General features: G+C 43.6%; 1 protein-coding gene across 4 annotated transcripts; it reads left to right on the forward strand.

Moving 5' to 3' along the window:
* The first annotated feature begins 469 nt into the window (after window positions 1-469).
* On the forward strand, window positions 470-46,662 carry LOC148013744 (rhamnogalacturonan I rhamnosyltransferase 1-like). Of its 4 annotated transcripts, XM_087668608.1 has the most exons (9): window positions 475-1,447; window positions 1,570-1,652; window positions 2,221-2,288; window positions 2,413-2,501; window positions 5,236-5,401; window positions 5,492-5,781; window positions 5,860-6,067; window positions 45,376-45,533; window positions 45,620-46,660. In XM_087668608.1, exons 1-9 carry the CDS (start codon window positions 1,401-1,403, stop codon window positions 45,864-45,866), a joined length of 1,356 nt encoding a protein of 451 aa, XP_087524734.1. In that variant the 5' UTR covers window positions 475-1,400; the 3' UTR covers window positions 45,867-46,660. The 4 variants fall into 4 exon arrangements, with proteins under 4 accessions (XP_087524733.1, XP_087524731.1, XP_087524734.1 ...); XM_087668605.1 differs by having other exon boundaries at window positions 474-1,652; window positions 45,620-46,662; XM_087668606.1 differs by having other exon boundaries at window positions 476-1,652; window positions 5,863-6,067; window positions 45,620-46,655.
* The last annotated feature ends 25,427 nt before the right edge of the window (window positions 46,663-72,089 follow it).

Below are 72,089 nucleotides of genomic sequence, written 5' to 3' on the forward strand. Positions count from 1 at the left end.
CCAATTTAAAGTAGCACTAAAGGGCCTAAACTATGGTAGCGGAGTATGCCTTTGTGGTTAGCTTGACAAGGTTGGAGCCTTCTAATTAGCTGATGCAAGTTAAGACCTTGCCAATCTACTGGCTCCTTGCTATGTTTTTTGCAATGCTCATCGCTGTCACGCAATGGAAGCATTTACGACGGAACATTTTCTTGTTTTTACTTCAATAGCTCGTACGAGGGGGTCTATTCGCCTTGGTTGAGTGCAAAAAACTTGCATCTCATCTTCCGTAGTGGAAGGGAGTTTCACCTCTCGATAGGTGGCAATGTATAGGCCCATCAACTTCCTTATGCACGACTTGGGGACCATGGCTTTAGCTATTGGATATCACCAAGTCAACCAGGGTGCTGCAAAAATTCGGGACTCCTCCCCAGAAAATTCGATCCACGTCATCCCAAAACACAACCCCCAAACCCTTCTCATTCTCTCTCCCCCCTCCCCCCCACCCCTCTCTCTCACCTCCGCCCTCTTTCTGTGATCGAGGCAGATCTTCCGGCGACGCACGAACGCCGGCAGGCGGGGGCAAGAAGAAGCTCAGGCCAGGCAAAGAAAGAAAAAACATTCAGACGAAAATGTAACACGTTCCGCAATCCGCAACAAATCTGGAGCACGCCCGCCATTGCAACAAACCAACAGAAGAGGCTCTACCTTCTTCTTCTTCTTTTCAGACGAGAGTGCTTTTGTCATCTTCTCCCTTCCGCCCTCCCTCCTCCTTCCCTCGCTCTTCTACGCGTCGCAGAAAGAACTAGATTGTGTCCATTTCTTTTCAGACATGCGTTTTCTCCCTTCCTTTCCCTTCCCTTCACTCTCTGAATCTGCCGAAATGGCATAATTGATTTAGGTTCCCTGTCAGCATTATGTGTTATTAATGGATGGCCCGGGCCGTATTTCGCCTGCATTGACATCCGCTTGTCGTGGACATGTCCTTGGTATTTTCCCGATCAAAGCGTTCGAGGAGCATCGCTCATTCTCCTGAGAGAGAGAGAGAGAGAGAGAGAGAGAGATGTAGGCGAGCCTATTGTTCACATAGCAAGATGTAGATTGTTTGCCTGCCATTGTGTTGTCCTTTGATTCTTTGTACATAGAAGAGAGAGAAAAAAGAGTTACAGGATCCCCCTATCCTTCTAGGTCCTCTTGCTATTGACACATTCTTTCCGTACACCTTGCACTCTTTGAATTGGCCAGTCCAGCATCATTTATTCTGAGTCTGCACTATTGTTGTTGTCTCTCACACAATCTCTCTCACTCTCTCTCCAAGGTCGCCCTCTGCAATATGATCCAGATTAAGCAACAGGATCCTCTCACACAACATACAGGCAAAACATCGTCTTGGGAATGGTTTCAGGAGTCAGGTTTGAAACATGCCTTGGAAAATGTCAGAGCAAGCCCCCGCCGATCACGTGTGCAAGTATGGCTTCTCAGACTGAGCACCAGCATTTTGCTATGGACCTGTCTTATCCAGATTATGGCGCTTGGCCAACTCTGGCAGCCACATCTTTTGAAGGGGTGGCCACCTTGTTTTGATCGCAGTGATTTTGCAGCGCTCATCTCTCCTTCGTCCAAATTATCATCCGTCCCTGGCGATTACAAATATGCGTATCCCCTTCTTCCAAGTAAGTTATCTCTTTGCGCTCGTGTGGGTTTCAATGTGAGCTACCAGAATTTACGGTCCTCCCGCAAAAAAAAAAAAAAGAAGAAGAAGAAGAACCAAAGGGTTATTCAACTTGTAGCAATGGCTTCTGTCCAGGGCTCACACCTCAAATTAAAAATTACGGCTTTCCAAACCACAAATACAGAAATGTGAGACTTGTAACACATTCGCCTAATTGGTTGACTGATGTTTGTTTCTTAGTTTGTCCTTGCATGATATTGTTGTTGGGATTTCTGTGGACTGTTAAGTTTTTGCAGACTGTTCCTTTTGATAGTCACTTCTTTCTTGCATTCTTGTGAGTCACTTCTTTCTTGCATTCTTGTGAGCTTCAATCTGAAGCACTAAAACGATGAGCTTCCAACAAATTAATAAAAAGTTATGTATTTTGGAGAATTTGACTTCTGTCTGGTGCAGCATAAAATTTGGTTAGTTATGGCTTGCATGCTTATATGACCAGAGTTTTACTTGCTAAACTGCAGATTATTGAGTGTAGATACTGCTATTTTGCATTAAAGCTTGTTTGGATGCAGGGTTGTACAAGAATAATGGTTATCTACTGGTCTCCTGCAATGGTGGGCTCAATCAGATGCGAGCTGCTGTATGTTGTTTTGGACCCCAAGCATGAAAACCATCTCTCATCTGTCTAAACACCTTTGGCCTGAACTGTGGCGTCATTTTTCTAAACACCCTTTGGCCCGAATTGTTTTGTCTTGCATGGGCAGATTTGTGATATGGTGGCTATAGCAAGGCAATTAAACTTAACTATGGTGATACCTGAGCTTGACAAAACATCATTTTGGGCAGATCCAAGGTAATTAGTAGAGAGAAGTATATGACTTTCATTTCTGAATGTGCTGCTTTAGGTTTTTATGGAGAATGGGAGAACGCTTCCTTTCAACTTGGCACTCTTTTTGAGTGCATCCACCATAATGTGGTTGAATTGGTCACCGGCATAGGTCAAAGGATATGGGCATCAGGTCAGAAGATGTGAAGCATGCATTTTGACCAAGTTTTGGGTCCAGGGCTTTCTCATCATGCTAATGGTTGACTACTTAGTTAAAGGCTCTATTAGGCTTAGTGTTTACCTCGTGGTACACTAACCGTATTAGTGAATAATAAAGCTGGCCCTATGTGTCTTTTGTTTTGATTATGAAGCCAAGAACATCATTAATAAGCATAAAATTTGCTATGCCAAAAATTATTTTGCAAGGACTGGCCTCCGGTGGCATTCAGTCAGAACTAAGATATTGAGGATGTGCTAAAGAACTTTCATTTTCAACAAGTTTTAATTCAGGGCTTTCTCGCCATGTCTTTAGGTCTTATGATGCAAGAGGTATGGTGTTTTGGAGTTGCATAATGATATACTCTTCTGCAGTAAATTTAAGGATTGAATTGATCATTTCACAAAAGATATTTGATTTGTAGAATAGAGATATTTTGTATGTGAAGAAATCTTGTAAGATCACACTGTGTAGAAGATAGAATTTGAAAGGATTTTGTAAACAAAGATGCCATTTTGAAAGCACATACAAATCTCAAAAGCCTAATCTTTTTAGGTTTCAACGCAAACATTCTCAAAATTATGCTAAAAGCAGTGTTTTGGTAATGGTTAGTCTAAATGCAAACGAGAGAGCATTTACTTGGGTGAAGTCTACGAGTGGAGTTTGAAAAGCACAAGGTAGCTAATGTTGTAACTCCAATGTTACAAAATTGTAGATCTTAATCAGCCATTTGTTGTTAATAATGTGGCAGTAGGTGCAGTGTTGTAGAATGGTTGATTGGATCGTGCTTGTGAGAAAGGTTTGCATGCCAAAAGTGGAGTCAATACCTTTTTGGTGCTAAGTTCCAAATAGTTTTTAGCATGAGAATATTAAGTGGTCGATGAATTTATCAAAGTTATGTGGTAGGATAGTTCACTGGCAGAATTTTTGTAAGGTTGTTTTTTGCGCTGACATGAAATAGGAAAGTGCAATGTTGTGCGAGTACCTATAACATTTGGATCTATTTTCATGAGAGTGAATGGTGAATTAGAGTTAAGGTGGCACTTGTGAGTGTGGAGGTTCACTAGGGTTTGCAAAAGATAACATAGAGTATATGACCGTGATTGAAACACAATGGAAGTCAAGACTAATGTAAAAATGCAAAAATGCAAAATGAAGATAATTGAATAGTGAATGGATATATGAATGGAAATGCATAGAATGTTTAAGGGGAGAGCTGTCCAACAGCTGGTGGTTCTCGTGAGAGCAGGTTGAGGGAGGTGGCGATGTATGTTGTCCATTGGAGATGGATCCCAAGTGTAGTAACCACCAGTTAGAGCAAAGGTTGATGAAGAAAAGTGCTGAAAACACAAAAATGAAGAGTTGGAGATGGACATGGCAGAAAATTCAAGGCTGATGTTGTCCTCCCTTTGTCTTAGTTGCGAAGGCTGCAAGAACAACATCATCCAAGAAATCTGCCAATACAGCAAAAGCATTTTGCCCATTAGTATCCATGTCCAAGGTAGATGATTGATCCACATTCTCAGTGTTTTGGCGTTGATATCTTCTAAACTCGAGGAGTAATCACTGTCTTGTATTTGTCAAAGGCAACACATTACCCTGTGTCTAACAGTGATGGCAGAGGCATTGAAAGATGTCTGCATGGAATAATGAGGAGAGCAAAGGATGCTATCAGCCCCTGCATGAGGGGTGTGTGCACTGGTAGTGAGGAGGTTGATGATGATGAATTGGAGATATGGATGGCTGCATGGCTCAAGAGGCAAGATGTGATCATGGGTGGAAGATAGGCATCTATATATAGAAAACAAGACACACTTTGGACACCCCAAAAATCATATAGCTAAATGGAACTAAAATGGTTCACTACATGATATAAGGGCCTAGTTGACAGAGTTCCTAACGTCTTCCACCAAATCCACTTCAGTGATGAAATTCACAAGGAAGAGATGACTTTGTTGCCACCATGGAGGCTTGTTTGGGGGTACCATGTAATTTTGTTGGACTGCTATCACTTGATCTCTCAGTCTCTTAGACTCTTGCTCTTGATTCAGTCTTCTGTCTGTTGTGTCATGTCTGCCTCTGCCATTTCTTCCTGGCCACCTGGCAGTGTGCTAATCTCCTCCAAGTCAATAGTGGTCATAAACCGACACTTGGGTACTTGGTCCTCTGCTGTGTGCTTTTCCCTGTCATCCTGGCTACCTGGAAGTGGTTTGGTGTCTTCTAAGTATATGCTGGTCAAACAACCATGGGATGGCATAGGTGTCCCAATCCATTGCACCATGGGGCTTGAGCTGGGTCAATAGCTCACTAGTCCTGGAAGGTTTTTGGATGATATTGGCTTTTGACTTATGTTGGCACTATAGTCCACAATCTCTGTCGAGTATAGTCTTTTTTGAACTCTAGATATTGTGTTCTATAAAGAGAAGACTATTTTCACTTAAAAGGCAGTCCTTCATGAACTTTGATCTTATTTGTAAATCATTGTCTTAACTGTTCTTGCACGAGCACAGATTCTAAGTGGTGATTGGTTTTCTGAACTTACAGCGAATTCAAAGACATCTTTGATGTCAAGCACTTCATAGCTTTGCTACGTGATGAAGTACGTATCATAAAGGCAGTGCCTACGAAGTACCATGAAAAGGTTAGGAAAGGCGAAATTCTGTCCATGCCTCCAGTGAGCTGGTCCAATGAATCCTATTATGTGAATCAGGTCAGTGACTTCTGAAGCAGATTTTGTGTGAGCTTCATTCATGTGTTTTGTCAGTTTGATTGTAGACTCTAAAGGTTTTGGATTTGACAGATACTTCCATTATTCAAAATGCATAAAGTGCTTCACTTCAGTAAAACAGATACAAGATTAGCAAACAATGGTCTGCCTTTAGAGATGCAAAAGCTTCGTTGTCGTGTCAACTATGCAGCACTAAGATTTACTCCTCGCCTTCAAGAAATGGGTAAAAAATTGGTGAAGATTCTTCAAGCTAAGGGCCCCTTCTTAGTTCTTCATTTGAGATATGAAATGGATATGTTGGCATTTTCTGGCTGCACACATGGCTGCACGGTGACAGAAGCACAGCAACTGACACAGATGAGGTCAGCTGTTTTCCATAAGTTTGATATGATAACCAATGCTCAAATATTGTTTTGGGCCTGACTCAAGTGAGCCTTCAGCAGATATGCTTATCCATGGTGGAAAGAGAAGAACATTGACTCAGCTCAAAAAAGATTGGACGGCCTTTGTCCACTTACTCCAGAGGAAACTGTTTTGGTTTTGAAAGCATTAGGGTTCACTAAGGACACCCAGATTTATATTGCAGCAGGAGAGATTTACGGTGCTGAGAGGAGAATGGCTCCTTTGCATTCCGCTTTTCCAAATATTGTAAGTCTGTCTGTCTGTCTGTCTCTGTCCGTCTAAACATATGTATTTGCAAAGCTTGATATCTCTTATGCGAAAAGTGATCTAACAAGTCAGATAGACATTCCTGAGCAAGTTCTTTATTCAAGTATAACATGTCAAATATCATTTTACCATCCAGGAAGCGTTTTGTGTGCAAGTCCTTTCTGATGTTATTAATATTTTCCTGCACTAGTCTCTTCATGCATGAGATTTTTGAACACTTGAGACCAATAAACATTGCACCTGAAAAGAATATGAAGAGATCTTGACTATTAAAAGGGCGGAAGGGCCATAAGAATGTCCCTATGAAGGCAGCTCCTTTGTTGGCCGTTCTAATATAGTATGGAAGGATGCAAGAAATGCAAGAGACCTCCTTGCACATTCGTGGTTTGGAAGCATCTTCTAGAGAGGAAGAAATTTTGGGTGCCTCTATAACCACAAATGTGCAAGGAGGTCTCTTGCATTTCTCACATCCTTTGTAAGTATGTCGTAGCTTTCTTACATGGTCACTTGAAAAACAAACGGTATCCAACCGCAGTCTATTATTCAGATCTTTCCCTCCTATGGTGTTTGTTGTTCAACGTACAACTGCATTTAGCAACCATAGTAGGATTGCAAGGATTGACTCCTTTAGGATCCTTTTTAGAGTTAAATTTTAAGGGCTTGTCCAAGGCTTTTATTATAAAGGGATCTGAAATTTGTAGATCCTGTCCTAAAAGTTATTACAGGTATACGAGAAACGTCTTTACAAATACTTTACCAAGAAGCATTAAATCTCAAATCAAGACTTCTATTGCAAGTTACATATAACTTAAACAATCAGTTTATAACATGCATGATCATGGTATCTTATTTAGTATAATTGTTTGTGTTTTGGATTTAACCACGACAAAGTTCAACTTTGTCAATCTTTGCTATGGGAAAGCATGACCCTGGTATGTTTCAGTGTTGAGGGGTCCAGTAGAGATACTAATGTCTAGAGAATTATTGGAACATCCAGTGGCTAGGCCTTTGTTAGATTGAATAGAATGGCAATGTGGATTGCGGATGCTTGGAGTGGCAGATGAGTTTGGTATATTTGTAGTTAGTTAGGTACACTAGACATTATCCATCAAGCTTGAAAACATATTGCTAGAGATTTTTAAAAGGCTCAAAACCATTAGAATAGCTGTATAGATCTCATATCCTAGATTGTCTTGCACAGTGTAAGTGTTGGATCTTATACAGGGAGATGGGAATGCAGAAGTAGGACCCTCATCAAACAGTCTTACTAACTCAGGAAAAGGTATAAATAAGGTGCATTTTCTAGATTGCCTTGCATGGTTAAGTGTTTGATTTTCCTAAATTAATCTCACTTCCTATATGGTCTGTCAGGTGTTGATCTCGTAAAGGAAGATAAGAACATAGAAGTAGGACTCTCATTAAACTGTCTTACTAACTCAGGTAAAAGGTGAAAATAAGGTGTATCTTCTGGGATTGCAGCTATCAAGGTGGATGATAAACCTCCAAAATGACTTGGCTGCTCCAATAGGATGCAAAATGTAAGGGTATATATTTAGGGGGGGGGGGAGGAAATCTGGCAATGTCAGTTGTGAAAACTTAGACTCATGGATGATTTAGGGGGGAAAAAGAGAGATCAGTAATGTCAGTTGTGAAAACACAATGCTGCAGCTTTCTAGGTGAATGATATGCCTTCAATATGACTTGGCTGCTCCAACAGGATGCAAAGTTTAACGGTATTGATTTAGGGGGGAGGGGGGAAAGAAACTAGCAATCTCAGTGATGAAAACACAATACGGATAGTAGCAAACGACAGTGTTCCTCTCTAAAAAAAATGCAACTGCAGGCAGTCTCTCTTTTCTTTGGTGGAGTTTGTTTGTTTGGTATTGAAGCAGTAAAATGTGAAAGGTTGTGTGGTAGTTGCTTAGGATCCTGGTGAGCAATGGAATGCTCATGTATGCCTTGCTTGATGAGGTAAAGGGAATCATTATACACAATGCATTGGTTTTGACCTTGGAGTTTAGAGTTGGAAGAAAATCTTCCATTTGGGTATTCGAAATATTCATGTACTTGATCTTGGAGATGGCTCCTAAGCTGACCAAATGGTGTAGGTGAGCTCAAAACTCAAGTGAGGGAGATGGCTCCAAGGCCCTTCAAGTATCACGAAGTTCGCAGTCTAGCATGAAAATAAAAAACTATGCTTGTAACCCAATTGCTATAAAGATATACTTGTCTACATATAGTAAACACAATTGTACGACAAAGCATGGATAGATAAAGAACACAATTGGGGTTAGGGTAACTCAGAGACCATGAACAGTGAAGAACATAATGAATGGATAATGAATGTTGAGTATATTCAATGCTTAATGCAGCAAAGATGCCATGCAAGGGTGAAATATTGACCCTTGAACTCTTGTGTCTCAAAGACCAGGGTGGAGAGTATGAGTTGGAGAGTGTGTTATACTTAGATGGATCTGGAAACGTAGTAGACAGTCTTTGTGAATGTTGGGCAGCAGCAAACACAGCTCAAGTGTGGCCGGATCTGTGAACAGATGAGTAGATAGAGGCAAGAACAGCAAAGCACAGCTTGTTTTGATACATGTAGGATCCTTTAGCTAGTTAGGCTACCATCCTTTAAGCTAAGTTAGGCTTATCTTTTTAAGCCAATGGAGCCGGATCTTTATGTCAGAGTGCAGTGATGCGGAAGTGTAGGACAAAGACTGAGGGAGAGTGAACACAGATAGGAGAGAGAGTGAACACAGAGAGAAGAGAGAGAGAGAGGAGACAGTGAAATGCAGAAAATCTGCTGTGTAGTATGCTGTATAGGAGTGCAGAAATATACATGAGTGCAGAGAAAATATTTGCGTGTGTCTCCGCCTTGAGGACCTCGATCTCTGTCAGCCCGGGTGCTGTCCGTTTTTGCAGTTTGTCTCTGTCAGATGCCAGATCAGAATAGGTGAGAGAGTGCCACCAACTGACTATAAATAGCCGGAAAAGAATAGTGCCCAGCACCAGGTCGGCTGCAGTAAATGCAACTGACTGCATAAAATAATAATAAAAAACTGTCCGACTGCAGGCTGCCACGTGGCACCTATGCAGACTGCTGATGTGGCTCTTGCTGTCCGTACTACTGATGTGGCCGAGGAATGACTCTCTAATATCCCCTCTTAGATCATGGACAGGGCAAAAGACTGAGGGATTTGGAATGTTGCCGAAGAGGAGCCTGGGGAAGCGCCTTCGTGAACAAATCTGCAAGATTATCCTCCGGCTTGCAATACTCCACATCAATGGTCCCATCCAAAAGCTTCTCCCAAATGAAGTGATACTAGATCTCAATGTGCTTCGTCCGGGCATGCAATACATGATTCCATACCAAGGCAATGTAACTCTCATTGTCGCACGGCAGAAGAGTAGGACGAGGTTCGGGGCAGCCAAGCTCCTCCAACAATCTCCGAAGCCACACAACCTCACATGTGGTAGAAGACGCAACCCAATACTCCGCCTCAGTAGAAGAAAGGGCTACAATGGGCTGTTTCTTGCTACTCCAATAGATGACACCTGTACCCAAGGCAAAGCAGTAGCTTGTAGTAGATTGCTGGTGGGCCACATTGCCAACCCAATCCGAGTCGCTCCAACCTGCAAGAACACGATTGGAAGCATCTGTACTTGCTGGATAAGAAATCCCGAAGTCAGAGGTCCCCCTTAAATACTGAAGAATCCTTAGGGCAGCCTGCCAATGCACCTGTTTGGGTTCACTCATGAACCTTGCCAAAAGACCCACAACAAAACAAAGATCAACACGAGCGTTGACTAGCCAAATTAAGGATCCAATCAATTGACGGTAGCGGGAAGCATTCGTCAATGGAGAATTTGAGTGTGAAGTGGCCTTCCAGTTTGGATCCATAGGAGTAGAAATGGTCCGACAAGTCTCCATCTCAAAAGTCACCAAGAGCTCCTGAATGTACCTTTGGTGAGAGATGAAGATCCCCCTCTGAGATTGATAAATCTTGTGACCCAAGAAGAAACGAAGAAGCCCCAAATCCGTCATCTCGAATGTTTGATGTAAAGCTGTCTTGGTCTCTTGGACCTTCTGTGCATGATCCCTCGTTAGAATCAAATCATCAACATACAATACAAACAACACACGATCAACCTTGGAAGTGTGCACATAAAGATGCGGATTGGTCTTGGAGCTCCGATATCCCAACTTCGACTGAAGAAACGAGTTAATCTTCTCGTTCCATGTACGCGGAGCTTGCTTGAGGCCATACAAGGCCTTCTTCAACCTGTAAACTTTCCCATCCGAGGATCCAAAACCAGGAGGCTGCTCAGCATAGATCTTCTCTTGCAAGTCACCATTGAGAAAGGCCGACTTCACATCCAACTGATAGACATGCCATCTCCTATGGCCAGCCAAGGTAAGAATAGCTCGAATAGTTGCTATATGAGCAATGGGAAAAAAAGTATCATGGAAGTCAATGCCTGGGCGCTGAGAAAAATCTTTAGCAACAAGGCGAGCCTTGTGCTTGTCCAAAGAACCATTGCTAAGATACTTGGTCTTGAAGACCCACTTGATGCCAATCATCTTTTTGTGAGAGGGACAAGGCACAAGAGACCAAGTGCCATTCCTCTCAATAGCCTCCAACTTGGCTTCCACAGCCTTCTGCCAATGATTAGAGACTGCAAAGCTTTCTTTACGGAAGTGGGCTCTCGATCCTGCATAACACGGGTCATCAAATAATAGCATAACACGGGTCATTAAATAATAGTTAGAGCAAACAAGCTCCATAGAATGTGCTTGGTGTCTCCGTGACCTCCGCGGTCCATCCTGCAGTTCCCACTCCTCAGGGACCCCCTCGATCCATGAATCTCGGAGTGTGTCACGGGCCCAACAAGGAGGCCGGACCTCTCTTCGTCTCTCTCCATTTGTTGAAGACTCAGGTACATTCACCGGCGGAACCTCCACTGGGGTGGCCAGTGGAAGAGAAGACTTTGAATCAGAAGAAGAGTCTCCATAAAGAGGCTCTGGCTCCAAAGGAATTGTCTTGGGAGCCTTACTTTTCCTTGGATCTCCAAGGACGGGGTGGTTCTCACCCCCCTTTGTAGCCGGAACTTCCACGAACCACACATCTCGACTTGTGTAGACATCTCGCTTAACGGGATCAAACAGATGATAGCCTTGGGACTGGGAGCTGTAGCCAACAAAAACTTGTCATCGAGAAGCCGCCTCGAACTTGTCACGCTGTGTCTTCGGGATGTGTATATAGGCGTCACACCCAAAGATCCAGAAATAAGAGACATCAGGCTTAGTCCCAAAGTAAGCCTCAAAAGGGGTCATCCTGTCAACGGCCGAAGTGGGTGATGGATTGAGGATGTGAACTGTAGTAGCCACTACCTTGGCCCACAGAAATTGAGGTATCTGTCGGTGCTCCATTATGGTGCGCGCCATCTTGATCACACTTCTCTTCTTTCGCTCCAAAATGCCATTCTCTTGGGCAGTGTCGGTGTTAGCAAACTCTTGGTGAAGGCCCCTATCTGCTAAAAAACGAGCAAACTCATTAGACATAAATTCACCACCCTTGTCTGAGTGCAAGGTCTTTAGGCGCTGGCCAGATCGGTTCTTCTCAAAGAGATGCCAATCCTTGAAGTGAGAGAAAGCCTCCGACTTCAATGTCAAGAAATAGGCCCATGTCATCCTGCTGCAGTCATCTACGATCAACATGAAGTACAAGCTCCCCTTCAGGGACTTGGTCCTCATCGGGCCACACAGATATGTAGATACAAGCTCCAAAGTTGAAGTAGACCGCCTTGAAGCTTTATTGGGAATCGCACCCTAATGCAATTTCCCACAAATGCAGGAGACACATGACTGATGGCTCACCACTATGTCCGGCAAACCTCAGACAAACGATCCTCGCGACCCCTTTCAAACCTCAGACAAACCTCAGACAAATGATCCTCGCGACGCCTTTTAAAGGTACTCATAGTTCAGGTGGCCAAACCGAGCATGCTATAGCTCGAACTATGTCTGAGAGGTAAGAAGAAGAGAGGTAAGAGCTGTAGAAGACTTCAATTTGTAGATGCCATTCTCCTCATACCGTGCAGAGAGAACCTTCCTTGATCCACGATCAAGGACTCGAGCAATATCACTGTCAAACTCCACCAGGAGGCCAAGAGCACAAATCTTATGGACCGAAAGCAAATGATACCCCAAGCTTGGCACATGCAATACCTCAGAAGTGTGGGTACCACCACATCCATACCACATCCATTAGGAATTAGCTGCATCTCACCCCGTGCAACAATAGACACAGAAGAGCTGTTGCCAATGAGAATCTGTACATGTGGGCAACACCAACAGGAGGAGGAGTCATGTGTCGCGAGGCACCACTGTCCACAATCCACTCTCGAGCTTGGGGAGCTGTCATCGCAACATCAGAAGTCTTCGGTGTAGAGTCCTCAATGACTGCTAAGTGTAGAAAAGCAGCTGATGAGGGTGCAACCACTGCTCTAGAATCCTTCGTGTCCTTCTTCTTGGTGTCCTTGTCTTTGTCGGAGCAGTCCTTCCAATGACCGGTCTTACCACAAATATGGCAAGTTGATTCCTTCCCTTGTCATTCTTGGATTTGTTGTCCTCTTTCTTTTTCTTTTGGTCCTTCCCCTTCTTCTGAGAGGCTTGACCAACCAAAGCCTTCGATTTGGAAGCATCCTGTGCCTTCAATTGTTCCTCTTGGTCAAAGACCATAGGAACCAACTCTTCCCACCGAAGAGTCGACTCCCGCCCTGATGCAATAAGAGTGGAATAGGTACCGAATCATGACGGTAACTAGGAGAACAAAGTGATTGCCATGTCTTTGGAGGAAATAGGCTTCCTTCATTTTGAACTTGCATCTGAAGCTGCCAAAGGTGGTTGATGTGTTCCCAAAGCGAAGAAGACTTATTTATGGACAAGGTCCGCATCCGCACCTCCAAAGAAACCCTCTTCATCAGGGTCATCCGGTTATACATTTGGTCGAGAGGGTGCACTCTTGCTAGTGTATGCTTTTAGGAATACAATCTCTTAAGCTATAAAGATGCAAGGATGACAGAAATCTCATACACTTGTACCTTTACAGGAAATCTCATACAACATTACCTTTATCTTTCTACCTCCACAAATTTACACCAAGTTCTTTCAACATCCCTTTTAAACTTTGCCCAACCCACATGCACTTTCACATGCGCACTAAGTCCTTTCAAGCAAGAGGACGATCGACTGGTGCTACAACCTCTCGGGGACCGGCGCAATGCCAACAACAATCTTCCCCCACCTATTTTCAGGTAGTACAGGCGCTACCATGCATATGGGTCGGCAGTCTGCTCCTTCGAGAGATGTAAAGCTGTAAGGGTGCCAAGCTTGTGCGAGGGTGCACTCTTGCTAGTGTATGCTTTCAAGAATGCAATATCTAAAGCTCTAAGGATGCAAGGATAGCGAAAGGATAATGTGAGGGTGCAATCTTGCTAGGTATGCAAGCGTATGCTTTTAGGAATAGAAGGTGCAAATCTGTAGAGATGCAAGGATTATGTCAGTAGTATTTACTGTTTTCAAGCGTAAAGCTGTAAAGGTATAAGGCTTATGTTAGGGTATGCAAGAAATCTCCGAGCTCCAGCCATATCTCTTGAGCTATCGTCAAGTGCTCAATGTGAGCTATCTTAGCTGTAGTGTAGGACAGAAAAAGAAAAGAAAGAATCCTGGCATTCAGTTTGTCCCAATGAGACTGGGCCTTGGTTAACTCTGCACGACCATTGGAAGAGAGTGTGGACTCATCTCATACGGAGGGCTTGTTAATCTCCTCCATCACAAGCTCCGCCAAACCAAAAGACTCTAGAATGGTCAACATCATCACCCGCCAGATGCGGTAATTGTCACCATCCAGCTTTTGATTTGATGGAAGAGCCGGTAGGACAGGCATCTTCTTGTCCATGATCGCCTAGAACTCCAAATCAGTCTCTGTAGACATGTTTACTTGCAATGCTTGCACAAATGCAAAATCAGCCCCCTGTGACTGTGTAAACGCAGCCTGCTAGGGCTCTTTCCTCCGCTTCTAGAACCTTCTTCAGCAGTCGGAGGTGATGAAAAGGGAAAATCTGCAATGAAAGGCCTAAAATACAGCCTTCCTCCCCTTCGGACAGCAATAACTTGCAGAAAATTCACCAGTTGGACACTTTTCCCGCACGCCCACACTCGCTTTAGCCTTGTTTCAATGCGCAGCCCTCCCGCTCACCCTCGAATGCTGAAAATGCAGCCTTGTGTCGCACTGAAATCTCCTCTTCAGGTAGGTTCTTCAATCTGTCCGTCTGATTTCACCACTCTGATACCATGTTAGAGTGCAGCGATGCGAAAGCGTAGTATGCTTTATAGGAGTGTGGAAATATACAGACAGAGTGAACACAGAGAGAAGAGAGAGAGAGAGAGGAGATAGTGAAATGCAGAGTGATAAGGGATGGTCAGACCCAAGACCTTCACAAAATAAGTAGACTATGCCTACCATTACTAAGTGTCAATGAACAAGGAAACTGGCTAAGATGTGGATGACACAAATATAGCAAATATGGGAAGCAAGCAAGACAAGCAAGCAAGCTAGGGAGAACTGCCTTGGAGATTGCCATGTGCAATGCAACGAATATGGTGGTTCCAGAGTCAACCATTCCAAAAGACCGAAAAGGGATAAATGCACATAGATGCATGTTTACATGAAGAAAATACCAATGCATGGGGTAATGCAAAGGGAGATGCAAAATGTTATGCTCACGCAAAATGCAATGCAACTGTGCCACTTGGACAATGCCCTCGCAGGAAAATTGTTCACTTGCTCAAGTGCCCTTTTACAATCGTGTCATCCTAACAATGCAGATAAAGTTACAAATACCCAAAGAATAAATGAATGAATGAATGTCTAAAAACTGTAAGCATCATCACAGTCACTATTAAGAGAAGTAGCCGCCCCCTCTTAAATTGGAAGGGAAAGCAAGAGGGAAGCACCCTCTCCCCATCAATTTGAAGAAGTAGGGGAGGGTGTATCCAAGCCGATCGTGGGTAAAAGATATTGAACAACCAGCTGGTTGACCGCTTTGGTCAAAATGTCTGCAAAATTGTTTGATGAAGGCACAAACTCTAGGCGGATAGTGCCTAGCTCAATGTGCTCTTTGGAAAAGTGGAAGTGGACTCCAAATGTAGTGCTCATGGTATGATGCTCAGATTGTTTGCAAGGGCAGTGACACTTTGGTTGTCTTGCAGTAGACAACAGTGGGAGAGTCCCAAGGAAAGTGAAGCGCCGGGAGTAAGCTCCTTAGGTAGATGGCCTTGTTTTGCTCAAAATGTCTGCAAAATTGTTTGATGAAGGCACAAAATTCTAGTCGCCTAGCTCAACCTGCTCTCTGTAAAAGCGAAAGTGGACTTCCACATGTCATGCCTGTGGTATGATGATCGGATTGTCTGTAAGGGCAATGGCACTCCGGTTGTCTTGCAGTAGACAACAGTGGGAGAGTCACAAGGGAAGTGAAGCGCTGTGAGTAAGCTCCTCAGGTAGATGGCCTCGGTGGTGCCATCAAAGAGAGCCTTATACTCAGCCTCAACTGTGGAAGCCGTCATCGTCTCTTGCTTATGGCTGGACCAAGAAATGGGAGCTGTGCCCAAGGTGACGAGAGAGCCGCCATGGGAATGTCGGATGTCAGGATCTCCTACCCAATTAGAATTAGTGTACCCTTGCAAACATTAGCTTGAACCATTAGTGACACCATAAGAATAAGTACATTGTAAATAACGCAATATACGAAGACATGCAATCTAATGTGACATCCTAGGTGTTGTGAAATATTGATTGAGAATACTGACTGAGTAAGCTAAGTTTGGCCTAGTATGAATTAACCAAAGAAGTTTCCCTATTTTATCATCAAGCATGTACGACACCCGAAGACTCTGAAGTGGGATATGACAGGTTGAGAGCCAAAGAATGCCTCGTATGGGGTCTTCAGAGGAAGAGCTGAGTCAGGCATCGTTTGAGGATGTGTATCGCAGTGTTAGCAACCTCAACCCAAAGGCGCTCAGGGAGCTCTGCTGCGAATAGCATAGAGCGTGCCATTTCCATGACTATCTGGTTCCAATGCTCTATGACTCCATTCAGAGAGGGGGAGTTGGTAGAGGTGAGTTGGTGAGAGATGCCATGGTGTTATAGAAACTCGAAAAACTCGTGGGAGATGAACTCACCATTGCTATCACACATGCAAGCAACACGATGACCCGTCTGGTTATGAACCAACATCACCCAAGTAGAGAAATATGTGAAAGCATTGAACTTATGCTTGAGGAAGTACACCCACATGTATCTCGAATGATCATCCACTATCAAAAAGAAGTACAACGCACTGTTCAAAGCAGTAGTGGATATGGGCCCACAAAGATTAACGTGAATCAATCTAAGAGGCGTCTTAGCTCTATGTGTAGACTGCTGAGAAAATGGGGTATGGTGCTACTTCCCAAGGTGACATGCTCTACAGACATCTTGAGTTAGCTTTAGGCGAGGAAGGTCCTCAATCATCTCACGGCAAGACAACCCATAAAGAGAGTCATAGCCAAGATGCCCTAGGTGAAAATGCCAAAGATGCTCATTGTTCACAGGCTCTCGAGATGAGGCTAATACTCGGAAGCTGTGGAACACGGAGCCCTTGATTGTCGGCTCAGTAAGAAAATGGGTTATGTGGGAACACGGAGCCCTTGATTGTCGGCTCAGTAAGAAAATGGGTTATGTGGTATAGGCCATTAGGCTGTGGCTCATAGTGAGCAATCACTAAATCATTCTGAGAGTCAAGGACCTTGATTGTGGTCGTTGTAAAGAAAATTGCTTGCTCCAACCAACAAAGCTGCTGAACAGATAACAAGTTTACTCCCCGTTGAGGGACATAGTATACATTGTCTAGCAAAGCTAGATCCAAATCCTTGTTAGTGGCAAAACTAATGCAACCTTAAGCTTGGATCTTGACAGAGGAGTTGTTTCCTACGCGGATCCACCGTCCAGTTGCAGGGGCTTAGGTACGAAAGATGTCCGCTATAGGAGTCATGTGATGTGTAGCTTCATTGTCCATAATCCAAACAGGTAGTGATGTGCTTGATTGTGATGAGTGGGTCTCTGCGGTAACCTCGTCGGAAAGCAACTCACAGATGTGGTCTCTGTGGATTGAGATGGCTGACCAGTGGCAGTGTGGGTTTGACGTTTTCATTGCCCCTTGCCATTACCCCGTCTCCCTTGATGGGGGTTGCTTGATTGAGGGGCAGGGGTTTGTGACTTGGGGTTTTGGTGCTGTGCCTCTTGCCTTTGATCGACACTTCTCGTCAAAATGGCCAGCATTTTGACAATGTTGACAATACCTATTCTTCTTAGGTACATTCTGCCACCCGAGTTTGAGTTGAGACTAGGAGTTTCCTTATGATTCCCTTGCTTGAGTTTGATTTTAATTTTGATTTTGATTTGAAGTTTGATTTGGTTTACCTTCTCTTGTTGACCTTTTTGAGAATGAGCAACAAAAGCTCCCTCTGAGAGATTATTTCTATGAAACTGATCAAAGAGTTGTGCATAATACAATAGCTACCATTCAAATTTATAGAATGTGGGTAAATTGGGCAGAGAAACCACTTGCTGCACAAAATTGAAGTATTTACGCGGCAGTTTGTTAAGAAACAATGTGACCTGATTGTTAGAGGACAGGAATATGGATGTTTCCATAAGGTGCCAGTAGAGGTGGAGGCATTGGGACACATAAGCCCTGTCCAAATGTTGGCCGGGACACATCATAATGACTAGAGGGTTCACTAGGTAATGCCATGGATGCAAATTGTGTTACCAAAACTGATCCACACTTGGGAGAGAATGGGGGGAATACCCAGGCTGCAATGATCCCGAAAGATGTGAGGAAAATGTGGAACACCACGCGGATGAGGAAGAGATGAGGTCCTAACGGTTGTGCCTAAGTTTGAAGAACCCCCCGGTGTGGTGGATGAAAACACATGTGATCCTACATGAGAGGCAACATGCAGTGCACTTAATGGAGGCTGAAAGGATGTGGGAGTGGAATAAGATGGTGGGATGGGAGGGAGATTGAATGGATTTGTGATAGGTGTATGTGGGTTTCTTTTGTCCATTAATTGCATTAAATTAAAATAATGATAATGAAGATGCACCTGCTTCATTTTGACCTTTGAAAACAAAATTATTTAAAGGAAAAGAAAGGGAAGGAGTACTCACAGTTTCTTGTTTCAATTGCTTACCTAGTCTTCAGTTCATAAAGAAATATCTGTCTTCCTCATTACTCATAAACCAGAAATTGTTTTGCATACGTCCTTCATCATGAAAATCATCCATACCAATAGGAGAAGGGGAATCATTGTTAACAAAATTTGAAATGGTAGACATATCTGGCACTGGAGAGAATAAGTATGAAGGCAATGGAGTGTACTCTATGTCAGTTTTCACTTGCTGATGGCCAATCCTAAGTGGAGATTCTGCCCTTCCTGCATGGCCACTAGATTGGTGCACTGAATCTTAAGGGTGAAATTTAGACTTACATTCTATCTGCTGCTGGGCCTTATGTATCAAAATGAGATTGTACTTAGCTGTAGTGATCTCGTAAGGTCGTGGAACTCCATGGTAGTCCAATGCCTATTCAGCCATGTCAGGAGCTTGTGAAGCAAGTTGTGAGGCCCACTCCGACTCGTTCCTCGATGGATTTAGCTCGAATGTGAGAAGTGGTGCGGAAGTAGTGTTCGAAGTCATCTGCCCTTCTATTGTTCTTACTTCTTGTGTAGAGCTTTAAGATCAAGGCCTAGGTTTCTCTCAGAGAACTCGGCTCTGATACCATGTGAAGAAATGCCCTAACACAGAAACACAAATAACACCGCATGATAAAGCACAGACTGATAGGACACAGTTAGGGTTAGGGTAACTCAAAGACAAGGAACATAGAGAATGAATGAAGTAATATGTCTATTGAATATGCAATGCTCATGCAGCAAACACACTATGTAGAGAATGAATATTGTACCTCGAACTCCTGTATCTCAAGGATTAGGGTAGGGGTAATGAGTTGGGGAGTATGTCGTACTTCGAACAGATCCTGAATCGCAGTAGGGCAGCCTCCGAATGTCGAACACCAGCAAACGCAGCCAAGGAAGGTTGGATCTGATGTAGATAGTAATGTAGGAGAGAGAAATATTAAAAATGCAACTGAGGAGAGAGAAAGACTAAAAACGCTGGTTGCAGGAGAGAGAAAACAGCAAATACAGGCTGTAGGAAAGGGAGAAACTAAAAACGCAAGAAAAATCAGCGGCAGCAATCAGCATGCTGAAATCAGCTTCGAACAACATGTGGTAGACTAGAAATAGGCACCATACTGTTGTAGACAACAATGGCCAGCTTGGACCGCGATGTGCTCCGCATCTGGGGTGTGGGAAGCTGAAATACTTGAAATCCGCAAAAACGAGATGAAGGCTGAATAGAGGGCAACATACCTATTTATTGAAAGTTTGGGCCCTCCCAAGTGGGTTTGTGCTTATGGGGTACAGACACTCTCTAGGAACACATTTCTTTTTAAATAAACAAGGTTTCTTCCTTAATTAAGTGTGTTTTGGGGCTGTTTAAGTGTAGCTAATGCATTTTTAGCTCAACAGCTACCCACCACTCAGCCCAATCCCATTTTTGCAGTTTGGGGCTGTTTAAGTGTAGCTAATGCATTTTTAGCTCAACAGCTGCCCACCACTCAGCCCAATCCCATTTTTGCAGTTTGCAGGTGCCATATATTTGCTGTCCACACCCCGTTTCAGTAGAAAGTCATGGGTGTATGTACTTAAAAGCAAAAAGAAAGTGTTGGATACTTTTAAAAAGTTTTATGCTTTTGTTACCACACAAAAAGGGCTTAAGTTGAAAGCCATAAGAACAGATAATGGGGGTGAGTATGTCTCAAATGAATTTAACAAGTTTTGTGAGATGCATGGCATTAAGAGGGAGTTGACAACCCTTTATAATCCTGCATCAAATGGCGTGGGTGAAAGATTTAACCGCACACTTTGTGAGAGAGTTAGATGCATGCTATCCACAGCTAATCTCCCACAACAATTTTGGGGAGAGGCTCTTGAAACTGCAGTTCATGTATGCAATTGCTCTCCCAATTGTGCATTGGAAAATGGCATTCGTGAAGAGGTTTGGTTTGGCAAACCTGCGTCATATGACCATTTGCGTGTCTTTGGTTGTGATGCCTTTGTGCGTGTACCTGTAGAACAGAGGACCAAACTAGACATGAAATCCATCAAGGGCATCTTCATGGGATATGGAGATGAGGGAGAGATGGGTTATAGAGTTTGGCTTCCTCAGGGTAGGAAGATAGTACACAGCCGAGACGTAGTATTTAATGAGGCAAAGTTGCTGAAAAATGCTACACATGGTGATCTTGACAAAAAGAAGGTCAAAATTCAGCATGAACAGGCAACCATTCAGCAGCCATTAGCTGAAAGTTCTGTCCCTTTTGATGCTGAAAATGAGCAGCAACCTATTGTACTACAGCCAGAAGATCATGGACATCAAATAGATGCACAGGATGAAATAGGATAGCAAGAAGAACATGCTGAAAACAGATTACAGCAGCAAGAAAGTGTTGAAAATCAACCACTTGGTGATGGTGTGCACGTTTCTCAGGATGTAGGCCCACTGCATGATAATATAGATTATTGGATAAGACGGTCTACACGTGTTGGAAGGCAGCCAGAGAGGTTTCAGCCATCTTTGGATTGCATTTTGTTGACTGATGAGGGTGAGCCTTTGAATTTAAAGAGGCACAGTCATGTGAAAACAAGAGAAAGTGGGAGCTTGCTATGCAGGAAGAGATGAAGTCTCTATATGCAAATAACACATGGAGCTTGTACCTTTGCCCAAGGATAGGAAAGCTATCCATAATAAATGGGTTTACAAAGTGAAATGTATTGATGGGAAGCCCAAGTACAAGGCATGACTCATTGCTAAGGGCTATACATAGAAGGAAGGCAGACTTCCAAGAGGTCTTTTCACTAGTGGTGAAGATGACTACGCTCTGTGTTTTGTTTGCTCTCACCGCATCCTTGGATTTAGAGTTGGATCAAATGGATGTTAAGACTGCCTTTCTTCATGTTGACTTGGATGAAGAGCTGTATATGAAGCAGCCAGAAGGATTTGTTATTCCAAGAAAAGAGCATTTGGTTTGTAAGCTGAAGCGCAGCTTATATGGGCTGAAACAAGCCCCTAGACAATGGTACAAAAAAATTGATACCTTTATGCTTAGCCATGGATTTAAACGCAGTCATGCAGATCACTGCATATACACTAAAAAGGCTGATGATGGAAGCCTTATTGTGCTGGTTTTATGTGGATGACATGTTGATTGCAAGACAGCATAAGAGTACTTTGAATGCTCTTAAAAGGCATTTGAGTTCAGTTTTCTCCATGAAAGATTTGGGGACAGCTAAACACATTTTGGACATGCGCATTAAAAGAGACAGAGGGCAGCATTTGTATCATCATGTATCTTGTAATCCAGTAATCTTGTATTTTTTTCGTAATTAATACAATTACCTTTTACGAAAAAAAAAGACAGAGGGCAGCATTTGTTGTTTCTGTCATAGGACAAGTACATCAGCAAAGTACTTGACAGGTTTAATATGGCTGATGCTAAGCCTCTTGGTGTGCCTTTACTGCCACATACAAAGCTTAGCAAATCTGATTGCCCTAAGGATGATGCGAATGCTAGTACCATGATGGATATACCTTATGCATCAGCTTGCGGATCTTTGATGTATGCCATGGTTGCAACTCGCCCTGTCATTGCTCATGCAGTGGGAGTTGTTAGCAGATTTATGTCTAACCCTGGCAAGCCACATTGGGAAGCAGTGAAATGTATCTTCAGATACTTGAAAGGTACACAAGAAAAGTGTATATGCTATGGTAAGGGTACACTAGAGTTGCAAGGATTTTGCGATTCAGACATGGCAGGAGATCTTGATACTAGGAAATCTACTAGTGGGTATGTTTTTACTTTGGCTGGTGGCACTATCTCTTGGTGTTCAAGATTGCGAAAAATTGTGGCACTGAGTACTACAAAAGCTGAATATATTTCAGCCACTGAAGCTTCTAAGGAAGCTATTTGGCTTGGCCGTTTGGTCAAGGATTTTGGTCTTTCTTCACGTACTCCAATGCTTGGTTGTGATAGCCAGAGTGTAGTATGTCTGGCTAAGAATGCCATGTTACATGCATGTATCAAACACATAGATGTTTGGTATCACTTTATTTGACAGGTCTTGGATGATGGTCTTGTCACACTGACTAAGGTCAAAACCCAAGATAACCTTGCAGATGTTCTCACTAAGTGTCTTGCAAAGGCTCAGCATGAGCATTGCATTCGTTTAGTGGGAGTTGGTTAGCTTAAAGGTATCACTTAGGGCCTTTAAGTGGAAGGTTGTTGGGTGTAAAGTCCCTTCGTTTCTGTGTATAGTCTTACGGGTGTGAACAAACCCTTAATGTACCCCTAACATATAAATACATTCTTTTATTCTTTGTGTACCATCACAATGGTACGCCTATCTCTGCGTTCACTCCCCCTAACTCTCAGCTAAGCTCTGCTCTTCAGCTAACACCTTGATCTCGCACTCCATTGCGTACTCAACTCCTTCAGCCCTCAACCTCCACCCAAATGGGGATATTCTTACTTGAGCAATTGCTGAAAATGCACCATTGATTGCCAAGGAACAACATGAACCAGTTGCCTATCAAAGAACATAGGTATTTTAACCCACAAGAATTTCACAGTTATGAGATGATTTCAGCATGACCTCATAAAGGCCTTGAGGACCCATGAATATTTCTTCCATGCAATCCTCTTGCAAAATGATTTGCAACCATTGACAAATCCAAGACGCCATGGGGATTCTGGTAGCAAAGAATAGAATAACCTCGCTCATGGAAAGAGGAGAAACATCATAACACCTTTTTGGTATCTACATGTGTATCTAAGACATCCTCCTCATCAAAGTTTGAGAGATTATGTTGAATGTGCTCCACTTATTCTCTAAGCAGAGTGTTTGGAAAGTATAGTAAATGTTTCCAATCCAACCCCTAAGAGTAATCCATTTGACTAGCAGCTTGAGCATATGATTGCACTTGAGGCACATGTGAAGATGAGCTGTGAATACCCTGCATATTGTCATCTGCAGCATGCTTGCTGTGTTTAACCACTGGCTCTAAATGTGTACATGGCAGGCAGCATGTCTTTTTCCTCCATGTCCAGACCAAAAGCTATAGCCTGTTCAACCCACCCAACTCTGACTTTTTGTTGCCTTGCTGCTCTGTCTGCAATTCTGGATAGGGCAATAGACTATGAAGGAGGGCTGGTGGACAGGCACCAAATGGTAGGAGATGATGATGGGCAGCTCCGGCTAAGATATCCTTTGTGAAGGGTGTGTGGACAGTAAAGCTTCAGGAACTGCAAACTGCAAAAACGAGATTGACTAAATGGGAGGGTAGCTTGTCTATTGATAGAAAGTTTGGGGCCTTCCAATTTAGGGTTTGCATGTGGGCCATTGAAACTCTTTAGTAATGTGTTTCTTTTCAATAAAAGGTTTAAATTCATTAATTAACTTGGGTTTTGGGCTATTTAATTAAGGCCAATGATTTTTAGCTCAACACTCAATGAGTGATATATACAAGAAAGGCTAGTAGTAGGAGTGTTGTCCTCCACTTTTACAGACAATAATATGTGTCTACACACGGGGATAAATGAAGCTAACAAATCCCCCTTCGGGTCATGGATGACTATACTTGTGACATGAAACATATGAAAAAGGAAAAGAGAAGGTCTTAACTCCACGAGGTAGTGTCTAATCTTCTAGAAAAGGAGATACATAATTGAGAGAAGTGCAACCTGAGGATGACATGGTCTACGGAGAAGCTTAGGAACCCGAAGTAAGACATGGTTTAGAGGTGTGCGTGGAGGGCTCAGAGGCCGATTAAAAGCTAGTGTGGCTCAAAGGCATTGGGTACATGACTAGAGGTTAAATACATGGGTATAGCTTTTGGAATCAACTGAGAGGTCACGCATGTAGTGGTTACAATCCCTCCTAAATATAGCTCCTAATAGAATCATAAAAGGATATCCCACACAATAAATGGATGTGTTTGGAAAGGTGTTAACACATGCATTGGCACGGTCAATGTCTAATTCCAAAACACATTATTCATTTATTCATTTATGATCTTATTCAAAATGCATATTGATAGGGTTCATCATACCAAGAGAGAATGATTGAATAGATACATTAAGGGCTTTGTCAAAAGTGGTAGGTAGCTCATCAATGTCACTATTAGATAAGGTATTTGCTGTGGTATATTGGGAGTGTTGCTTGCCTTGTTGCTTGTCTTTTTTTTTGTAGCATTGGCCAACAATGTGGCCAATATACTTGCAATATCAACACTTGGGTAGTTGTTTCTTGGTGTAGAAGGTTGCCGGTGCTATGTCAAGATCTTTGTTACCCCTTTCGTCATCCAAAAGGATGGTGAAACCATTTCTTCATATTTCATCTCTCGAGCAACCTTGAGAGTTGTTGCAGTTTCATAGAATTGTGCTTCTTTCATCAAGCTATTAAGTACAACCTTTTTATCATCATCATCCAAATAGCTATTGAGAGTGGTCAATTGTTGGTAAAGAAGACTTGATGATTGAGATGCTACTTAAGAGTCTCTGAAGGACTGTAGGAGATACTAAAGACTTGCATTTTCACAAAAAATTTGGAATTATTAATATCTCCTCCAATGTGGCTTGAAGGATGTCCTATACCGCTTTTTCCATTTTTGTAAGATCAAGGTGATGAAGAAGGTTGTCAGAGAGGCCGAGCCCGATGATGGTGAGCGCACTTTTGCTCTTCTCGAGTCATTCTTGATGAAGTTATGGGTTGCCTTGAATGTGCTTTGGCTCGTTAGGGGACGCAACTCTCCATGCGCCCTCTTGCATAAGTATGAGTTGAATCTTTGTCTTCCAAATGGAAAACTTGACACTTAATAAATTTTCAATTGTGATGCAATATCTTGATATTCTGATGGTAGATGCCATATAGAGGGCTTAGATTGAAAAGGCTCAAATTTTGTGATGAAATTTTTGAGAAATTTGAAGGGGCAAACAAGAAGGGATAAGTTTGGGTAAATTCAAGTGATTTGAAGTCGGATTTGTTGGCTGATGTATAAAGCCCCAAATTTTATTGATAAAATTTGTGAAAGTTTGACAAAAAAATTGAAATCCCCAATTTCGTGTAAACAGCCCCTAAGAAGCACAGGTTTGAACTGAAATTAACTAAAGTTTAATTGAAACTTTACGTGCTTTGCTTGTGACGAGACAGATCTAATGGGCAGGTTGATGTCAGCTTGGGAGCTGCTTGTTGATGGGGCACCTATCAGGGCAGACTGGTACGCCTCCAGAGTGCAGGGCACATGGGTAGACTAGGGGAGATGTGTCATTTTCAGCTCAGCAGCACATCACGGCAGGGTGTGAGCAATGGGACTGACGGATTTGGGGGCAGACAGACATGGGCTTGATGGATAGGATAGTGCCTCCTCTCCTCCTCCTCCTTCTTCTTCTTCTTCTTCTTCTTCTTCTTCTTCTTCTTCTTGCTGAACTGGAGTGGCAGCTTGGGGTGCACATAAGATGTAATGGGCTGAAGATGTGGCAGTAGGTGAATGACACCTTCAGGTGGTTGGATCTTCCGTTTGAAGGCAACATTGCCAGTTGTGATTGGCTCTGATACCATTGTTAGGCATGGAGCTCATAAAGATGGACCAGCAGTTTATAGCGGATGGAACTCCATGCGCACACACACACACACACACACACACACACACACACACAGAGCTATACACGATGGCGAGGGAGCACGCGATGGTGGATTCCGCCCTGCCGCCGGTCGTCTGACTTGCGCGTCCTGCGTGTGGTCGTTGCCCGTCAGCCCTGTGTGTCAAGGTCCCTGCCGCCGTTAGATCTGGGCCTTGTGGGCTGTCTCCTGTCCTCTTGTCCGCCCTGCGTCGCCTGTTAATCCTAACCCTGCTGTCGCCTGTTAACCCCCCTAACCCTGCCGTCGCCTATCAGAGAGAGCTGCGCCCTGCCTGAGTTCTCCCCTCAGGCATCTGCCGGGTCCATTCTGCCCATTCGCCACAATGTTCCACGTGTTGGTCGTCGTGTGACTACCCCGTCGACCCCTGCTGCTTACTGGCTGCGACCTTCCTTCTGGGGTTGCCCTGGATCGCAAGCGAGAGAGAGAAAGTGCGAGCCTGCGCCTGCACGTGTGCTGCTCGTGTGACGAAGGCGTGTGTGCATAACGCTGCGCCCCTGTGGGACTGCGACCTGTGAGCCACCCGTTTGCATCTCAGCTGCCTGCCGCTTGAGCTCTTGGCTCTACCTCTGACCTGCACAAGTGGTGATTCAACATGGCTGGTCTGGATATGGCTTTTATCGATCAAATGGTGGCAGCCCTTGGTCCGGATTCTGATACAGAGGAACCAAAGGATATGGTTCCTTGCACAGAGGAGATGCCCCCTGGTCCTGATTTCCAGCCTGTGGGCAAACGCACCAAGCATACTTCCGGAGCGACAATGGATCATCAGGAACGTTCTTATGCTCAGGTTGCCTTTGATTCTGTGGATTCTCAGGATGTTGACTGGGAGCATTTGTTGGAGTTTGCCAACACTTTGCTTGGCGATTATGTCCAACATAATCATGAAGCTTTTTCTGACTCTGGAACTGAAGATTTGCTGGAAGCCACGGTGGACCCGAAAAATGTCTTGCGCTCATTTTCGGTGTTTTATGACCGTGCTGTTATACTCTTCTTCACTGGCAGGATTCCAGTCCTTTCCCACATTCGCCAGTGGCTGCACAATCTACTACAAGGGGAGTGTGTTGAGGAGATTTTTGTTGGGCCCCGAGGCTTCTATGAGGTGCTGTTGAAATCTGAGAAGCACCATGCTGATCTCCTGTCTAAACTGCCATTGTTCTTTGATCGCCGTTTGGTCCATGTTGTGCCATGGCGCCCAATGGCAGATTTTCAGCGCCTGCTTCAACGTGAATGCCCTGTGTGGGTTGAAGTGGAAAATTGTCTGGCTGTCTATTGGCCATTGTTAAAGGATGCCATGGCCGCTGTGGGTACTGTTCTGGTCCCCCCGAGCCTAAGGGCCATGAATCATAACCATTTGTGTATGTTATGAGACACTGCTAGGAAAAGGCCTGCTTGGTTACGTCTTAATTGCTCTGGCATGCATCCTTTGCACTTTCGTTTGAAATGGGACAACTTTGCAGGACATCGCTTTTCGTGTGGTAAATTGGGGCATTTTATGGCCGAATGCCCAGAGAAGCACCAGACTTCAGATGCTGAGCATGTTGCGCTGCCCATGGAAGATATGGTGTGTGATGCTCCGTCAGTTAGGATGGTCTCACCAATGAATTCTTTGAGATTTCTGCTACCCAACTGGTGAAACCATTAACGGCTATCTTTCAGCAGGTTTGGGAAACGGGGCTCATGCCTTCCTCATGGAAAGAAGGTCTTATCAAACTGCTTCCAAAAGTCCCTTCGCCGTCAATGTTGAAACATTGGAGACCAATTTCTTTGATGGGTTCGATGTATAAAATCTTTTCCAAAGTGATGGCGAATCGGCTCCACAAGCATCTTTCGGCCATTGTGCATCCTCTTCAATATGGTTTCATTAAGGGCCAAAACATATTGCACAATATCTTAAATGTGCAAATGGCTATTGACTATGCAAGGCACTCTGATCAGCAAGTGGTATTGATTCAATTAGATCTAGAAAAGGCTTTTGATTATTTAGACTGGTCGTTCATTGCAGAACTTATGTCTACTATGGGCTTTGGTACTCAGATGTCCCGCTTGATCTACACTATTAGTACTGCGGATTCTTCGCGAGTTATGCTTAATGGTGGTGTTACCGAGCCGTTTGTCCTTGTACGCTCTGTGAGACAAGGTTGCCCTTTGAGTCCTCTCTTCTTTGCCCTTGCGACTCAACCGGTTCTTTCGATGTTATCTTCTATGGCAGCTTCTACTCAGTTGGCTGGATTGTCCCTTCCTTTTGGACAGCACTTCATTACTCAATCTTTAGCTGATGACAGCTTTATGATTTTGCGTGCAGACAAGGACAATCTTTGCAAAGCATTAGATGTTTGGACGCTCTTTGGTCATGCTTCTAGTCTTCATATCAATGCTTTCAAATCAGCCATTCTCAGTTGTACGGAGTCCGGTTTATAGTCATTGGGCTGGCAGGGACAGGTTATTCCCCGTGGTTCCATTGTTAGGCATCTTGGGTACCCTTTGGGTGTTGATGTTCGGCCAAAGCAACTTCTCGAGTGCATTTCACAGAAATTGGCAGCTAAGTTTCTGTACTGGAAGTCGCAGGCTTGGCCCTTCCATGTTCGTCTCAAAGTGGCTCAGACAATTATGTTGCCAATGCTCACATATTTCTTGCCATTGCTGCCTTGGACTACTACTACTTTGAATGCTCTCACTCAGCACATTCGTTTCATGTTATGGAAAAAGGATTCCTTGCAGGCAGGCATTTCATGGATTTCTTGGTCGCATACATGTACCCCCAAACGTATGGGTGGTGGGGCTATTTTGGATGCCGAAACTCATATGTTGGCACTTCGTTGGTCTCTTTTTCGTGCCATGTGCGTGGATCATCACCCGTGGGTCGTTATAGCCCATTATTTTCTTGAGGATCACGGGCTTCTGCATGGTAATACACAAATTCGGAGCTCCTGGTGGCATGTTCTTAATGCAGACTCTCGGTTTTCTAGTCCTTCCTCATCCCTGCTTGCTCATTTAGTCTGCTCCTGGAAATTGGTTCTCCAGAAGGTGTGTTGGCATCCAGTAAAGGACCGCTTACATACTAACTCTTTTCAACTGGAATTGTTGGCAGCCTTGCGATTGCTTTCTTGGGAAGGCAAACATGAGCTCAGGCCAAAATTTAATCGCATGACATGTTTGGGCTTGACTTCAGTTTTGCAGATGCCACCCTTGCGAGTCGTAACGTCTTGATATCCTTTTGTACAGCCAGACGGCTTTTCAGAATTCCTCGTGGATGCTGTGATTTATGGGAACAGTTTTTGTCAGTGCTCCAGAGTAGGCAACCCTTTCCTGCCCTTGCTTTGGATTGTCCTTGGCAGGACTGGGACCTTGCGGGTCGGTTGAATTTGGAAAAGGCCTCAGCTAACCAGGTGTATCATCTTCTGATTAAAGACCATCAATGGCTAGTTACTAAAGCTAAATACTGTATGGGGATTGCGGAAATCTCAGTCATGGTGGAAGACAACTGTGATGGAGGGCTGGTTGAATAAGACACCTTTCAAATGCAAGGTCTTTCTTTGGAGGGTAATGATTGGTGGTCTTCCGCTTGCTTCGGCCCTTTCCAAGCGTCGAATCTCTAACGGCCATTGTCTCTTTTGCACCACTACTGTGGAATCGGCCCGTCGTCGATTTATTTCGTGCCCTCTCGCTAAGAATATCCAGTCGCTCTTGTCAATGGTTTGGCGAGTAGTGGTTGGCTTCTCGCTAAGCCCTTTTGATTGGGTTTTTGTACAACCAAAATACCCCACACCGGCACAGTCGTATATGAAGATCTTGTTTCACTTTCTTAGATACTGGGGATGCTGGCACAATTGGACCACTCGGAATGCCTTTCTTTTTGATTCGGCCTCTAATGTCTCGGCACATATTGTGAGGCTTAAAGGTCTCTTGCATTGGCAGATAGATCTAATTCGGCATTCTGGCTTACTCCCTCGGGAGGACTTACTTCCCTGGCATATGGCAATTTCCTCTACGTCTTTGCCATGACTTTTGTAACTCTTTTGTAGTTTAGTACTGGGTCTTTACATTTGATGGCTTAGTGTCATCGTGTATCTTGTAATCAAATAAACTTGTATCTTTTTTTCGTAATTAATACAATTACCTTTTGTGAAAAAAAGGAAGAAGAGAGAGCTATACACAAATTGAAAGAAATAGATTGATAATGATAGATGAGATATGAGGGATGAAAGTATAAGTGATAGGCCCTGAATATATAGGCTGAGGTATCCACCTACACCTTTGACCCTTATTTAATGCTAAGTGGTATAAAAGGTATTGACATCTAAACACATACTTTTACACACAATAACATGTGTTCATATATGAGGATAAATAAAGCTAATAGGTAAAGACATACCTAGAGGTGGACTTTCTACTGCCTGCATGTCCTATATAATCTGAGTCAGTGTAATCCACGACTTCTATATCTTGGCTACCACATGTTGAGAAACCCTTCATATGTAGTTTGCGTTTTGCGTTTTGTTTTTAGGGTTTCGCATTTTGCGTTTAGGGTTTCACAGTGGATAGTTGCAAAAAGGGGCTGTGTGCCCACAGTGTGGCGCCACCCTAGACAGCTGACGCTCTCCCTTCGGGTGCCACCCTAGATAGTCTCTTGCCTATTTATAGGCTGCCTTTGTCACTCATTCTTTACGGCTGATTCATTTAGTCCGTCACCTCTTCTCTCCAGCCTCTCCACTGCCCTCACACCCCTTCAGGAGGACATTGCGGTTCGTGGTTCGTGGCTATCTTTATCATCTTCCTTGTGCTATGGCACCCTTGTTCCCTTGTATCACATTCACTCCATGATTCAGAACTTCATCATTCCATTCATCAGAGTTTCTTCTCTCTTCTCCTCTTCTCCATGTTTGCCAAGTTCACTCTGTGTTCCTCCCTGCAAACCCTATTATCTTGCTGCTACGTCATCTTTTGACATGATATCAGAGTTGGAGTGGCAAAGATCCTCCACTCTAGTTAAGCAAAAACCGGTGGCAGGTTCAATATCCACTTCTCTTCTTCTGCTGCATCAACATCCTAACTGGCGGTTGCTCCCTCCTGCGTTTGCTGTTTTCCAGCTTGCGTTCAGGGCTGCTGCTGCCACCTCCACCTCCTTGCTGCTGGCGGCTGTTCTCTGCAACCTGGCTGCTGTTTTTCTCTCTCCTCAGCCTATCGCAGCAGATTTTCTCTCTCCTCCCTGGTATTGCTGCTGTTTTTCTCTCTCCTCAGCCTGTTAGCAGATTTTTTCTCTCCTCAGCATGTCATAGCAGATTCTCTCTCTCCATTGCCTGCGTTTGTTGTCTTCTCTCCTGCAGCCTGCGCTTTTAGTTTTTCTCTCTCCTCACCTGCATTTTTAGTAATTCTCTCTCCTGCATTGTTGTCTGCATCAGGTCTAGCCTTCCTTGGCTGTGTTTTTCCACAAAGATCCTCCTCATCAGAGAAGACAAAGACCGGTGGTGGGTTCGGCATCAACATTTGATTTCTCTATCATTTCCGGTGCATATTGGGAGATATTCTTGTTCTCCCTCCCACTCTCCCTTCTCCAGTTTACCATATCAGTACCATGGTGTCTCCACCAATAGATTGTCCTACTAGGTGCTACTACTGCAACACGCACGGTCATCCCATCGAAGACTGCCGACTTCGACCTTTGCTCCCCACCCCCCCGGAGTATATGCGTCTCCCACCCGGCACTACCTTTGCCACCTCTCCTTTCTGGGCCACAGAGATCGTTCTGCATCGGCTATCGGAGTACTATGCTTAAGGCAATAAGACACATCCGATGTGCACTAAGTCCTTTTGAGCACATGGGAGGATCGATTGGCGCTACAACCTCCTGGAGATTGTCGCAATGCCAGCGGCAGTCTTCTCCCACCTATTTTCAAGTATAGTGGCTACCACGGCTTGCGGTTTTGTAGTCTACTCTATTGAGAGACAGTAATTGTTTGATACCGTCTCCTCCTCAGTTTGCCCCTTCGAGAGACAGTGGCTCCTCAACTCCCTGCTCAACTCCTTGCCCCTCCCCTTCGAGAGACAGTGGCCGCTCAACTCCTTGCTCTTCAGCTTCCTGGTCCGCTCCATTGAGAATCAACGACTGTTGCCCACTCATTGCTTAGTCTGAGCCCCATCCTTCACCCTCGCCTACTCAGGTTTGAGAGGCCATCTCTGGGAGTTCTTCACCACCCCAGATACCTTCTTTGGTACGAGCAGTGGCACTTCCTTCATCCTTAGACATTTCGGAGTTCGTGATCCATGAGTTTTTAGATTCCCTATCTATGTCAAAGGGGTATTTAGAGGGGGATGATCTTTCTTTGCCCTCCAAGGGGGCATCTACATCTACTGCGACTTCAAAGGGGGCTTCTATTCCTCCAGTTTCAAAGGGGGTCCAAACCCACCGCTCAATCCTTTTCACACCCTGGCAGAGGCCTTTTACCTTCTTCTTTTACCCTCGGATGGGGTGGCTTTCTTTCAGCCGTTATCTCATCTATTGATTCCTAGGATCTTGAGGATCTACCTAGATTGAGGCCTTGGAGGTTCAGCCATGACTTAGTGACGAGACCTTCGTATTCCTTTCCGTATGGACGCACGGAGCTAGTGGCTTCTCTCCCAAGGTTGAGTTTCGAGTTTTTCAATTCACTCTGTCTATTGTTCTTCATTACAGGTTACCTTTCAGGTGGAAGTCTTGGATCTTAGGGCTCCTCTACATCTTCTTCCTCCTCTTCTTTTTGCCTTGGTCACTTGGTCAGCATGGAGCCAACTCTTGAGATCGAGTACGGGCAGATCCTTATGGTTCTCGGCACTACACAAAGTTCGATATTCCTCCTATGCATTGCATGTTTTCATAATCTTTGTACTAGGGTGCTTGGGCAAGTGAATAATTTTCCCATGAGGGACACTGTCCAAGTGGCACTTGCTGCATGAGCATTCTTCAGCCTGTAGTATTCCATCTCCACTTCACCTTTTTGGGTCTGAGAGGGGGTGTTGAGAAACCCTTCATATGTAGTTTGCGTTTTGCGTTTTGCGTTTAGGGCTTCACATTTTGCGTTTAGGGTTTTGGCGTTTTGCATTTAGGGTTTCATAGTGGACAGCCCCTAAAAGTGGTTAGGCACCCACAATGTGGTGCTACCCTAGATAGTTGACGCCCTCCCTTTGGGTGCTACCTTAGACAGTCTCTTGCCTATTTATAGGCTGCATTTGTCACTCACTCTTTACGGTTGATTCATTCATTCAGTCACCTCTTCTCTTCAACCTCTCCATTGCCCTCACAACCCTTCAAGAGGACATTGCGGTTTGTGGTTCATGGTTGTCTTCATCATCTTCCTTGTGCTATGGCACCCTTGTTCCCTTGTATCACATTCACTCCATGATTCAGAACTTCATCATTCCGTTCATAAGATTTTGTTCTCTCTTCTCTTCTCTTCTCCATGTTTACCGAGCTCACTCTGTGTACCTCCCCGCAAACCCTACTGTCTGACTGTTGGTACGTCATCTTTTGACACCACAACTCCCACTGCAAATGCTATGTTAGGTTGAGTGGCTGTCATGGCATACATTAAACTGCCCATTGCAGATGCATTTGGGATCTTGGCCATCTTGGCCTTCTCATTATCGCATTGGGGACAATCTGCTTGACTAACCTTCACATGAGAAGGTAACGGACAACCAATAGGCTTACCATTTTGCATATGGAATTGGTCAAGTACTTTGCGAATGTATGCCTTTTGGGACAAGTAGAAAAGTCCCTTAAAGAGTGATTGTGCATAATGTGCATACCGCACATGTGTGAGGCCTGTGTCCCATGTCCTTCATTTCAAAGCTCTTCTTGAGTTAAGTGTTTAAAGCATCTAGCTTAGCATGAGCACTCCCAGCAATAAGCATGTTATTAACATAAAGCACTAAGATAAGAAGGCTACCATCATAGGCCTTCTTTGTGTATAGACATGGTTCTATATCATTGTGGGAACATCCATGTGAATGCATGAAAGCATCAAACTTATGGTATCATTTTCTAGGTGTTTGCTTAAGCCCATAAAGACTCTTCTTTAATTTGCACACAAGGTGTTCCTTGCCTTTTTCCACAAAGCCCTTAGGCTTTTGCATATAAATATCCTCATGCAAGTCCCCATGTAAAAAAGCTGTCTTAATATCCATTTGACAAAGATCTAAACCCAACTGAGTAACTAAGGCGAATACCAAGTGTAGGATCAGTCATCTTGACCACAAGGGAGAATATCTCATCAAAGTCAACTCCCTTTTCTTCTTAAAATCCTTAGCAACCAATCTGGCCTTATGTACTGGCTTAGGGTGATCTAGGGTACTCTTTAACTTGTATATCTACTTGCATGGCAATGCACGCTTTTTATTAGGCAAGGAAACTAAGTTCCATGTATAATTTTTGTGCAGCGAATCAGTCTCAAACTGCATGGCCCTCTCCTAAGAATGAGAATCACCTTTGCGTGTGAAGAAAACTATGGAATAGCTGCTAGGGTTTGCACCGAGGAAACCTAGAGCATATGACTAGGATAGAAACATAATGGTATAGACATAGATGTGCAAAATTCAAACACTTAAAGTAAAACTCAAAACTGAAACATAGAAACAAACACAAGCAGGAGAGAGAAAGAACACAACTCTAAAGTAAATGAAAATTGTAAATGAATGAAGAGTGTATAGAGTGTCCAAGGGCAGGAGAACAATGTTAGAGAGAGTGATGTCCACTGGAGACAGGTCCAAAGTACTGTAACCACTAGTGAGAGATGAGAGAGTGCTGAATAATGAAGGGCAGCATGCTGGTCACCAAAATAGAGTAGTTGAAGGTTGAAATCTAGTAAACGTAGTGTACCTCTAGAGAAGGTTAAAAAGTGATCACTTGAGGCAAATAATTGTTAGGCAATAATGGGATAGTTGTTTGTTGATGTAGGCGGTTTGTTGGATAGCAAAAACGCACAGTAGTAGTTGCTTGGTGAGAGAGATGGCAGCAGCATATTGCCTACAACTAGATACTGAAAACGCAGGCTGATCAAGTGCTATGATGACATAGCAGATGGAGACCTCCAAACAACAGGCCAATGGATGGAAACAGGCCGCCTAGGGCTGGATAGTGATGGGGATAAGTCGGTAATGGCCGGACATCAAATGGTAGGTGGTTGATGGCTGAAATCTGCATGGTAGAGTGAGAAACCTATACAAAGGAGTCAAGATTGAATGGGGGCAGCTTGTCTATATATAGATGTGGATAGGTCTTTCCAAATTAGGGTTTCATTAAAACTCTCTCGAAGTGTGCATCTTTTTGCGTTTTTTATGAAATAAGCATGTTTTGGGGTTGCTTAGGAGGCTAACCAGCATGTAATATATATTTTTAGCTCTAACATCCCCTCTTAGGCCCAAAACAAGGTGAGCACTCCAAAGCAACTAGGGCATTGGACAAAGGGTACACAATGGCTACCCAGTGGCCTACCAAGACTACAGACACAGTGGTTATCTCACCAAGGGTGTCCAAGTAGTCATCCCTAAGAGGCCAGGTCATCAGACAAAGGGTGTACATCGGCTGCTCAGTGGCCTACCAAGTTCTGCAAAGGTGGATGAAACTAGAAAGACCTTTCTTTAAAAAAAAAGGGTGTGTTGGGAGAAAGATTTGTGGTCGATTAAGTAATTGTACTATATGGGAGAATGAGAAGGGATGGTTAGGTCCAATCCATCACAAAACAGACAAGCTACCCATCCACTTGAGGGTGTCACGATGAGGGAAGGGTGATGAAGTAATGGTGGTGTGGTGTACAAACTGCCGGTGGAAACATCTTATGATATGGCTAGTGGTGCTTTGTACAATGAGTATGCTACATGCTGTAAAATGCTCATGTGGCGAGTGCCACTTGGACAATGTCGCTCGTGGAAAAATTGTTCACTTAGCTAAGCGCCTTTTACAAAGATGATAGTCGAGCTACTCATCCACTTGAGGGTGTCGATGATGAGGGAAGGGTGATGAAGCAATGATGTGGTGTACAAACCGCTGATGTAAATAGCTTAGGGTCCGTCTAGTGGTGCTTTGTACAATGAGTATACTATACGTTGTAAAATGCTCATGTAGCAAGTGCCACTTGGACGATGTTCCTCGAGAAAATTATTCACTTGCCTAAGCGCCCTTTACAAAGATGATAAAATCATGCGATGTAAAAGGAGGAGATACAACAAGGGGAGGGAAAAGCTGATGTCGAAGACAAATGCCAAGACCTATAGAATATCACCAAGGTAGCAATCCCCTTTCAACCTTGGATATCGATGTCGAAGGAGCAAGAGGAGCTGGATGTCAGTCTTCGTGTGGTGCCAAGAACTATGATGTGAGGAAGCATCCCAACTGGAAGGACAAGATAGAAGTCACTGTTGTAATAGCATTAAGAGAGATGCTACACGATCCGCCTTGGGAGGGTAAAGAGCAAAACTCCTAGGAGGATGAAACCATGAATGGAATGACACACATCCCAAGTCTCCAGCCTAGGTAGGATTGGTGCAAACCTGCATGTTAGCCCTACGTTGATAACAAAACCATGCAAAAGAGATCAAGATTTGCAAGCGCAAAGGTCAATAGTGAGATGCTTCAAAAATCAAAACAAAATAGAAAAGAAAATCTATTTGAAGGATTAATGCAATGATGCAAATGTGTATGTGTGTGTGAGTAAAAGCAATGAAAGACTTATAATGAAAACCTAACGACAAAAACCTATGGGTTTGACTCAATAGCCTAAAGATCTAAGAGAGTGAAGATCGAGATAAGTTAAGGATATAACCACCATTGGTACGCCCACTAGCAATGCTCTGCTAATGAAACACCAGATGAGGAGGTGAGGTAATCCTAGATGGAGGTGAATGTGAAGTGGATGCGTAAAGTGCAATGGGACTAAAACTTGCAAACCAATCAGCTAGTTCCTCAAGGGTAGTGAAAGAGGCTATTTGCTGAGGCTGTCCACATGCCAGATGTCCAGTAGCTGTTGGGGCCGAAGGAGCAGATGGAGCAGTAGCGAGAGGCGTAGCTTCATTGGATTGGCCAATTGGAGTGGAGGCAGTCACAATGGTCTGCTATGGTTTTCTAGGTGGAAGACCCTAGGCCTTGGTAGGACACTCCTCGTTCCCATGGCCTAATCTGTGATTGTGTGCAAAACCTATTTTTCCTAGGAGTTGTTGCCAGATGGGTTTTGATTCTTTGGCTTCGTTTAAAGAAGAGGAGTCACCCTTGGGTTGACTTGCCTTCACATCTTGCGAGTTCTTGCCATTGCTAGTTTTACCTTGTGAAGAAGATGCAACTAGCCTCCTCTTTGAATAAGTATGTGTGGAGAATTTCTTGTGGACTTGGTCATGCATCCTTGCGTAACGCAAGAAATGGCACTCCAACTCATAGAAGGTCGGCAATCTAGGTAGTGAGATAAGGTGCTGAATGAAATCGAAGTATTTTTCAAGCAATTTGTTCAAGAAGAATGTGGCCTCATCATCGTTTGACTTTGGGGAGCTAGTAGTGGTAAACTTAGCGAGTAATTGTCGATATTCATCTAGCTCCTTCAAGCCTTCGAGCATCCTTGCATTGCCATCTCCATAGTCGATTCACCCAGCCTACTAAGCTTGGGCAGCTCCGCCGAATGGCATGTCACCATCCTCTCACCAACGTGTCGATTGGGTATGCATCGACGCCATGCACAAACGATGCTGCACTGACAGCCGCTTGATGCTGGTCGCTCATTACCGGACTCATTGAAGTTGTCTTTGATCTCTCTGCGCCCCCGCCTTTGATCAACCTCTACCTCTCTTAGCTTTGTCTCGCAGGATGCACTTCGAAGCTCCTCATCCACAGAAAGAAAGACTTTAATGTCTACATTCGACATTCACATCCCCAGCGCCTTCGGATATTGAAGGATTTCAAGGGATTCTACTGCAACGAGATTGTGGTAAACAATCCCAAGCTTGGCCATGTCATCTAGCTTCAAGGCGATCAGTGCAAGAACGTCTCTAACTTCCTTGTATAGGCTGGCCTTGTGAAGAAATACTTGGTCAAAATTCATGGTTTCTGATATATTTGATCATGAAGGCAATGTATGGTGGATGGGGTATCTGTGAATCGATGACCTTGTAACGCATTGGCAATTCTGATTGGGCCTGTGGAAGGGACCATTCTAAGTAGCTATTGACCTACTGTAGCAGTTTCGCCCTCTGCCCCACTCATGAAAGACCTCTCTAGTCAACCTGCTCCGGTGCCTCCATTCTATACTGCACGTTCATACCACTAGCATTCGTTGCTCCCTTCGTCTGTAGCAACATCCCCTCCCCCCCCCCCGGTATCACAATAGCTAGATTGGTAGCCCCCAGCAATGACGTGCAATGGAAACCTCTAGTCAGACACTAGAGCATTCGGCGAGTGCCCCCCAGTCAAACACCTTGTGCATCGTCCTCTCTGAGGAACAACTCCTTTCTGTCCATGCCACAGAGCTAGAACTGAAAGAGACAACAATCAATGGACAGGTCATAGGACACTCTCTCCATCTAGGGCCCAGCTTCGGGATTGGCTTCACTCCACGCTACGCATTGGCACATTGCAGATTGCAGAGGCAGTTCTCATGGGCCAGGGGATCTTCACGGTCGACTCACCTCCATGGATGCAATCCACGAGCTAGTGGATAGCTCACTTTATGCCTCCACGAAGGAGGTCATTTACATGGTTCCTTGGTATAGTGGCTTCACAGTGGAGGAGTTCGCGCTCCACAATAGGTTTCCTAGACACCCGGTCACCCTTCTATTCCCTGGACTATGGCAGTAGAGTAGAGTCAGTTAGTGGAGGACTTTGGACGGCTTTTTGGCACAGTTCTTCCTTTCTCCTTTGCGGATGCAATGATAGTTGCAGGAGTTCCGAAGATATGGGTGGCTGTAAAAGACACAAAGAACATACCCAAGTTTCTTGAGGTAGACAGACACTCTTTCAGGTAGCAGGTTATTGTGAAGGGCAGTGTGGCCAGTGCTTGCAATGCCATGACTTTGGGCATCAAGTAGTAGACTGTACGCGTTTTGGAGCCAAGGCGGCTTAGCCGACAGAAGCACAGGTGGATGTTGACGATTTCACACGGGTCGAGCAATGACAGAGAGGGAGATGGAAAGGGGGGCCTCAATGGGCGACGGGCCCCCATGAGAATACCCCACAGACGTCGGATCGACATCTTACTTCTTTAGGAGCACAAGCTTACCCTCTCCTAGGCCCATCGGGTAGGGAAGGTACTTCCAGGCAACTTACACACCTACTAGGAGTACTCCATCGGTGCCCATGGCAGGAGTGGAGGTGTATGCACCTCTATTGGCCCGAGCCTCACTGCCTGTGTACGAGACCATGAAACGATTGTGGCAAGGAGGGTCCTATGGATTAGACTGGATATAGGGGACTCGTGCCTTAGAGTCCTCAATGTTTATGCTCCTATTGAGGTTAGGGCACGCAGCAAGTTTTGGGTGGAGATCGCAGCAGGACTCCCAGATGTGAACTCTTGGATTGTTGGAGGAGACTTCAACAACGTGGAGGCCTTAGAGGACCAATAGGGCAGAGGCAGAGATTACCAGGGTATGGTAGGGGAGGAGCAGGAGGCATGGGAGGTCTTCCTCCTCGTAGTAGGAGCACGTGATGCTTGGCGGGACCTAACTTTCCATAGGAGGGAGAGGTTGCTGGACTTCTCTTGGGGATACAGGTGCCTGGGCAGAACTCTTCTGGAGCGGTTGGACAGGTTGTATGTGGGAGAGTGGGGGTGCTCTTGTGGAGGCCAGGTATGGCAGTTGGCTGGTACCATTTTGTCTGATCACTGCCTGGGTCTCCTCACTCTTGATGCTCCTGCTTCAGCCCATGGCACACGATTTTGTTGGATCCCAGATTTGATCTACAGGAGGGAGGAGGTGAGGAGGCAGATTGAGCAGCTCTGGACTAGGGAGTGGGCCAGGGAGGACCAGATCGCAAAGGAGGTTGCAGAGGCCTTAACTGAGTTGAGCAGGATCTGCCAAGAGGTAGCCCTAGAGGCCAGGTAGCAGAGTTGGAAGGAGGAGAGAGCACTCTGGTGAGACCTAGCAGCCATGCAGAGACTACTCCAAGAGGCACTAGGGGATCCCACTCTCCACATGCAAGTGTGCGCACGGGCAGCCCTCGCTGGCCTTGAGGACAGGCGCTCTAAGTTCTCCTGTACCTTAGTAGCTTTTTGGGCACAGAAGGGGGATACAATGTGCAGGGAATTTTTTTAGGTGCATCAGCCTTGCACCTCAGGAGATCAGATTCGCAGCCTTCGTGTTCAGCACAGGAGGATTCGATCTATCCTAGATGAGGTGTTGGAGATTGCCATTGACTTTTATAGACAGCTCTTTCAGCAAGAGGCAGTCTCAGCTAGAGTACAATGATGTAGACAGCAGGTCTGGGATTGCATTCCGCCCTTGGTCATAGAGGAGATGGGACACTCCCTCCTAGACTCCTCACAGAGAAGGAGCTAGCTGAGGCCTTCAATGCACAATACCGGTAGAAATGCCCAAGAGAGGATGGTCTTTCGAAGGCCTTTTTCACTACCTACTGGGAGGTGGTGAAGGACCCCCTACTACTGGCCTTTTAGGAGATTTTCGGCTCAGGACGGATGCCAGGGAGTTTATCGGCAGGTCTTGTTAGTCTCCTTCCCAAAGGGGAGATCGGTTGGAGCTATCCTAGTGGAGACTGATCACCTTGTTGTTAGTGGCCTATAAGGCCCTGGCCAAGATGATCAGGAGTCCACTCTCCCCCGTGCTTCCAGACATCATTCGTGACACCCAAACGGGTTTTGTGCAAGATAGGAGCATCCTAGACAATGTCTTCGCTTTTTTCGAGGCGATCGAGTGGGCTCAGCACAGTGGTTAGGGATTGGCAGTATTGCTGGACTTTGAGAAGGCCTATGTCAAGGTTGACTGGGACTTCTTAGAGGGCACCATGGCAAGGCTGGGTTTTCCCTAGGCATGGATCTGCGGGGTTTCAACACTTTACAGATTGGCCACTAGTAGGGTTCTCATTGATGGCAGGAGGGGGGAGGAGTTTCGGCTAGAGAGATCTGCCCGACAAGCAAGGCTGCTCTCTTGCCCCATATGTGTTCCTACTCTTTGTGGAGGCGATGTCCTATTTTCTCCGCTCACGAGTGAGCAGGCTATGTGGCCTGCAACTTCCGGTGAGGGAGGAGACTGAGCTGCTGGACTCAGAGTACGCAAATAATACCGCTCTTTATGTAGAGGATGATGAGCTGATGTTGGAGAGAGTGAGACTAGTAGCTTTGGAGGTATTTTGCACTGCAGCTGGAGCGAAAATCAATTGGCAAAAGTGGGTTGGTTTTCTTACAGATTCAGATTCAGATTCCAACACGAAGTGGGGTGTCCACTTGGGGTTCAGATGGGTGAGCAGGAGACATACCGTCCGATATCTAGGGTTCCAGGTGGGGCTTGACATCACTCATGCTTAAACAATTTCTTCCAGTTCTCGACTCTATTAGGCGGAAGCTGACCTACTGGAGCCCGCCTTTCTTTAGCAGGCCGAGCCTTGGTGGTCAACCAGGTCCTCCTAGTGACGGCTTGGTACATCGCCTCTTGTTGGTGTCTCTCCTTGTCTTGTCTGGTTCAGCTTCGCCGCCTAGTGCGGAATTTTCTCTGAGCTGGCTCAGACGGTTCCAAGGACTCCCGGGGCCAAGGTGGTGTGGGCGACCATCATTTGGTATCGGTTTGAGGGAGGGCTTGGGATCATCCACCCAAAGTTCCAGAGCTTGGCCCTTTTGGGCAAGCTAGTGGTTCGTGGTCTCATACTAGGTGGGCAGACCTGGAAGGTCCTTTTGTAGGAGGTTCTCTAGGAGTGTAGACTGAGGCTTGGCAGGGGTTGGAGGCCATCCTTGAGATGGATCTTCACGACTGCCTAGATCACGCCACCCAGATCTTCCTTCCTCCACAGTTTACTTGGAGTGTGGCAAGGCCTTCGCCAGGCCCTAGCTCAAAGGCCCCACGGGATGCTAGGAGGAGATAGACTAGGTTAGAGATCGGAATGGGATATAGATAGGTGAATGATCCCACATGCAGTGGGCTGGCTAGGAGGCTGGCCCTGCTTGTAGTATCAGGGTTGGAGGAGGTGTACAAGATGGCGGATCAGGAGGTTTTGCAGCGAGTATCAGGATGTCAGCGAGGTGCCGAGGTGAGGAGGGAGATTGACTCAATGATCCCTCAGGAGTGGCTAGATCCCTCGATCCGAGAGCCGGTGGATCGTGGGGAGGTGTGGGGTGCTAGATTCTCACCGGCAGGTATCCCCTTACAGGTGGTGCCCCTTGTGGGACTTTCTTTACTGTGCAGGATGGGGGGCATGTGGCTCTTGACAAAGGACATCAAGATGAGGAGATTTGCTGTCCTTTCTTGGAGGAGAATCCATGTGGTCGGACTCTAGGGATAGATGTGGCAACTGGACCCTTATGTGCCATGGGAGGAGTTTCGAGAGTGGTTGATTTGGATATGGGAGAGCAAGCCACTTGATGAGTTGTAGTGGGATCCTGGAGAGTGGCTATGGCCAGTCACTACGGTCGCCAAGAAGCCTCTGAGGTTCTTGGAGTACACAGCCAAGATTGGTAGACATGTACTGATGCAAGAAGACATGGATTGGGCGCCTTTGCGCAACAAATACTGGGCAGAGTATAGTATCATGGATGCCTTCTGTCGAACCTTCTGGCGTCGCTTGTGGGACAGCTGGAGGCCGAGGAGGGTGTCGTATTTCCTTTGGCTTTTGGCACATGGGGTTTTGGTTGTTGGTTGGCCCAGATGCAGCAGGATGGAGGTTGTAAGCACTGCCCATAGTAGCACTTTGAAACTCCAAAGCACTGCCTGTGGTCTTGTGAGGCAGCACAGCTTGTGTGGAGAAGAGCCTGTCGTATTCTTCACCGTGTGGCACCGGGCCTTGGATGTATCTAGTGGGGGGCTTTTTGCTGGCAGGCAGTTAGCCAAGGCTGTCACCTCTTGTATGAGTCCGGGATGCAGGACACGATTTTTCTCATTGAGGCTGGGTCTTGTGCAGTGGTCAGCTTGGAGGCTTTACCCATCTGCCAAGTATTGGAACCCACAGCAGAGCTCTCAGAGGTTTGGGAGATCATAGGCAATCTTACAGGGTGGCACATTTGGAAGGCATGCTGTGAGGTGGTTTTTGGCGGGGAGTGCCTTTCAGTATATGCGACATTGGCAGAGCTTTGGACCTTGTGGGACCAGGTGTAGGGCGAGTCTCGAGCCCGTCAGGAACTCCGTTTTCACTTCCTGCGCTCTTGGGGCGGCTGTGACCTGTTCTTCATGATGCAGGGGGGCAGCCCCAAATGGCGATACACCCCCCTCTCCATGGCTTCTTGCCCCCATCCCTCCAGACTGCCTTGAGAGGCTTGTATACATGATGGTTTTTGTGGATTTGCATCAGCTCCAGCTAGTCTATTGAGCATGTGCACTTCGTTGTATTCAGCCTTTTGAGTAATATAATTAGCCACACTTGCAAAAAAAAATTGTCGATATTTGGCCAACTTGACTTTTAGATCATCCCCTTCCTTAATGGAAAACTCCTGAAGTTCAAAATCTAGGCCTCAAATAGTGCCTAAGTTGAAGGCAATGAGCCTTGAGAATGTGCTAAAGGGTTGCCCAAGTGCCAAGACACAATGACCAAGTGAGGAGACAACTTGCAAATGGAATGTAGGGGCTTGGAAAACAGGCGCAGCCTACTTGTTTGCTGCTAATCCCTGTGCTGCCTTTGACCAAGCTTAAGAGGCACTTAGTAGTGCTGAATGCATCCCAGTGAGGTCTTGGAACAAGCTTTGATAAGCCTTGAACAAGGTGAAGGTCAATGCATACCTTGAATGAATGAATCAATGGCTACCATGAAAATAGGCAATGAAGCTTCTTCACAGGCTAAAGCAAATGAATGATGACGTTTCTTGAATGCATGCTCTGATACTAGTTGAAAGGTGAAGCGGAAATGGAAGCATAAGCAGAAGTAAGAGCTATGGAGGTTCAAGCAAGAAGAGAGAGACCGGCGTGTGGGAACTTCAATAATCACAATATGTGACTTGCCTTCTCTAATTTTATTGCCATTGAAAGAATAAAGAATAAAGTGATAGTGATGTGCACTTGCCACCTGTAGTGTATAGGTGTGTGGGTACAATGTACAAGTAAATGTAGGTAGCTAGGCATAGGTGGCCTTCAACCCCCAACATCTCGTCCCTCGAAAATTAGTAGTTCTTAACCATTTCCAGCATTGGGTGAAGAGCAATCGAAGAAATTCTGTTGAAACCCTAATTACACAGAAATTAGTGTTTCCACAATTGATTGAGATGCATGCCCAATTACCAAAGACGTCATACTTGGTGTGGCATTTGAAGGCAAGGAATTTGCAGCTGATCCGAGAGGTATTCCATCCTCTATTCACTGTGGCCTGCATGTGAGAGGTTGACAACCCAATTGTGCTTGGATCATGGTACAATGAAGGGGCAAATTGATTTATAAAGTGCTGGTCATTGTTGACAGCAATTATATTGAAGATTGAAGGGGATCAACTTGAGCCTCAAAATACCTCTAGGGGCACCGGATGTTGGGACCGATCTGGTGTCACTTGTCCAAGATTAAGTGGTATAATTTGCATTTTGAAATTTGTGTATTTATTGCTGGCTGTGATTTGTGGTTAATCAGGGCACTCACCAGCCTTGCCAAGAAGGAAGGCTGTTTTCGGCTACAGAGACATTTGGATGCATTACAGTCTTATGTATTGCACAATGGGATTTTAGTGAACCTTGGTAAGGGCAAGGTCTTAGTGTTTAATACCACATCAGAGTGGTTCAGGAGATCAGCACCTAGCTTTACTTATGGACAAGAGGAGATGGAGTATGTGGACTCTTATATATATATTTGGGAGTTCTATTCACGGGCTCCACTTTCTCTATTAGCAGATACTAGATTGACATGAGGGTACATAGCACTTGGTGGTTTGGAGAGGATGTGCTCACAGGTATAGTTGGAGGAACCTCTCATTAGAATGTGGCTATTTGATACACTAGCCACATCCACATACCTCTATGGAATGTAGGTATGGGGGCCTTGTCTTGATCACCGCAGTCATTTAGATCGTACTTATGATGGATGGAGATCAATGGAGAAGCCCCAGTATGATTAGATGCAAGGCCTTGGTCCAGCGTCCTTGGGTTTTTGCACAAGAGAGCACATATGATGGCTTTACAATTCAACAAAGTTCTTAGGTTTTAATCTGTTATAGTAGTCGTTAATGTGAAATGCCTGCCTTCTCACCATGACATAGATTACGTATGCTTTTTTGTCTCAGGTGCGAAAGGAAATGTTATTAAGCCCAGCAGAACTCAAGCCATTTCAGAATCATTCATCACAAATGGCCGCCCTGGATTATTTGGTTGCAGTTGCAAGTGACGTTTTCGTACCCACTTACGATGGCAACATGGCGAAGGTGGTTCAAGGACACCGCAGGTATTTATTAAAGAAGGCTGCTGTTCTTGAGCAGGATGCTTCATCATCCTAGTAGTGTTATTCCTGATGGCGCCTTTTGACTTCAGGTACTTGGGGTATCGTAAGACCATACTGTTGGATCGGAAAAGGCTTGTGGAGTTGCTGGACCGGCATCATAATGGTACGTTGAACTGGAGCAAATTCTCAGCAGCTGTTCGCGAAGCGCACGCCAACCGAATGGGTATGCCAAGTAGAAGAAAAATTGTGTCAGATCGACCCAAAGAGGAGGATTACTTCTATGCCAACCCAGCTGAATGCCTCTCTGAAGCTCTCACTTCTCAAAGCAGTAGATGATTTGTACTCACTGGAATAACTCGATGGCGCCCCCGGCTAATTATGTAGCAGAATGATTCCTTCTCCATTGGGGCCACATTTCCTGAAGCTGGAGGGGAAAGCAGCCTAGGCTGGCTGGGTGTGCCTGTCTAGGCATCCTTTCGGTATGCTTGAAATGGACGGTCCACTAGGGCGACATGGGATTTGCCCAATCTGTTCCTGCAATTTTTTATTTGATTGATTAAACACTTACTACCATCACACCGCGACATGCCAGATTCACCGGGATCTCTGGATCGAGCATTGACTTTGGCATACGCGAGTGGTTGTCATCGAGATGCATGGGCTCCTGTCTGTACATCAGAATCTCAAGCCGATCTTCAAAAACAGAACACCCACATGCTGACAGCTCGTCTCGTCTCTATGCTTGTATTATACTCTCCTGCCCAATGTAGCGCCAGCATCGTGTAGCATTGAGCTGGGTCTGCAATAAGGTTGTCCCAGAGAACGAGGCGCTCAGATTCATTGGCCCATTGATCCTTGCCCACATCAATAAATTGGGCTTTGGGCCTTACACCCCTCGTAATCTCTAGTTTTTGTGTCTCTTCTGCTCATTAAGATTCTGTTTGCATGTGAGTTCTACCCATTAACAACAGTAGCGATTCCAGCACATTTATCGTGTATCTTTTCTCTTGAACAGTTCTCTAAACCTGTTTTGTTAGAGGTAAAGACATATACACACACCCCCAAACACATGCAAAGGGGGGTTCCCCGGCCTTAGTTGAAACTGAGCTAAAGCCCATACTTACTGCAAAAGTAATTGAGGTCCGATTGAAAACCTACCATTAGCAGCAATGATATCTAGAACATTTGAGACAAAAAACCTTAGGCTCCAAATGCTACGTTTGCTTAATGATGCTTTTGACCCGTCTAATCAAGATATGAAGTTTTTCTTGAAGTGGTCCTATGAAGGCTACCACTCACTCAACTGATTGACACATGACCACATGAAGAGATGCATTTTGAAGTTGCTATGAAATAAATGAATTTGAGGAAAAAGTAAGAGAGAAATTAAAGACCGAGATATTGAAAGGAAGTTAGTAGAGCTGGCATTGGAGGTGTAATAAAAGATGGGAATGCAAATTACATTGTAAGTACTTAATGGGTAACCCCTAGCACCAATGAACCACAAGGAAAACATAATTTGTCCAATCAATTTATTAAACTCAAGTATCCTAGAGTTGCCTTCATATTGAAGATAACAAGCACATATACCATGAATCCATAAAGTGCAAGAACATTAATTAGCCTACCAGCCACCAAGATGTGTCATCTTGCATGTTATAGATGAACAAATAGAACAACTTTTCTCAATTATCCAATAAAGGTCCATGCATTGATAGTTGAAGTAAGCACAACACATGGATCTTGACAAATTAGATGGATATTGAAGTAATTACAAATAGAATGGACATTTTCTTCCAAGTGCTTATTTTTTTGGTTTTTTGAGTCAATTTGTTGCTTGTTAGTATACCACTTGTTTTTCTACTTATACCATGTAAATCCTAGCCAAATGAGCTTGCCTTTTGGCTTTTTTGAAGTGCCATCATATAGGTAATGAGAGCTCATGTTCCTTACAGTAGGTAGCTACCACCATGCATGTAATGAGAGCTCATTTTTCTTTCAGATAGGTAGGTCACCACAAAGATGTATGCGTGCAACTTTCTTCAAAGTGTTTTTTTTTTTGTTTTTTTTGTTGTTGGGTCACATTGTTGCTTGTTAGTATGCCACTTATTTGTCTACTTATACCATGCAAATCCTAGCCAAATGAGCATGCTTTTTGGCCTTTTTGAAGTGCCACCATATAGGTAATGAGAGCTCGTGTTCCTTACGGTAGGTAGCTCCAAGTGCTTATGTTTTTGGTTTTTGGGGTCAAACTTGTTGCTTCTTAGTATGTCACTTATTTGTCTACTTATACCATGTAAATCCTAGCCAAATGATCATGCTTTTTTGGCTTTTTTGAAGTGCCACCATATAGGTAATGAAAGCTCGTGTTCCTTAAGGTAGGTAGCTACCACCATGCAAGTAATGAGAGCTCATTTTTCTTTAAGATAGGTAGGTGACTACAAAGATATGAGAGAGCTCATTTTTCTTTAAGATAAGCAGGTGACTATACACACACACACACACACACACACACACACACACACACACACACACACACACACATGTTCTAGAGTATGAGGGCCAATAAAATGATGGCGCCCAAAAAAGTTATATTTTTAGGTCAGATCGAATTTGACCCTACAAGAAAAGGGTAGAGCCATTTCAAAATGCTAGAAAAAAGTGGCACTTTAATGTATTCATACCAGCTGAAAATCTAAAATATCGATTGAAATTTTGTTATGTCCTTAAAAAGATTGAAATATTTTTAAGTATTTTGGATATAAAACCAGTATTTCATATAGATTTTGAACCTCAAAAGTGGTTGCTTTATAGCTTGCCTTTATTCTTATGGATTGTGTTTTTTTTTTTTTTTTTTTTGGGTGACCAAACAAAGTTAAGGAAAAATAATGTTGCTAGCCTTTATCATACAATATATAAAGTTTTAAAGAAAATAAAAAAAAAATAAATTACAAGATAGAAGAGAAATCCGCAAAGTTTGCATATATAAGATTGGGTATGATCTCCCTCCATGCATGGATAAGCACCTCCCCCATATGTATTTTATGAATTGTATTAAGCTTTTGTGCTCAAAATACATTGAAGGGATCTTTTTGTGTTATTTCCTTTTTTTACACGACTTGGTTTAGCAAAGTAAATGTAGCATAATCTATTTGAAATATATTTACATCTTAAAAATAATATTTTATTTCATGTAATTTTTTAACAATAAATAAATACAAAACAAATCAATTGCACATGTGCATATGTAAAGTCCTTGTACTTAATAGCACTTACAAAAATCTAGTATTTTCACATTGAGTAGCATACAACTTTCAATAATATGTGCATGTAATGAAGCATATAATTTCTACACATTTAAAGTGTACATCCCAAAATACTTATTTTTCATAACTGGGTCTAATAATTCACTTAGCATAATACAAAACACATTAGTACCCTTTTATCCATCTATTAAGCATAGCACGACTAGTATCAAACGTGTGCACTTGTGTGACAAAATAAGGTTTCATGTATTTTACATGAAACATTGTGTCATGTGGTGAATTTGTGTGCGTGATATATTTAATGTGATTGTGAGTGTGGTCAAAAGCCGGAGTTAGCACTGATTTTTGAATCCATTGAGATTCTTCCATAGATGATTTCTATACTTCACTAGATACCTATGATACTCATTTTCGATTCTAGTTGTCGTCTGGTCATGGTCAATAATTACTTTAGGAATTTAAATATTTGTATCTTTCTCTAACAAAGGAGGATAATCTATAACATGTGCAACTGGAGTTATTCCCTTAAAAGGTTTTAATAAACTGATGTGAAAAGAATTATGAATCTATTAATAAGGAATTTCCAACAAAAGTATATTCTCATTAATCTTATGAGTAATACGGAATGGGCCATAGTGCCTTAGTGTTAATTTGATTTTTGGATGTCTTTCAATGAATTTTAACATCATCTTTTCGATTTGCAGCCAAACTAGATCATTTTCTTTAAATTTAATAACACTATGTTTCTTGTTTGCTTGGGTTGCATACCTCAATTGTGATTGCTTGATCTTTTTAGTCACTTCCTCTAAAAGTTTTCTATGGTTATTGCCCAAGTGTCAACGCTAGAATATTAGTAGCAATTGTGGTCACAAGTAATTTCTTTCCATAAAAAATAACTTCAAAAGGTTCTCTACCAATAGTAGAATATGGAGTGTTATTGTAGATAACTAGAGAATAGGTAAGTGTTGATTCTAGTTATTTGGTCTATCAATGATATAAGATCTAAGAGGATAAAGGATAGTACTATTAGTTGCTTCAGTTTTCCCATTTCTTTCAAGGTGGAAAGTGGAGGTAAAGTCCATCTTAGAACCAAGGTTTTTAAACAGTGCAACAATTTTTTTTTTGCAAAAATTGCCCATTACGATCGTAATGATGAAAGAAAGAAAAAAAGACTTATGTTCGTACAAACTTAAGAAACCCATGACGAGGAAAGATAGTGCTATTAAAAAGTTTAGCAACTTGTGGAGCAAGTAGAGTCTATTTACAAGGAATTAAATAAGCTCGTTTATTGAATCTATCCATTAGTGTCAAAATCCTGTTATGGTGTGTGGACATTGTAGGAAGGCCAATAATAAAATCCATAGAAATTTGTTACCATGGTCCACTAGGTACATGTAGAGGTATGAGTAATCCATACGATTTTCCATGATGATGTTTAATGCATTGATACATAATGCATTTAGACTACTTTTGCAATATCATGCTTCATTGTAGGCCAATAAATATTGTTTGCATGAAATTACAGTAGATTGAATTCTTATATATTTCATATTATAATCATGTGTATGCATTTCAATCATGGCAATATTTCTAAAAGATGCAATAATATACAACTTTATTTGATAATACAAAAATCCATGCACATAAGTGTAATGATAAAAAATAATGGTGTTACTATTATGTGATCTTTGCTAAATTAAAAAAATATCAAGATCTAAAGTAGAAGTAGGAATCATTATGTTAAAAGCTTGAACTTCAAAAATAGAAACATGATTCAAATATACAATTTTAATTTTATCAAAATTAAGTAAGTGAGGAGATGCAATATTTTTCATTAGCCTACAACTCAATACATCTAGAATAACATTAACATGAAGACTTAGTGGATGATATTGAATCATTTAATGAAAATTTTAAATGAAAGAAGCCCATTTAATGTGCTGGTCAGAAATTAAAGATTAGTTTAATAAATTTGGATATTTTGATAAAAGATTATTGCTGATACAATAGACACATTGAATGTGCAGTGGGTTGTTGTAGTGCATCCTAAATTTTTGCAAGCTCCAACTTGAGCCCTACCATTTCTTGAATAATACCTACACTCGTTCCATATATCTATAATGTCGAAATATGCATGTCTAATAGGCTCATATGAATCATCCTTTAGTTGGTGGAAAAAGGAGGAGATATATTTGGACTCTTTTGAGAGACATGGTTGGATCCATATGATCTTGACATCATTGATGATGTAAGCAAACCACTTGCCTCAGCCTATATAAGAGGTTCATTCACATTGTAACACAACTCTTGGATCTATCAATATGAATACATTTCTACTCTGCATCTAGCTTGTCTATCTTCCTCTTCCCCCCCCCCCCCCCCCCCCCAACACACACGCCACAAACACAGACACAATCATGGGCACTTTAAGGTATCATTTTCCATAGCTATGTTCTCGAGCTTGTGATCATGTGGAAGCACCGATATTCCAACATGGCATTAGAGTAGGAAACATATTTGGAGCTATATTTTACACACTTAATTTATCATTAGTTTGTCCTCCCATACTCATTTTCATCTCACTCATGCTTAGCACTAAGCTTTGATGATTACGACTAAGTTTTGTTATTAGCTTGGTCAAGCTTTACACCTGCCCTTTCATCTACTTCTTCACCTACTCTCTTCCTATTTTTCCTACACACATGTCCTATATTGTCTCTTCTCTATCGACTTGACTTTCTTTGGCATTCCTATCTACTTCCTGAGAGAGAGAGAGAGAGAGAGAGAGAGAGAGAGAGAGAGAGAGAGAGAGAGAGAGAGAGAGAGAGAGAGAGAGAGAGAGAGAGAGAGAGAGAGAGAGAGAGAGAGAGAGAGAGAATTGCTTTTTATTTTTGGTATTTTCTTAGAAAAGGAAGCCTTGAGCCACTATTATCTTCAATTTCTCTCTCTCCTTCATTGGGAGGAAGGTGGTGCATTTACACAGGTTTTCAATACCTTTGTTTACTATTATAACAATCTCACGAGGCAGTAGCTCAAAGGCTAGTCCACCGGCCATTAGTTTGAGGCCCATTACACATCGGGGAGGGGCTGCCCGGTCAAGGTTATGCTGGCCAATTGGGTGGCCCAAAATCAGAAAAAAGGCGCTCCCTCGTTACACATCGGGGGAGCCCGGTCGCAGGAGTCACAAGGGGTATTGAATGCACCCCTCGCCCTATTTCCCTATTCCATAGCGCGGGGGGGCTCCCCCGTTCGAACTTGTCCATGTACGTGGTGGGCTCCTCCATCGCTCGCCTATTGGTTGAAGGTTGCAATCCGTTGTGTTTTGCCGTTGTTGTTTGCTGCTCCCTGGGTGATGATCGTCACCGTTTGCTGAGATGTTGCTGTATAAAAACGTGAACATGAGAAATGCATGCCTGCACAGATGACGACTTGCAGCGGATCAAGGTACGCTTCTCTCTCTCTCTCTCTCTTTCTTTTTCCTGCACATGCATGGTCTCTTTGGCGATTATGCATGAATGGTCTCTCTGGTGATTACACATTTCTTATGATAGATAATGCTCTCTCTCTCTCTCTCTCTCTCTCTCTCTCTCTCTCTCTCTCTCTCTCTCTCTCTCTCTCTCTCTCTCTCTCTCTCTCTCTCTCTCTCTCTCTCTCTCTCTCTCTCTCCCCTCCACAAGAGAGCAGTCCACCATGCATCATCTTCTTCGTTGCTCACAGCATGTCCTTCATTCCTGCGATTGGTTCAATTTCTAGTTCAATTTCAAGTCTTTCTGATTGGTTTAATTTTTGGTTAACCTATGAACTCGAATTTTTGGTTTTAGTTAATCTGTGAACTCCAATCAAAAGGACATGCTGTGAGCAAAAAAGGGTGCCCCCCGTTACGGTTCATCTGAATTTCTGGTTTAAATAAACATGCATTATCTTCTTCATTGCTCAACATGTCCTTCATTGTTCCGATTGGTTTAATTTCTGGTTTAGGGTCATGTCCTTCATTTTGGCCTTTCCGATTGGTTTGATTTCTGGTTTAAGTAACCTGTGAGCTCTGAATTTCTGGTTTTAGTTAATCTATGAACTCCAATCAGAAGGGCAAAAATGCAAAAAAGGGTACCCCCCGTTACAGTTCATCTGAATTTCTGGTTTAAATAAACGTGCATTATCTTCTTCATTGCTCAACATGTCCTTCATTGTTCCGATTGGTTTAATTTCTGGTTAGGGTCATGTCCTTCGTTTTGGCCTTTCCGATTGGTTTGATTTCTGGTTCAAGTAACCTGTGAACTCTGAATTTAGGGTTTTAGTTAATCTGTGAACTCCAATCAGAAGGGCAAAAATGCAAAAAAGGGTGCCCCCCGTTATAGTTCATCTGAATTTTTGGTTTAAATAAACATGCATTATCTTCTTCATTGTTCAGCATGCCCTTCATTGTTCCGATTGGTTTAATCTCTAGTTTAGGGTCAGGTCCTTCATTTTGGCCTTTCCGATTGGTTTGATTTCTAGTTTAAGTAACCTATGAACTCTGAATTTCTGGTTTTAGTTAATCTGTGAACTCCAATCAGAAGGGCAAAAATGCAAAAAAGGGTGCCCCCCATTACAGTTCATCTGAATTTCTGGTTTAAATAAACATGCATTATATTCTTCATTGCTCAACATGTCCTTCATTGTTCTGATTGGTTTAATTTCTGGTTTAGGGTCATGTCCTTCATTTTGGCCTTTCCGATTGGCATCATCTTCTTCATTGCTCAGCATGTCCTTCATTGCTCCTTATGTCTGTAACCAGCGAACTCTGAATTTCAAGTTTGATTAAACATGCACCATGATGCATCATGATAATCGTGCTTTAATTATGTTTCTGGAATGATGCATCATGTTTCGGATTTTCTGAAATGATGATAATCTGTATTTCTGGAATGATTAAACCTATATTGCTATCGCCATAATTGTTAAATATGCATCATGCATGAATGATCTCTCTCTCTCTCTCTTTTGCACAAGAGAGCAATGCATCATAATTTTTTGTTTAATTAAATGTGCACTGTGATGCATCATGATAATGGTGCCGTGATTGTGTTTTTGGAATGATACATCATGGTCTGAATTTCTCGAATGATGATAATTTGAATTTCTAGAACGATTAAACATGTATTGCTCGCGGCATGAATATGAACTATGCATCATGCATCAATGGTGTCTCTCACTCTCTCTTTTCTGCATTGGCGAGCAATGCATCATGCATCATTCATGAATGGAATGTAACCAGTCTAGGGTTTTTGGATATCGATACAATTCCACTCCATAATTGGCTATCACAATAACATATTTTTGTAGGATTATGCATTGGCTCTTGTTTTGAATTTAAAGTAGACAAAGATACTCTTTTGCTACGGCTTATGACAAAATTGGCTCTTGTTTTGAATATAAAATAGGCAAAAAATGACATTTCAAAACATTAGCCATTATGTAAGTGCTCTAAGCATAGGTCAAGCAATATAGATAATCTTATCTTTTATACATAAAAGATGTTTTAGAAGGCATTGAACAACATGGCATACATGTCAAGCGAAGAGGTGCAACCTTGGTAGAAACTATGGGTTAAGGGAAATGGCACCCACATCAAACCTTTTCGATTGATGACTCTTGAGCGACAATAGATGAAACCTTTGGCACGTGTTCATAAGCATGTTCATAATGATGACTCTCGTAAAGTTATGCAAGAATATTAGATAGGTAGCATCATGGTTTAGCCAAGTTCATAAAACATATTTGCAAACTAAATTATGTTTTTGTAAAACCTAAGTACATTCTACTTGTTTGATAAGTTTTGACATATTACTTACTTGATAGGTTTTGACATATTGTAGTTAGTTTTCATTAAAGCTATTTTAACTTTACAATTCATAGTTATGGATAGAATAAAGTTATTGAACAAAAAACCTATTTGACCATTTACGTATTGTAAATTATGGATAATTTTTATGCATGTGGAGCTCGATGGGTTCTCAAGAGAGCACTCCCATGGAGGAGTTTCAACATTTCATGTCTCAAATGAGTCAGGATGCAATATGCAATAAAGACTTTATGTACTTTTCGAGCCAAAGTTTGGGTGTTCCAAGTCACCTTCCAAGCCATGGTGTGGTTGGCAGTATTCTGGTAAACGTGTTTCCAAACCGCCCTCCTTTGATCAATCCTTGTCCTCTCATTTCTCACCATTCCAACAACCAAGACATTCAGGTGTAGAGGGACCCACAACAACATACAATCATGTAATTCGTCATCCAATCACACATAGTCCTCAGCATGGCCCCCCGGCAACCACCACAACAAGAACCACAAGCAATAAGTTCCTGTGATGCAGTCCACAACACATGTGAAGAGGTTGACTTGGTTCAGACTCAAGAACCAATGGTGCCATCTTTCGAGAATGCCAACAAGCAGTGGCGACAGCGAACCTCATCTGAGTTCGATGCGCCAAAACCTCCTAAAGCAAAGAGGGTGCAAAAAGGAAAGAATCAGGATGACAGACCTGAGACACAAGATCATTCAACAACCACAAAAAAACCGTTTGCACAGTGGAAGGATGCATGGACAATACAACTCATTCACATCCGAGGATCCATGAGTGCGGAGTTCTCAAAGCCACCAAAGCAAGGAGTGGATATATGGTCGAAGGTACCCACACAACTAGCATCTCTATTTCTAGAGTTCGACAAAGATGGTGAGGCATGCAGAAAATGCTGGGGACGCGTTTATAAGTCATATAGAAAGGATAAGGCCCACAATGCCATATCAGGTAATGATCGCAGGAGCATTTGTCAATGGTATGATCTTGTGGATGAATATATGTGGAATCGTGCAAATGTTGTCAGTGATGCACATGCCTCATATGTTGGTGGGTTATCTTCTCCAGAAGACATGCACATGCCTCATCTGTTGGTGGGTTATCTTCTCCAGAAGACAACACTATATCTATCTCCAATGATCTATGTGACCACACCCAGGAAGACATTGGATCCAATGAGCCTTCGAAGATTGGGCAAGATCAAACAACTAGCCAAGGAGCATGCAATAAGAAGGGTAGAAAGATAGAGGAGTCACTTAATGACATGGCTAGCACCGCTCGATCTATGTTAGCCAACCAAAAAGCAAACCTAGAGGAAAAGAAAGCATTTGAAGAGCGCAAGCTCGTTACCATGGATACACTTGCCTCCTCTGTATTTGGGTTGTTAGATGTAATCAAAAGTCTTAAAAATGAATGATGGTTTTAACTTTAGATGAATTTGGAACTTAAAAAAAAAAAGGTTTTTTACTCTACCTAAACATCTCTATTCAATTCTCATAGAGTTTCATCAAATCTTTTGACAGGTGAATGGATGACCAAAATCTTTTGATAATGTGTGTCATCGGTGTTACAGTTGCTGTCATGGCAATGTTTCAGCTATTGTTAAGTGATTTGGAGGACGGGGACGATGACAGTATGCAATTGCATACTTTGATGGAGTGCATGGCTTGTGGTTATGTTGCATGTTGAGCTAGGATAGGTCAGCGAAGGCACGATCGACGGTCATGCTGGGCCTATCCAAGACCACAAACTTTTATGGAGCAGGGGCTTCTGGGGAGTTATTCAAACCGAATGTTCAAAAGCAGGTTATAAGTTAGCAGGAGCATATTTGAATATCTCGTTGCAAAGTTAGCACCACAAATGCGATGCAAGAACACGAACTATCGAAGAGCAATACTTGTGGAGAAGCGGGTTTGTGTGGCTTTGCATCGCTTGGTGAGTGGCTCAAATTTGGGACTCATAGCTAATTTGTACGGAGTCTTAACTTCTTTTACACAGATGGCTATTCTGGACTTTTGCGATGCATTGGCCGCATGTGGATTGCATGGTATGTACATAAAGTGGCCAACATCACAACAAATGCAAAAAAATGCAGATGCATTTCGGGCCCTTCGAGGTACACCCTATGTTGTTGGTGCAGTAGATGGTAGTCACATTCCCATCATTGCCCCAAGAGAGAACCATGAAGATTATTTTAATAGGAAGGGCTTCCACTCAATTATTCTACAGATAAGTGTGGCAGCCAATTGTGTTGTTTGGGACCATGACGTTGGCTGGGCAGGTCTATGCACGACTGGAATATTTTTCAACGTTCAGACCTAGGAAAACGATGCTTAAACAAAGCTTTGGGACAATATTGTCTACTAGGTGATTGTGCTTATCCTGCACGCTTTTGGATGCTTCCTCCTTTCAAGGGTGGTAAGGATGGACTATCTTCAAAATGCTATCATTGGAATTACATACAATCAAGTACTCGTATGCTAGTTGAAAGGGCATTTGGCATTCTTAAAGCCCGATTTCGTATTTTGTTGAAGAGATGTGATATGCTTTTATAAAATGTCCCGAAAATGGTGGCAGTATGCCTTGTTCTACATAATATATGCATTGTGCATGAAGATAGTTTTGATGATGCATGGATACGTGAAGCGACAACGGAACTTGAGAGAGAAAGTAATGCACCTCGTCAAGATATGGACCAGCAAAATAGTTTGAGGAATGGATTAGCAGAGGTTGCTACGCTAACTAACATAGGTACCACGCAAGCAATACAAAGAGCCCAAGCAACGGAGCCAACACCGGAGGCAAGCCATCCTGGGGGGGCATCTCGAAGAGACAACATTGCTCAAGCCATGTTTCGAGAGAGGGAGAACACAAATGTGAGAACAGTTTTTGGTGATTCTGACTCTGCGGAGGAAATCGACGACGAAGACAATGGTGAGTAAACTTCAGTAGCGTGTGCAGTGCAGGTGGAAAGGTGGAAAGAAGGGTGGTGTGCTAAAAAAATTTCCCTCTTTCCACCTTTCCGCAGAGAGCTGGGTAGAGCCATGTCTAAATAGCATGGTGAAGGGGTTCAACTCCCCTGCTCTCTTTTTCATTACTAATTTGTGTTAGTGTTATAAGCCGTTTTTTAAAAGTTTGTAATGCTTTGAATTCTATTAGTCGCTTTTTATAGTCTTATAACGCTTTTAGTTTTACGAATCACTTTTTTTCAATTTTAATAGTCATTTTTTAAAATCTGGCATCAATGATTGTGCTTAAATAGGTATTCAAATAGTAATTATTATATCACTAATGATCAACATCCATAGCATCCACTCATTCACACATGAATCGAGAAGTGTCCGGTGCATAGGTGGTGGCCGGTGTGTCAACGATTACGGATGAAAAATAGACGGACACTTAATGACCATGAGAAATGTCCGCCGCCCAGTGTGTAAGCAAGTGACGGATGTTAACTTTTCCTATGCCCACCAACTGGGTGCAAACTGGGCAGGCAATGGCGGTGTGTAACCAGCCTCAATCTCCTCCTCCAAGAAACATCGTCGAGTCCACATTACCACGCTTGCATCAGCGTAAGGTATAGCGATATTCAATATCATCGCTGCCATCTCAGCTGATGGGTTTGGTGAACACACGTATCCAACTGAGAAGATGAGCTTCAGGCCGCCTACACGGTGAGCTCATAATGCAAGCGAACTCAGCGAGCTTCAATGCCTCCATCAACACACAGGCGAGCAGTGCAGGCACTGGCAACGCCAACTCAATCATCAGACGCACGCCCAGTTGAGATGAAATGGCGGCCAGAAGTCCATGGCATCGCAAGCCCAATCATTGGGGCTTGGGCTATATTTCAAGCCCCTTCGCCTATGTGGCGATGGGGCCCTCCATCTACCGTTAACTCGCGAGATGCCAGGGATGTCGCCGGAGAGTCCAGCCACCATCGCCTCGTGGCCCCGTGGGTAGCATTCAAGGCGAGACAACGCATGACTGAATCTCCACCTCTTTCCAGCCTCATCCCTCCCTCGTCTCTCTCTCTCTCTCTCTCTCTCTCTCTCTCTCTCTCTCTGCGATGCAGCTGTAGCACCCCGTTGAATTGTGCCTGAGCAGCGTCCACCAATCTAATAGAGACTGGCCAGGCCTGAGCTACAGTAGACAGGAGTGCTAAATACCAATCTAACGGGGCTTTCGGCTGTGCAAATGGAAGCGGCCATTGTGAAAGGGAGAGGTGAGGATCTCAACGGCGGTCCTCATCTGATGGGCAGCTATAGTTCTGAGGCGACTCTCTAATCCATCAAGGGGGGGGGGGGGGGGGGGGGGGAGGAGAGCTTTAAAGACTAAAGGGGCGCCATCAAGGATTAGTGGAGTGTAGGCCGACTGCAACACCCAAGTCGAACAATCACGTTTCAAACTTGTTAGAAGAGAGGACCATCTTGATTGATTCAGAAGTGCTGCTCACCAGTTGAAGTAGAGGGAAGGACAACATCTTTTCAGGGAGCTTCCTAAACAGGGAGGGATGTTGTTAGTTAGCTAGCCGCCCAGAGTCATGTTAGTACTTTGCAGTAACTGAATAATATTTATCTATGCTTAGTGTATTAACTGCTCAGTGTGTGTGCTTCAGACATCTCTTTGTAATCTTAGCCCCTCCAGGCTTGCTGTTGTCTGGTGTAACACCCTGATGGTTATCAAAATAAAGTCATGTTCTGTCTCTCAGCAGGAAGTAGGAAGGTACGTCTCTTCGACAATATAGATGGAAGGTACCTCTGTCTCTGTCTCTGTCTCTGTCTCTCTCAACCAACGAACCCTTCTCGGAGGGCTATATTTCAAGTCTATAAATGGAGTAATAAGTATATTAGCACTAGCTGATGTATTGTATTGATCTTTTGCAACACCATACTAACTGTGCTCTTGTGTTTTTGCAGGGTGCACTCACTTAACACATTTGATGCTGCCATAGTTTCTGTAAAGTTCTTAAGGATTGTGCTCATTTAGCTCAACTCGGACATCCCTTTCTTTAGGATTGTGCTCATTTAGCTCAAATTGGACATCCCTCTCTTTTCGTATCTCCTATTAAATTGGCCTTGGCACCATGTTACTTGTAAAGAAAAGTACCTTCGAAGATTTATTATCGAGGAAGTCATTGGCCCATATCCAAAATATCATTGGCCATGGCTCTTGTATTACCTCATCTATGAAAGTGTAAACTTATGGAAATATATTCTACATTTTCATTATGTCTATACACTCTGATAAGTCTACTTTGAGTACCGAGGTGAGCTACATATCATTGCTCATTTTGAATTTATAATTATTTGAATAATTATTCCAATGCAATCTATACACGGCATGCCTAAATGTAACTTTGCAAAAAATATACTGATAATGTTTATTTTGGTAATTCAATTTATAAATACTAATAAGAGCTAGGTTTTTGCATCCTTTGGTTGAAATACTACTATATAATTATATTTCAAAATGCTAATATCTTTTTTTTTAAATGCAGCCATGCATAAAAGTTCAATTTCTCCCACAAGGGCCCATTTGTGCTTCATCCTTGCAATGGGAGAAGTTAGTGGATATCTGTTCAAAATATGAGATCATGAGTATAGCTTATATTCCCATGAATCACATGGTTGATTTTATCAAGGGTGAAAATGAGAGGCTTGATGCCCCCACAAACTTTCTATTCAACGGACAAAAAAACACAATGAAGGATCATTGAAAAAACCAAAGTAGGATACTTTTGAGGAGCTAAAAGCGTAATAAATTTTACTTTCATATGACACACGTAAAAAAGTGCTCAAATTTTCTTTTCATATAAAAATTTATTGGATATATTGTAGGTATTGGTGTGCCTATGGACCAAAGGACTTGAGTGATAAGCCTTTGGAACCAAGACTAGTAAACAAAAGGCGTGCTATCTCAGGGAAAAGAGCATGTGGATGTCGTCACAATTATACATATGGCCATGGATTGCTCGTATCTACTATGTGTAATATCAATACACAAATCATATTGGGAATATTTGCCATGGCTCCTTGTGCATCATTGATCCACCATACCAAATTAGATTTGCACCATGGCTATAATCTCAAATGAAGGATTGGATTTATGAAATGTTACTTAAGGATTTTACTCCCAAGCAACAAGTGCTCATGCGACACATTCAACTGATTCAAGAAAGTAATGTTGTAGGTATGTTCCAAGCTATAAGAGACACCTTCTTGACACTTTGTAACATACTAAGTGTTGCCAAGAAGCTAGAAGTGTTATCTCTAAAGACTGCTTCACAGATGATGCCAAAAGTGTCCATAATTGGGCTTTAGCCAATCCTAGTAGTACATTCTTCTATCAACCTTATGGTGATGGAGATAATCCTTTGACATTGGCATTCAAACAACATGGCAACTTCAAATGCTCAATAAGTATGGACATAATAGCTTATTACCAATGGATGCAACCTTTGGTACTAATAAATATAAGTACTATATTCCTTATTCTTCCTTGGCTTAAACTTTGTAATTATGTTATCCATGAGTGTTCGGATTTCGATGTTTCTCTATACAGTTCCATTTGTATACTATACTTGTGTTTGATCACTTTCGCAATGGAGTACCCATGGCATGGACCATTATGTCTTCTTGTACCACGATAGTTACATCATGGCTAGCTGCATTAAGAAATCAAGTGTTGGACTACAACAAGTCATGGGAACCAAATGTATTTATGGTGGATGATGCTCAAGAAAAAATCAATGTCATTCAATGTTGTTGGGGATGCAGGTTTTGTTGCATCTCTTATCAGAACCCTCTCTAAGTTAGAAGTCATGTGCAACATGTGTGAGAAGAGTATGTAGCAAGGAGAATGTGTTTCTTGATTAGTTTTTATACTAATCTTTATCATTAATCATGAATGCATCTCTCTTTCATCCACCCTAATCCCACCAATTGGTATCAGAGCCATTTCTCTAGGTCCATTCATTTTCAATTCATCCCTCTGCTCTAGATAGTAGTTTGCAATGTCAATGTTGCAATAGTCATCGTCACTCAATCAGAACCGTCATCTTGAGCTTCCACTTGAGTGCTACTGGCTGCGACCACACCAAGCTTTAGAATTTGTCAGCTTGTTCTCACCAGTCGAGAATCTTCAGGCTTCAAGGCTCAAGCTTACTTAATGCTCATTGCTCACTCTTGGTCCTCTAGAGCCCAAGCTCCAACACCCATGCCATCAAAAGAGTGGCCAGTCAAGCTCAGAAGTGCAACCATTTTTTTGCTACTCTTACCGCTTGTCATGCAAGGCCATTTCCTCACTGTTTCAAGCACAATAGTGCCAAGGCACCACTAAGCCAGGAGAAGACAAGGAAGACAAGCGGCCACGAGAAGCTCTCAAGTAGTAGGTCCAAGTAGCCCTAAGCTTAAGAAAGAAGCTCAAGATTTCTTACCATCATCAAAGCGCTTTGCAAAGCAAAACAAGAGGCAGAAGTCCAAAGTATCACAACCTGTCACAAGATTGATGACAACTGCAGCTGTCCACATAATCACTCATCTCACCGCCCTGTCTACATAAGCAGAACAATCAAGGCCATCGTAACTGACAATCGGAGTGAAGATACTCATCATCTCCATCAAAGCATCACCACTAGAGCCGCGAGAAAAGGAGGAAAATGGTAAGCTCTAGCTGTTCACATATTCTCCTATAACTAAAGCTTTATCCTTTTAATCTAAGGGCATGCTCTCATAGAAACCATTAGATATCTTAAGGACTACCGGGTCACCACACTAAGCTTTTCTTCTTACCTTTCTCACCCTGCTCGTTCATTGGATAAGACCTTCCTCTCACAACACAGGGGTGGATGGTCATAGGAGTAAATGATGATTTTAGCCAAATTGTGGCAGTGCTGAAAGAAAAGAACCCTATGCCAAAGATAGAAGATGTATTCGATTCACTTCAAGAACATGAAAAGAAGTTTAAAACAAGCACCAAAAACCATGGAGGAGCATTAGTGATAACTTCAAGGAACAATACCAAGAACAAATGTGCACATTGTGGAAGGAACAACCATCTTTCAAAAGATTGTTTCTCAATCAATCCTTGCAAACACTGTCAGGAAACCAACCATTCTGCCAAATTTTGCAAATTCAAGGAAAGATCATCAACTATGTCAGGCAACAACTCAACATCAAGCAACAACCACCACTCCAAAAACAAAGGCAAAGCCAAAATCAACATTGCTGTTTGTGATAACTCTAGCGAGGATTATCAACAATCCACTAGAGTTAGTGACAGTGATATATTGTAAAAGCACTTAGTTTGTGTGTCCCTCTTTGTGGAGGGGAGGTTTATAATTGTGTACCTCTACCTAGATGTGTGTTGTAGGGGAGGATTTGTGTCTACACCCTTTGTGTTAGGGGAGATAGTTTGTGTACCTCTACCCTTTGTGTGCTTTTTGAGGGGAGGCAGTTTGTGTGAGTGATCCGTTGTGCAACAAAACCCACATAGGGGAGGGTTGTTGGGGGTGCAGGTTTTGTTGCATCTCTTATGAGAACCCTCTCTAAGTTAGAAGTCATGTGCAACATGTGTGAGCATTTATGAAGGCAAGAAGAGAGTGTAGGCAAGGAGAATGTGTGTGCAAGAAGCATGTGTGTCAGGAAAGAGTCATGTGTTAGCCTTGTATAAAAGGACCTCTTTGTACTCATTTTTAAGTATTGCAATCTACTCTATTTTGTGTCCACATTCTGTTGTTATTTGATTAGGGTTTCTTGATTAGGTTTTATACTAATCTTTATCATTAATCATGAATGCATCTCTCTTTCATCCACCTTAATCCCATCAAGTGTGTCAGACAATTATCCATATATTTCAAACCCAATTTTGATGAAAAGCAGATCTCAAGAGATAAGGGAGGCATTAGCAAGACAACAACAACATGGAGTTTTGTTGAATCATGCAAGAGTAGCAGGAGAATTAGGCAGGCTGGATGAAGAATGGTTTGCAATTGATAGACAGGGTTATCAGGATGTGGGCCCCTAGACCTTGCATCCAACTCAGGTTATGTTTGACACAGTACCTTATAGGCCCTTTTGGGGACTTAGAAGAGTACAAGCAAGACAACCTTGGAGAAATCTTCAGTCAAACAGCAACACTTGCATCTCATTAAAGGATTGAAAGAGTTTTTTCAATCAACACATAGCATCAATGTTTTCTTAGATTAACTATTAAGAAATAAATTCAGGTTACATGTTAAAATGAACTCATGTGCATGCCAAAGTGATATACCCTACGTCTCAATGAATAGCAGAGATGGCAATTAGTACTTGGATATTCAAATATGAATTATCCATACCCAACGTTGTATTCATATTAGCAGTAACACCCTCACCAGTGGCTCCATTGTTGGATGCGGAATTACCATTGGTGCGTGTCTCCCTCTGTTTGTGGGCCATACTTTCGGCTTATAAATCTCTCTCTCTCTCTCTCTCTCTCTCTCTCTCTCTCTCTCTCTCTCTCTCTCTCTCTCTCTCTCTCTCTCTCTCTCTCTCTCTCTCTCTCTCTCTCTCTCTCTCTCCGAAGAGATAGCATGTCGGGGTGACTCTCCTCTATTGAGAAGGGGGTTTAACCCGCGAAAAAAGGGAATAAGTTGTGGGGAAGAGATAGAGTGTGTGGTCACCCTCTAAGGAGGGGAAGGGGAGAACCTTCAAGGAGTCTTTATCCCTCACACACACACACACACACACTCTCTCTCTCTCTCTCTCTCTCTCTCTCTCTCTTCTTTATCTCTCTCCCTTCTCACATCCCTTCTTCTTCTTCTTCTTCACACACACACACATACTCCTCTCTCTCTCTCTCTCTCTCTCTCTCTCTCTCTCTCTCTCTCTCTCTCTCTCTCTCTCTCTCTCTCTCTCTCTCTCTCTCCTTTATCTCTCTCCCTTCTTCTTCTTGTTCTTCACACACACACATACTCCTCTCTCTCTCTCTCTCTCTCTCTCTCTCTCTCTCTCTCTCTCTCTCTCTCTCTCTCTCTCTCTCTCTCTCTCTCTCTCTCTCTCTCTCCTTTATCTCTCTCCCTTCTTCTTCTTGTTCTTCACACACACACATACTCCTCTCTCTCTCTCTCTCTCTCTCTCTCTCTCTCTCTCTCTCTCTCTCTCTCTCTCTAGCATGCTGCTCAGCATGTCGAGCCCTCTCCAAGGCCTCCTATTTTCATTGCAATTGGGGGGGGGGGGGGGGGGGGGGGTTTATAATGGGGAGGGAGGTTATTATTGGGAGGGGCATGTGGAAGAGGTGGTGTTATTAGTAGTGGGGGCCTATTTGGGCCACAGGGTTTGGTCGAGATAGCTAGTGGAGGGGTGGTAGGCCCGTGGCCTCCACCTTGAGATCGTCATCATCATTTTGTTCTTCTTCCTCGACGTCGTTGCCTACTCTCCTCCTTCCACATCATCAGCTTCCTCATGTCATCATCTCGACATCATCTTCCTTCCCTTGCCATTATTTGTGTCATCTTCCTTCCCTCTCTCATCACCCACCATTTCCTTCTTCCTTTCTTTCCCCCCTCGCCACCTGTCAGCGATGACATGGGGGGGAGAAGATTTTTTTTTTAATTCCATTATTTTTTTAAAGGGGGGGTTTTCGTATGCCCCGCGGGCGAGGACTATTACATTCTCTCCCCCTTAGAGGACTCAAGATGTCCTCATCTCAAAAGAACTAGGAAAGACATGCATTAATGGGGCTTAAGGCCTATGGGTTAGGACCCACCATGCGCCCATTGCACTACTCTTAATGACTCAAGTAGTACAACTCATATTATTGCAATTAACCATAGGTACAAGAGTAGAATTTATTCCCAATATAAGTTGTGTTACATGTCAACAAAACTTCTAGGATTTCTAATCATTTTGAAGAGGTGTAGTAGGTTCTAGGTCTTCGTCTTTGTCTGATTCCTCTATATATCTAAAGACTACTAGCTTATTACAATGGTAGCATTGACAGTTGGGACATCTCCTACGGATGTGCCCTATCTCTCCACACATGTGGCATCTCTTGTCCTAATCTTGGGAATCATCATTGTCACAATTTCCCAAATTAAGTTCTTGGCCGATTGGCTTTGCTCGAAGTAATGCATCTTGTAAGTCTGTTGGATACCTTGCTTCTAAACTGTGGTTCAGAGGAGTGTTCAGGCCATGGCAAAACTTGGATACTTAGTGCGCAATATCCATAAGTGGTGTGTATTTTAATAGGGTTACAAACTTTGAGTAGTAGGCTTCCAAGGTTAATTCCAACTACCTAAGCTTGAAGAATTCATTCATCCTCAAAGTCTAGCAGGTTGGCAAAAGGTATCATCCGCGTACAGCATCTTCTAGTTGAGTGTTAACCCCAAGTCAAGAAGGCTGAAAAATGAATGAAAAAGTAAAAAAATGATGGAAAAAGAGCAAAGACATGCATGCGGCCTCTAAAGCTAGGCTAGGGCCAAAAGCATAATTTTAAATGAAAGGTGTCTCAAAAAACTCCAAAAACTCGTGTAAAAGAGCGCTAGGCTCCCTCCTGTGCCAATTGTAAAATATTAGATGGGTGTAGACTAGAGTCATAAGGCTAGAAGAGAAAATAGAGAAAGGACCTTGCCACAATGGCCGGTCATGTAAAAAAGGGATGGGTGCCCATGGGATTTTAGGCCTTGTATATAAAGTTCAAAAAGTAAATGGAAGCTCATTCTTTGGTGTGTGGCTAACAAGAGTTCTCTTCTTCTCTTCTCCTTGCTTGTGTTGCTCTTGAGAGAGGGAGTGTGAGAGAGTGAGTGTGTGGGAGTGAGGGATCAAGAGGGTGAAGCTCTTCACCATCTCCTCTTCTCTTCTTCTCTTCTCTTCTCTTCCCTTCTCTTGCACACGCGGCTATGGTGGATGGAGCTTGGAGATGGAGGAGGCTTGAGGATGCTTGAGCTAGCATCTAGGATCGTGGAGCTACCTATGTGTGTGAGAGAGGAGGCAACTCATATCGGCATCAAGGTAAGCTCACTACACTCGTAGGATCGACGGTGCATTGGCTAGGTGAGAGATAGCCATTAGAGCTCGCTTGAAACTCTTGAAACAATAAGCAGTCCATGGGTCTTGGCAGTTGAGCGAAAGCTCCCACATTTTGGTTTCGTTGCCGGGACCAACAGATTCAATCTTGAGTGCTTGCGCACCTCATATTGAGCATCGAAATAAGGGATTCATCCCCAAAATGGAGCTTGAGATAGGTAGGAAGTCTGGGTGTTTTGATCTTTGAAACAAGTAAGTATTTTGGGTTAGTTTGTTTGTTTGATGATTGGAAAACATGGAGAAATCATTTCAATTTGTTGCTTTAGATTCTTGTTGCATTTAGCGTAGAATAGGATTAGAAAATCGAATCGGGAAAGGGTAGGGTTTACCATTGCAAAACAGGGCATAAATCATGCAAAAAATGGCAAAAAGCTTGCTTGGGATGCTTAATGTCAGCAAATGAGTGATTGGGAGCATCAAAACCTTACCCCGGACGGGGTTTAAGAGCCGAGAGGCCAAGGGAGAGCTCATTTGCAACCATTGCAGTGAGAGAGAGAGAGAGAGAGCCCTCGCAAAGATTCAATTCAATCTCGTCATTTGAGAGCTTACAGCTCACCTCAGGTATACCAATCACTTCCCTTGGCACCCTAGTTAGGATCTAGAAGTTTGTGCTTGGAGTGATTGTCTAAATCGTGAGATTTGATCACAATCATCATCGCACTGCATTCATCGCGCCGCGTTCGGCCCATCCGAGTGGCTGTTTCTAGGCCAAGTCCCAAATTCGACCCTCGGCCCTTGTCATTCGACCGACTCGGCCCGGAAACCCTAATTGACCCTCGGCCCAAAGTCTACTTGGCTCGTCCGAGTGATGGCACTTAGCCCCATTGACCAACTTGGCCCTCAGCCCAAGACTTGATTCGGCCCTTGGACCAGTGTGATTCGGCCCTCGGTCCATGTACCTCGGCCCGTCCGAGTCACCCACTCAACCCCTGCAATTTGGACCAGTTGGGCTGAGTGTGAATTTGTCTCAAATTTTCAACTGACTCGGCTAGAGCTCAGCAGTACAAACTGTCACAAGTCCTCCTGACACTTAGAACTTGATTTTGGCGCATGGAATAGACAAAATCGTAAGGCGCAACAGCTTAGCAACTTGGGTAGGCTATCACGAGACCTAGAGGCCTAGGGGCAACCCACTAAGCCATAAAACCTTGATTGGACCAAAAAATGAGCAAGGCAACGTAACAGAAAAAACCCTAAACCCTGTCAAGATGGCCAGATAATTGATCGACAAAGCCTATCAAGCCCAAAACAAAGTGAGAGTCCATAAGACGCTTAGAGATTGTTTGCCGCACTCGCCTTGAATTTCCTCACTTGAAGCACACTTAAGGAAAATTGAAAGCCTAATTGAGCGCAAGTGCACTGGAAAGAACACACACACTGAATGGAGATAAATTGAAGATTGTATTCAATAAGTCAAGGAACTCACTCAAATACACCACTCAAGGAACCCACCACTAGGAGAGAACCCAAAGACATAAACAAACCAGGACCAAGCAAGCGGCGCCAACGAAGTAGATTTAACGAACCTACTCAACCTGATCGATAGCTTGGTGGAGCACGAGAACTCGACTATGGAAAAAGAAAGCTCAGACCACATGTCTAATGAGGAACTCAACTTAGGCGTCTTCCCAGAGGCTATTCAGCAGCTAGTCAGTAGCTACGATGCGCACGCCCGGTATGAGCACCGCAGCAAGACAGCATATGCTATCATCACTAACTTAGAAGAAGAGAGAAAGCTAGCCCACAAAGCATTGCAAAGCATAGTCAAATATAATAGAGACCACTAGACTAGGAGCCAAAGGCAAAGCATGGAGTTGTGTGAGGTGCAGTGGCAGGTGCTGCACTTAGCCAATAGAAACCAAATGGATCACGAGAGAGCCCTAGAAGGAAACTTAACCCTGAGAGAGCTTCTCATGAGGCGACTGCTAGACAACACCGCAGCAGAGCAAAGTGCCACAGCATTGGCGCCATCACTACTGGCAGGATCAGGAGCAACCCAAGGCTCTAAGAGCCAGTCTAAAATCCCAAAAGCTGCAAAGCAGCTCGATAAGTACTAACCCCACGATGATCCATACAGCTTTGTAGAGTAGTTCGAGCAAGTTTGTGAAGCCAACGGCCTCAGCGACCTAACTCAATGCTCTCAAGCATTCGAGCTCTGCTTAGGTGACAAGGGTAGGACTTCGTATACAAGCTTAGATGCCGTAGAGCGAGCCAACTTCAATGGCCTCAAGAATCTATTCATCAAGAGAATTGTCGAGCCTGGATACTTCGACAATCTGCTAGTACGACTGATGATGAATGTCAAGTAGAAAGAGAAGGAGGACATTCGCAATTACATAGCCCACGTGAGGAGTCTCTTCAAGAGAATCCCTATGGGCGAACGACCGACTGAAAGAGCAGTTTCAATTGTATTCATCAGCGGAATTCGAAATGAGGAACTGTATAAGGCTTTGGTAGGTAACTCAAGCTTGCAGCGAGACACGCTAGCTAGGGTTTTTGAGGAAGCCATCAGAGTTGACGATCAGTTGAAAGAGCGGAGCTCCAAGAGCTCAAGCTCAGAAGAAACCAACTCGCAAAGTTCAGAGAGAGTGTCAGCCTCTAGTGAACGATCAATCCCATCATCCCAAGATAAGGGAAAAGCTACTGAGACAAACCAAGACTTTGATGATGTCAAGACGGAAGTAACCAAGCTACAAGACATGTTGAGACGACCAACGCGCCCACACGTCCAATGCATATACTGTGGCGAAAACCACTTGCCAGCCGAGTGTCAAGACCCTAGGTTGAGACCTTGCACTAACTGCAGCAGGTTCGGTCACGACATCGCACATTGCAGATTGCCGAGAAGACTTCCATACTCGCAACCATACGGCCAGCCTTACCTAGCGAACAGGTCGCATCCGCTCTTCGGAAGGGGAGCCCCATTGGCCCTTCCTACGCCTAACGACATTAAGCCGGTTATTCCTAGGATGGACATAAACCCTACATGCATACCTAGACCGCCTGGTCCCTACATGACCCATCCACCAAGTGACGCTCTAGTCCACTACGTGGAAGAGCCAAATGAGGAAGAGACTTACGTATACCCTTACGTCTCTCACGACAACGAGGGCAACATAGTCCTTATGGACTATCGACCAGTACCGATGATGGAGTTAGGGAGAGGACAAGGTAGAGGCCTAGGAGTGCAGACGCAGGATCCAATCATCTGTTGGACTTGTGGTCACCCAGGTCATGTCCCATCACGTTGCCCTGAGAGGGAGCAGCACAACAGAGACAAAGCTGACTTAAGGTGCGTTGGAGTATGGAATCACCCATCTCTTCATCGATTTCCCAAAGCGAAAACCTTCTTCAAGTTCAGTCAATGTACCATCTGTCCCATTGGGGATATTTGGTGTCAAGAACCTCGATGGGGAGGCCACACCTATCCCATTGCGGGTCATGACCCATGCCCAAACGAAGCAGGCCGACATATCACTGCCAAGAGCTAGCAACCTTGATGCATCTTCGATAGGGAAGAAGAGCCACAGGCGGAGAAAGAAGAGGTCGGAAGCTAAGATTGCATTGAAAATTGAGAGTGCTACAACTCTACCTGTTGGAAAGAAGGTCATGGACGCAAAGGCAGAAACTTCAGCCCCTAAGATCACCGAAAAGGGAAGTGCTAAGGTAGGGGAATACCCCACATCCAAAACGCTAGCTAGAGGCCATAGAGAAAGTGAAGGACTGGGTGAAAGAGACCCAAGAGCACTTAAGGGACGCTGAGCCCATCCTAGAGGACGAGATCAATGATCTCCCCAGCATAAGCACACCAGTCTCACCCCCTCAACCAAAGTCAGGAGATGCGACCGCACCACAAGCAACACCGCTTAGGCCAAGCCTTGATGCTGCAGGCCCGCAAATGAGTCACGGCCATTGGCCAGGAAAATTCGGTTTAGGAGAGAGACGAGCAGCCAACGATCTTCTTACCACGCTAGTGACCACCTCTATGATGTTAAGTCTGGGAGACCTGCTTAAGCAGCATCCCACCCTATGGCAAGACCTGAAGCAGTGGGTTGAGGGGTCACGAGAACAAGCTAATGATCTACACGACCATGATGTAGAAGCTTGTTTTGGCAATGGTTTTGGGGATATTTATAGGTATTGGTTTGTCTATTGTACCTCTTTTTCATGCAGTATGGTTGGTTATTCAAATGACAGTGCCATGTTCAACATTGAAAAGTTGGATGGCACCAATTATGGCTATTAAAATATCTAAATTTGACAGATTTCGGTACAAAAATCTTAGATTAGGCCAATCAAATGCAAGAGCATAAAGCCTGAAGGTCAAGATCAAGATGTATGGGATGAGTTAGATGAGCTTTGTAGGTCCATGATTATCACGTCCCTCAACAAGTAGGTTTATCATAATGTTGTCACATATGGGCAGTTTGCATGGGATCTTTGGGAGAAAATCTGTAATCTTGATGATAAGCATGGCCTTCTCAGATGTATTGGCTAAGGAGCTTATGGACATTTTTATGAAGGAACGTACTCGTGTTTCTCAACATTTGAGTGAGTTTCATGATATCATTGACCAATTGTCATCGATAGAGTATTGACGTTGAGGACAATCTTCCACCGTTGTTCTTATTGGTCACACTGCCTGAGCCTTGGGACACATTCTGTAGTACTGCTATGTCCAAATATGCCCAATAATATACTGAAATTGTCTAACGTAGAGAGTGTACTCTTGATAGAGGAGATAAATAGGAAGAATGAGGATGCTTCTCGTACTTTGCATGCTTAGATTATTTGAGGTTGCCATGATGGCAAGAGTGGGAATGATCGCTATGGTAGAGACTCGTAGAAGTCTCATTCTAAGTCCCGTACACAATCTCACTATAAATCCCATGGATATAAGTCTTTGAGGAGTTGATTGCTTTATTGCTTATAGAAGAAATCAAATTGGGCCTTAATGCATGTGGGAGCAATGCAAGTTAGGATAGTGTATTCTATCATTAGAGAGGCTATGCTAGCTCATCTAGAGCTAGAGAATCTTCATATGTTTGTGGAGATAGCTTTGCTCATGGTCATAGCTCTTTTGGATGAGGTATTTTATGCTTGGAGGTAGGGGGAGATCCTACTCTAGAGATAGGGACCATTCTAGTCCATAGAGAGATAGTGCATGCCATTACTGTGGGTGGTTTGGTCACCTTGAGACAGAGTGCTCTCATAAGAGAATACTTTATCTAGGGGTCCAGGAAGGACCTAGTTTGGGTACTATGCAGGTTGGAGTTAGAGGTTGTTTATATCACAATTTGGTAAGGTTTGAGATCTCTACAAGCCTTGTCATTTTTCAAATAGATTATAGTTGTTGGTTGTAGAAAACAATATTTGCAGATTTTTAAACATT

The sequence above is a fragment of the Lygodium microphyllum genome, chromosome 26, assembly GCF_053477565.2.
Source record: "Lygodium microphyllum isolate KBCC chromosome 26, Lygodium_microphyllum_v1.1.10, whole genome shotgun sequence".
Classification (NCBI taxonomy): Eukaryota; Viridiplantae; Streptophyta; class Polypodiopsida; order Schizaeales; family Lygodiaceae; genus Lygodium; species Lygodium microphyllum.

Bases quoted from the DNA above. Each gene is read 5' to 3' on its own strand.
- LOC148013744 (XM_087668605.1), top strand. From the start codon at position 1,313: ATGATCCAGATTAAGCAACAGGATCCTCTCACACAACATACAGGCAAA. The intron at 2,289-2,412 runs GTATGTTGTTTT...TTGCATGGGCAG, and splicing joins TCAATCAGATGCGAGCTGCT to ATTTGTGATATGGTGGCTAT. The intron at 2,502-5,235 runs GTAATTAGTAGA...CTGAACTTACAG, and splicing joins TCATTTTGGGCAGATCCAAG to CGAATTCAAAGACATCTTTG.